The following is a 72,089-nucleotide window of genomic DNA, read 5'->3' as shown; positions in this document are numbered from 1 at the left end:
TTTTCGTTTCGCGAAATGATAAACTGACCGCAGTTTTCCGCATGCAGCAGTCATTTGTTCCTGTGCGCCTCGACCACATTTCATGCCCGACGCCTACGCAAGGCGTACATATTTATGCCATTAGCACTCCGCCGACCTCACCTTACGATCGGCTGTAAACGTGAGCACGCCGGCAGTAAAGATCGGTGGCGCTCATTTTGTGGCTTATGGGTGACCAGGGCAGTCGGTGTTCAGTGCATTTAAGCTGAAGACTATGCCATACCGACTAAAGCCGTATGCAGCAACGAATTGCGTGCATTCGGCGCGTAGTGCTTGTCGCGTCTTTTTGTTTCCTGCGCCCAATTATTTGAAGAAAGGGCACTAACCTAAGCTGATTACACTCTGGAGTTAACTGCCGACTGCTTTTAACCGAAGAATTCAGCAAATAAAAAGCTGGCTCTGTTTCCTAAGCCGGTACCCCGCACCGCTGCATCGAATTTGGCCGATTATTTGACCGTTGGTGTTAACTCGAGTGCAGTACATAGCTCTAAGAGATGCTACACAAATGCATGAGCCTCTATTGGTGTTAAATATAATCTGCTTTATGTGTTATACAGTCAGAGTTCCCTGGCTGCCTGACGCCGTGCGGCAGAATGCATCTCATGATAGCAATAGCTGATGGAGACAAATGGCGCCGCACGGTGCAGATTCGTGTCGCGTATTCTGAAACAGCTGAAATGCATTGCGGTTTGTAAATTCTCTATATAATGCACAATTTTTCTCAATGCCACTGGGAAAGTTAATTTTTTCCCTCTTATCCCACGCGTGCTCACACAAATGCGGAGCCGTCTAATCAATACAACACCTGCGCACTGCGTTCAATCAATACGTTTAAGATAATTCAATGAGCAATGCATCGATTGCAGTTTAGAGGCTAGGTGTAATAAAAAAGATGAACAAAAAACCCCTGATAGTAATGAGAGATGAGCAGTGTAGCACAGCAATATTGTCTGCTGACAACGCTTTACAAGACGCGCGATCGGCTTTTGTGGGCATCACAGCGGAAACAAAACTTGGGAGCTGATTTTCGTAGAGTGAGTAAAGTTTGTAGTATTCGCCGCATTAATAATTATTCACTGGAGGGGCAAGGGAGAGCCGAACCAACTCTGAATTTAATTTTTTCTGTTGCCATTACTATTAACATAACGACAAGTGAAGTTAAACAAAATGTAGGCTACAAAACATAAAACGGAAGTGAGGGGTCACCAACTACAAATCAATCTAAATACGTACTTTTTAGTCACTGTGCTCTTCGCTTGTTTTTGGAGGTAAGAAAATGTCTGACAACTGCAGTTATTGCGCTTCTAAAAAAAAAATACGACACAGTGACACTGTGTCTAGAGATCAGGCCTCTCACAGAACAGCCGGTGTTTGATGTTGAACTAGCAGTATTATTGGTTTTACTAGTGCAAAACATTACAGTGCAAACATTACAGTTGATCGTTTCCATTGACTTTGCAAACGAGAATGTTTTCAGTTTTAACGCGTTGGCGTTAAGGGTCCCGGTCAGCGGAAAACCTGGCGTTGTTGTTGTCGTCGTCGGCGGCGGTCGCGGGGTGAGCGAAAAATCTCCAGAGAACCAACCTAGGGAGGTCACCTAGGTCATCACAACCTGCCCACCTGATTGTGAGCACACTGACTGAAGTGTCAGGTGGCAGTTAAATTATTGATTTGTCGCGAGAGGTTGTACGGGCAGAGCAACCTGGGGCACAAAAGTCCCACCTCTGGCAGCACCTGCCGTCGCAGGGCAGTGGCGCATCACTTAACCGCTGCAGCAGAGCATCCGGCGGGGTATGGGAACTCCCAGGGATCTATGGATTTAATTTGGAAATAAAGAATTGCGCATATATGGGCGTTTACACATTATCTTTATCGCGCCAGGCCCTTAAGGCACAACTTAAGTATGCCCTCCAGTTTCAAGACAGAAGATGGGAAACGACAAAGCATGACAAGAATTAATGCAAAGTGGATGTCAGCCTCAGTTGAAGCATCAAACTGTAGTTGAGATTAATGGTTGAGGAAAGATTTGGGTCTTGCCGCGTTACACTTGCAGAGAGCACGCACACAGACACGATGCTGCACCATGACACGGAGAGTGGCTAACGAAAACTAATTAAAGGGAGACTGAAGCACTTTTTCTGAAAATCGGGCTGGCAGCGGCATCCTATAGTTTTTCATGCTGTGTACTGGAATATTGCATCCAAATAAGGCAAAAACAAGCGCGAATTGCCTTTTTTAGCCGAAATATGCGGTCTGTGCCGCGGGGCACGCCGCGCGGCGCGCCGCCGCCCGTGATTGGTCAAGAGAGGTCGTGACGTCACTTTGAGGACTGGAGCAGCTGCCGATGCGGATCCGGCGCTGCGTTGAGGGCAGATCGCAGCTTTCCGTGTCGTTGTAAAAGCGAATACGGCGACTATTTTTTTTTTTACTGACCACCGAAGTAAAAGATACTACAGTTTGCTCATTCCACGTATCGCCTGAAACCAAAAAAGACACAAGCAAAAAATTCTATGCCTAGCACAAGCATACGCCAGCGTCAAAGAGGCGATACAGACCATGCGTAAAAGGTGCCAGCACAACATCGGCTCGTATTCTCGGAAAGGAAGGGGTGCGAACAATACTCAAGTAAGTCAATTACCACCACCAGACGCCTCCTGGCTCGCCCGGAAGAGCGTCATCCTAAAGAAAAGGCCCAAAGCACTGTGTAAATCCTGTTCTCAATACCCGGCGTTGCAGGTTGGGGCAAGAAAGTATTTCAAGTGAACGATGAAGGAGCACAAAGTTGGTGTCAAAATTAGCGAAGCGCAGTGGCCAAGCACTGCGAGGCATGTGACCACAAGATAGTGACGCAATCATGGTGCGCTGGAAACCAAGCCAAATACGCGCACAAATACGCTTCAATCCTGGCGCGTTCAACAGATGCCAGAAAATATTAATCGCTGCCTCGGAAACGTTCGCCCTTCCTAGATTTGCAGTTTAGGTTCAGTGAAGTAGTTGCCAACTATATGTGTGTTTAAAAGCCAAGCTAGCTGCAACTCGCCCGCTGCCACAACTTGATGAAGAAACCGAGTAAGGTTGCGGTGTTTTTTTGCGAAAACTCGGTTGGCATTCATTTCTCTCATAAATTTGCATCCGAAATCAACGTCGAACGCTTTCATATTAATTGCTTAGCTAAGATTAAACGAGATGCCGCATATGAAGAGCTTCGATGCTTGCTTGCTTTGCTTTATTGTGCTTTGCTCTGCTTGCTTGCTTGCTTGCTTGCTTGGACACGTCGAACCGAGTATAAAATCACTAACCGAGCCTTGCTGAGCACGTCTCAGGTGGTATGGCCGCACCTAAGCTGAGGAGAGCGACACATGCTTAAGCCTCTATAAGGTTTCTTCAGGGGCTAAGTGAGCATGTTTCTACTTTTAAAACAGGCGCTTCTTCGGAATGGTGACACGCCTCTTATGCGCGAGGAAATCGATGGAACTGTGTCATGGTTCAGCCGCGCCTTTTCGACAGAAATCTCCAGAGATCACACTAGGACAAGCTCTGCCTGTAGCCGCTCTTACGAAAGTGTTTCGAGCAGAGTAAGCTTGCTTTAGTCGGCTTGAATTCTTCGTCACAGCAGCCAGCGGTTGTGCTGCGAGCTTGTAGTATTGCGCAAAACAGTGGAAGACGACATAGTCGCGGCCGTAGTTGTTCGTGGACACGAACGCAGAGTAGTACCTGTTGAATCTGATTCTCAAGATCGGCTGACACGTTTTGTACGTCGCAACGCACGCAGTACGAGGAACAACGCATGCAGCACGAGAAACAACGCGCGCTGAAAGCGCGCTCGGGTGCGCCGAAGCATCCCCGGCTCCTCAACATGACGTCACGCTGGCCGACATGGACGAGATTTCCCTCTCCGCTGTTCCCCTCTCCTGCGCTCGCGCGGGGCGCGGGAATTTTGAACATCGCGTTTTTAATTGGTGATTGCGCCGCTGTTTTAGCCAAAATCGAAAAAATAATTTCACAGACGTGATCAGCAATGACACTACTTCAAAACCCTAGAAGGTTAGCTGATTCTAAAACCGCCTCAGTATCCCTTTAAGGTCGGCGCAAACAAGAAACGTCAGACGACCTTCTGTCGTTCTGGACGTGTTACCGGCGTCCATAGGCCGCATAGCTCTCTGTCCGAATTGGAAGACGAAGGTAGAACAATTAAAGTTGAAAGAAGAGCGCAGTATTCTGCAAACGACTTCTCGTACGGCACGAATGCCGTGGTTTGCGTCGCCGCCCAAATTCCGTGCATAGTAGTGTGCAGCGTGGAATGTCTGCTACTTGTGAGACAGAGATTTATGCCCCGATAATAAGACCTTAAAAAAATGTATTTAGGCCGACGACCAGATTGCAGTCCTGCGTTTATGCTTGCAAATAGGGTGCGGCAAAAACAACTTAATGAATACTTTTTTTAGGATAAAGAAAAAGACCAAAAACCACGAGTTGAGCAACTGTCATTGTGCCCGGTTTTATAACTTTACTCCCTGCGATTGCCAATTTTGTTTTTGCTCAGCAGAGCAAGTGTGCCTAAACAATGTTTAGTTCTGAAGCGAGAGCCTGTAAGTCACGATATTTGATTAAAACAGAAAAAGAAACGACTATCTAAAATAACTACGAGAAATTGGGAGCTCTAAGTTGGCGGATTTTCATGTTTTGAAGGCTCTCAGTCGTGAGAACTTCAGAAATATTAGTCAACAATAGGCCGATATTTTGGAAAAGAAGGAAAACCAGAGTGACGAGAGCGGAACGTGGTGACTCTGAATGTTGTTTATCACATCACGCGACCGGAGTGACCTGTTAGGTGTTTTAGTAGTTACTGATTCGCTGCTGGGCGCACTAGAGTTCTGTCGTAGCGCACGCCGCGCACCGTTTTCATCCCTGGCAGCGCACTTCCAACATGCCGTCCTTGGAATGGTCTAAAGAACAGCTTCTGCATTTAACAACCTTGCAAGAGAGTACACACATTGCAGTTCCGAAGTATCTTCGGTCTTCATACTTTCTGCAGTCAGCACTGATTAGTCAGTAACAAAAACCGCAGAAACACCCGTGCCACCCTGGTCAAAAGTGGTACAGAAATGCATTCCTATGGGCTGCCCACAGGAGCTCCTGTACTGTGCTGGGGCTTTCTTCGGCTGCGTTCACTACTTTTTAGCCTTTCTTTGCCTTCCTGTTCTTCGAATTTCACGTGGTTAGCAGAGCCAATCTATCCTCCGGACTACGCAGCCACGCATACCAGTGTGCGCATACATGAATGTGTGGCCAATGTGCGATTTCAAACATATGAATGGTCTTCCTTATAAGAGGTCCTTATAACTGCATATACCGGTGTGAGTTTCAGCTTCGGACGTCAGTGTGGCTGAAACTCTGGTGTGCATCACTTGAGGGACCATCTACAGCCTTTCAGAGAGCAGCGAAACTTGGTAGTACACCACTCGCATTACATTGAATCGCAACACTTTGCAGCGCTATGTCCCCTTGTGCTTTGTCAACAAAACGCGTGAGAACTTCAGCATCACAAGCTATTGATATCGTAACAGCAGAGAAAGTGGTTAAATACTCCTTCGTGTCACAGAAGCGAGATAACTTTCTTCTTTCAAACTTCATGAGCCCCTGTCATAGCCCACGAGTAATCACCCACTGTGTTATCAGCAAGAACCTGTGTTATCCCACAGAGCGATAGTCTTGGCAGAGGTCCAAACATGACTTTTTTGCAGATTCATAGACTGATGGGTACAGGCCTAGAACAAATTAGCGAAATCAATGCTCGGTGCCATGCGCACTTCTTGATCACGGAAAGTTAACACTCGAACCTTGCTGGTGAGAATATCCGAACACGGAAGATGCATTTCGCAAAGATGTAAATTTAAAACAAAATATCAATAATCTTATTGCATTTTCCATCTTCTTCTATATTTCAGCAGCTATGCAGCCCCTAGGCTACTTGGAGTCTCAGCAACTCTGCCGCAGCCGGGGACAAATTGCAACCGTAATTATATCGATTGCAACGTAAGCAACTTGTATTGTCTTTCTGCGGATGCCATAATAGTGACCTAAGAAGATTTCTGTCAAATGCGTGTAAAAGAGCACAGTATCTTTTGCGTATTTGCATGCAGTTAGTCCAAGAGTGCTTCCTGCTTCTGAGCTGTGAATAAAATTTCATCCCAATGAATATGACCACTAAATAAAACCTCGGGATCTCTTATCACTAATATATAACCTCTGAATAGACTGTCTCTAGCATGCCAAACATGTTCGCAGCCACTGGAGTTTGGTCCGGCATGTCCCAGAGCCGGTCGCACACAGAACGTACATGGCCAGATGGACTGTCCCGGAGACCCCGCCTGAGGATATTTCTCGCGGCGATGTGCTGCGGCTGTCGCTCTTCGACTCCGTTTCCCTTGAGCCGCCTTAGCCAAGCAATTCGCTTGCAGACGAAATGCCCTTGGCTCTGCTTCCGAAGCTTGTCGTTACCGTAATTCGGCAGCGCGCTCGACATTCGTTTCTTCTCGTCGGTCGGTAAGGGCATCGGCATGTTGTCGCTGTGCTCGTTCTTTGGCAATTTCAACTTATCAGGCACGAATATGCGGTTGATGCCGCACCGCTTCTGCTTGTCGCTTCGCTATGACTTCAGGGTTTTTCGACTGATGCTGTTGTTGCCGTCTTTTACCTTGCTGCTCAGCCGGTCTTGCTGAGAGCAAAGCGCCTAGATTGGCATTAGAAGGTGCAGTGTGAAGCAAGCATGAAGGATGTGCAAAGTGCTGGAACAAACCGCTAAGGAAACCTGCGCGCGCTGTGAAAGCCACACGTGGCGGGCGCCAGGCTAGGCAGGAAAGGCAATATGTTCGTTTGTATCTTCAAGGCTTGGGTACCGAGGCGCAAGTGCCATTTCATGGCAGCATATAGTCCGGAAGACGATGGGGACCAGGCCATCAAGTTCATATAAAACCATCGACCCCTCTCTCGGGTTTAACAATTGAATTCTCCGCCAGCCGCCCGTCGCAATTATTGGATTACGCGGCTCGAGAGGAAGACGCGGCCGAGCAGCGGGCTCTCAAAAGAACAGTCCGACAAAGTGCCTTCTCTTTGGTTTCTGAAGGCGGAGGGAACAAACTTTCGTTTACTGACCGGACTATTCGGCGTAGCAAGACTCATCATCATCATCATCATCATCAGCGTGACTACGCCCATTGCAGGGCAAAGGCCTCTTCCATGTCTCTCCAATTAATCCTGTCCTTTGCCAGCTGCGACCACCGTATCCCCGCAGACTTCCGTCTCATCAGCCCACGTAATTTTCTGCAGCTCCCTCCTGCGCTTGCCTTCTCTTAGAAACCACTCTGCTACCCTTAAGGAACAGTGGTTATCTTATCTTCGGATTACTGCAAGGTGACAAAGGAACGCCTCATGTCTTTTTTTTCTGCCTATATTTGGCTTCAAAGAATGCTTTCAGCCAAAAGCGGGCCTCTAACCGTTCAGACTGTGGTCCCGCGTTCATAATGGCCAAAATGGCTCACTGCATCAGTTTTAATTTATTCGCCCCAATGGAACGATTGCATCGCCGCCGGGGCAGTGCAGGTTCCTTCCGCACCGAGCGAGCCACGTCACCCTACCCTCTCGGGCTTGGACGCTGACCACCGCAACAGCTGCACACCCGCGTCACGCGACCCTGTGGGCTGCCGCCAAACAGCGCGGGTGCTTCTGCTTCCCGCTACTCCGGATACGTCACGACACAGGGCGCCGTTTTCGCTAGTGAACCATTCAGTGGTGTCGCACTAAAAGACTACCGACAGACGAGTTCGCATAGGTATTTTGTTTATTGTAGCGGAATATTAAAACAGAAAAGTTATTTTGCAGAGAGAGAGAGAGAGACAGAGAGGGTGAAGGCTTGAAAACGAAACGCTAGGCAAGCAATTTTTAATGTGGTTATGTTTTTTCAAGATATACACAGTCGAATAAAAATATGCATGCATTACGAAGAGCCAAGGGCTTTAACAAGAACTGTGCGAGGAGCGGAATGATACCGTGGCTTACGCATGATTACGACATTTACGAAAAATGTGGCATATTAGCTGTATTTTGGCAAAAAAAAGTACGGCTTTAGAATTCAGAGCAGTATCGGCGTATGTTTTAAGTAACATGTGCCTTGTTGCATGATTGTGCTTGCAGCGCTATTTCTGAAGGGCCTATAGAGGAGTTGTTGATTGAGTATGCTTTGTGAAAACTTTTACCGTTCAAAAATGAAGTTCATGAAGGGTATACCTTCATCTTTCTTGACAGGGCATCCACCGGCGTGTTAGATCTAAAAAATAAACTTGCAATTTCACGGAACATTCAATTCCATCCTCACAATCAAAAATCTAGAAAAAGTTACTCGAAACAGAGCAGGGATCATTCATGTTAGCGGACTGCTGCTAGCTATACTTTGTAGCAATGCTTGAGATAACAGTGCACAATTGGGTTTACCTTTTTGCTCATGCGTATAAATTTTGATGCAAACATAGAGCGTGAATATAAATTTCCAGCGCTGCTTGCCAGTTTTCGTCTCTGTTCGTCTTTCTCTTGGTTACACGAGCAGTTCATTCGTTATGAAAGAAAAAAGAACGGAAAAACGCGAGGGAGGCCTTACTTTTTTCTTTGCCTCAAGGGTTCGTGGAAGCGATAAGCAGGAAATCCGCGGCCGCAACGCGCAATTCTGAGACTGCGAAAAAAAAAAAAAACTAGGCGTCAAAGACAGCCGATGTTCAGAATGAAGGAGGGGAATAAAAGTGCCAAACCCACAAAGCATGCCAAGAAGAAATAGTGGAACATTACATGGCCTTGCTAACCTTGCAAGGAGCTTCCTCAATAGCGTCGCTCGAGTGCCATCATTATCACACAGAGGAGTGTCCGGACCGGAAGAAGCGTAACAAAGGCGTACACGACCGATTTTAAAGGTTCATAGACGTGGCACAACGGACCCACGAGTTTTGAGAAAAGTTGTTTTGCGATATTATTTATTTTTTATCCAGGGAGGTTATTCTGCTCATAAAGCGTCGGAAATAGAAATAAAAACGCGCTCAAGCAGTGCCTCATATTGCTAGTATTTCAACTCTTCTTCATTTTATTTTACTTGTAGAGAAAAAGAAAAAGAAGTTGTGTTCAAAACACTTGGCCATGTTTCCTGTTTCGTATTCAGGTTTCTCTTTAACTGTCTTGTCACCTATTTAACTGATTCGACGAGGCAAAGTTAGGCTGCCATAACTTCTATTATAAAAATACTTACACTAGTACTGAGCTGGGTCATAATGTTACCATATTAGAAGATTATTAGAAAGGCAACCAAGCAATCTTTCGTTGCTCGCAATAACGCCAACATTTAATATGTGTTCCGCAATATAGATTCGCGTTCTGCGGTAAACACACCAAAGGATATCACTCGTAATGTGGAGAACATCAAATACGCCAACACTGACCATGCCAACACAGACTTGAATCTGCGGATATTTGTACGCAATCTTTGTTGATACTTTGTGCATTCATTCGACCTTTTCGTTAGGGATATATTACTGCTGCTGTGGTTATCAACTCTCTCCTGGTTAAGCCGTTCATTCGAGATACACTGACGAACTTTTACTGGACATCGTCCTTGCCGTCTAGTCGCTAATAATAAATCTAAGAAAATGAAATTCTGGAATAGTTTGAGAGTTTTTATGTGACTCGAGAAACGTAGCGGAGGAAAAGTAAATGCACGAATGGATGCAAACATATTTCCTTTAGTGTAGCAATCCGCACGTTGCTCTGCTTCAGCTCCCTTATTTTATTTCGCTGCTTCTCCTGTTTTCTCAATGCGCCAGAGTCGGTGAAAATAAAAAACTGAGAAAAAATTATTTGTGCCACAGTGCAATTTGCTGCAAAATGCAACTGCTCGAATTGGCTGGTGGCATTCCTGGAAATGTGAGGTCCTTGGATGCGCTTTCACGCCTTGTCTTCAAAGGTGGGAATAAAGCACTCACGATAACTAAATAGCAAAAGTCGCTATGTACAGCTATGTATAAGGAAAAGTGATAGGCGTGAGGGCTCAAAATTCCCATTCTCTTTCTTCTGCTGGATATCGCGATTCAACGCCGAACGACCCGACAGTTCGTGGAAGAAGGAACGGTATCCTATCTTTTCTCTAATTGTAATCTCAGGAGACCGGGGAAATAGAGCGTTCTTTCCGAGCAGGTCGATAGGGTGCAGAGCGCGGTTACACTGGGGAGCTGCGTGATGAACGGCGCAAGATTAGCGGTTCCTATTTCGGCTGCCCCATCGTTCACTAGGCTATTGGCGTTTTCGTGCTGGCTGCAACCTTTTTTACCTTTCCTTTCCAATCTTCTTATCGCTGTTTTTTTTGTTCCCTTCTTTCTTTCATTGTTGAGCTTCATTTGGATTTTTTTTCCCCTTTGTAAGGCGCAGCTACTAAACTGAGGACTTTTAATATCTTTTTCTTTGGTGGATGCGGAACTTGTTGGTTCCAAGCCGTCAATTTTATGCATAGAGGATGCGAATTTGCTTTTGAATTGGAGTGCGGTTATGATAAGATCAGAATAGAAGATTGTTATTAACTAATGTATTTTTTCTCAACAGCGCGCACTTTATTTCTCAAGTTGATTGATCGGAGTGAATCGTAAAATCGTCCTCCGCGTCACTGTAACGGTGCGGAAAAAATCACATACAGCAGGTGTAGCATTCGTTCCAGCATTTAACCACTTAGTGTCCAGTATCGCGAATTTCCAGCATGACGTTTGCACGCCGGGCACTCATGACTGCCTGGACCTGGTGTTGAACGTCTCATGTCAACATATTCTCAGAAGCTAGCTCTTTATGATCAGAATGTCTGGTGTCCCTATGAGGAAAGTGTGCGAAGAAAACAGGAGAGCGAATGTGTGTCTTCAGCAAGCCTCATTTTCTGACTGCTTTTATGGTAAAAAAATTACGAGGAACTTTAGCGGCTAAAGTGCTGAAAGGCGAAAGCCTGAGTGCTGCATTCTGCTACGCGATTGTTCACTTCACATTTTGTTGGTGCATTAATTAACTGCCAATTAATGACGCTTAAGCTTCACCTTTAGGAGTGGAACGCGGCAGCGTGTTGTAGCGCTGCCACGGAGTCCATTGAACGCCACCACCCGTTCGGCGCGATGTCTTGCCCTTTGAACGCAACGCTTTTTAAGGAAAGGAAATGGCGCAGTAATTCTCTGTCGTCTCTGTGGACACCTGAGCCGCACTGTACAGGAAGGGAGGAAGTGGAGTGAAAGAAGAAAGAGGGGCCGTAATGAAGAAAATAAAAATTGTATTTGAGGAAAGGAAGGAAATTACGCATTAACTGTCTCGCATATCTCAGTAGCACTAGTCGAAAATTGTATTTGACGAAAGAAAGTTGCGAAGTAACTGTCTCACATATTTCGGTGGACACCCGTCAAAATTCGCGCGTGGTGACATAACGTCAATTTGGACCAATCTGAAACGCGGACAAATACGCCTTGCTCGTCAGTAAATTGTTTTTTGAGGAAAGGAAATGTATCTGTCTCGCATATCTCGGTGCACACCTGAACCTCGCCGTAACGGGAAGGGAGGAAGATGGGAGTGAACGAAGACACTGTATTCACTAGACGCACCTTTGTTCATTCCGAACCATCGAGCTGACATAGCGGAGTGGTAGCGTGCTTGACTCGCACTCCAGAGACCGGGGTTCGATTCCCAAGCTCGGCCAATTTCTTACTCGGTTTTATTTATTTATCTGGTCTGACTAGAAAGGTTAATTGGACTAATTGGTTAAGTAAGCAATTAACTAAACTCAAACTTACTTGGAGCATCACTATACGATCCCTTTAATTGGTTGCATGGTTAGTAGCCAAAGTACAATTGGCCCCGTTTGAAATTCGCGCACTGTGACGTTACGACCGTTTCGACCAACTGAAAAGCGTGACATTTCTTGTCGACAGCTCCTGCTTACAACGATGAGGCATTAAAGGCTTCCGCCTTAAAAATAGGAAGACATTCGTTTGGTATGAAACTCTCTACTTTCCGCGGCCTTCGAGTTAGTGCTTTATGCTCATCTGATTAGCTGCACATAATCCAACGTTTGTCTACTTTCCTATATTCCTACTTCTGAAACTACAACGGTGCTAAAAAAAAAATTGGCATTGGCTTTTGAATGTGTCTACATGAGTTCCTATTAGTGACGGTAATGTTTTTTTTTATTTATTCATAATTTAGTTATTAAAGTGTCAAGCAAGCTGTACTCTGGTAATGCGAGACCATCCGTGTCAACTTGAAAAGAACATTTTGTACAGTATGACTGGATACTTAAAATGTAATGATGCGTGTGTGCATGGCTTCGTTTCCTATTTACTCTCGGCGGCGGCCGCTGAGATTTCGACGATAACGACAGAAGGTTTTCGCGGTCCTCTATAAAGTAAAGAGAGGCAACGAAAAAATGCAAAATGAGAAGCGCTAGAGCGAACAATAAAGAGAAAAAAAAAGTACTGGAGTCGAAATATAGCGGGAGTGCCCAAAACAGCCTTCTTCTCTTTGCTTGCTGCACTTTTCTGCCAATTGTTCAGCGTTTATATTGGATACTTTAGCGCTACGGCTACGGCAGAGAGTCATCGTGTGAATGCAGGAGCCTAGGCACAGTACTTGGCAGCGCTATGTGGGAAGTTTGATGAAAACACAATGCACGTCCGCCTCGTACAGTGCAAAATTAGAGAAATATCAATACCATAGGCAGTCTAAAATAATTCTTAGCCTCCCCGTAGCCCAAGTGCAGTGTTGAGATGCTGAACCCCACATGCCATGCGGGTCGTTATACGGGAGCCTTCGGGGCGTCCTTCAAAATGTTCCGACGTTACAGGATCAGAATCAGTTTATTGGAATAAAAATAAAACATAATGTGCAAATGTTTATGGTCGACGAACTTTTTTAAATGGGCAGGAGCATTGCATCAGCATTTCATTAGCGTGGACTGCGCTCGATACATGATGCCTAAGTAACGCGTGGTCAGTACCCGTGTTTTGGCGTCTTTAAGTTTGTTTTCTAAGATACCCTCAAATTAAGTCATGTCATGAAAAATAGGCGTTAAAAGAGAATGAAGATCACAAGCTGAACGAGCGCTCCTTTGAAATAAAAAAAGAATACCCGCTAGTTTGTGTGCGCATTTCCGGAGTGAAATAGGGTTTAACTGGATTTTTAAGAAATGTGTTTGGGGCGCAAGATTGGAGTAAAATATGGTTTTTCCTGAACACGAAATGCTCTATGTATAGGCCGCTCCGCTCGACTGCGCACTGGTTCATCGAAAAGCCACATCGGCGTGCCAGCCGGCTATTTACAATCGCGAATGGCATTGCGCTGCGCCTTTTCTGGGCATCATTGTGCTATAAAAACGAATAGGGACAGGCTTTACTTCTAAATGTTGGAGGCACCAACTAACGGTGACATCTGCATGCAGTTCGTCAGGATACCATCGATCGCTTAAACCGAAAAAGTAAAGGCGCTCCTAGCAGTCAGTAGAAAGACCTCGCATACTGGCGAAGACTAATGGCAAAATGCACTTACTCTGCGAGCATGAGGTACCTAATAAACTCCATGTGAACGGAGTTAACATACATCCTTTCACCATGCCATGTCTCAAAGACCGTACCATTGCCATGGAACGTTATATCATACATCATTACCTTTTCTTCTCTTCTAGTCCTTACTTCGTCCAACTGTAAGAACCAACGGTTACGATTGGATGATTTGGTGACAGCGACTGGTCCGGCAATGCAAAGCGCTGTTTTGCGATGCGCTTCCATTCCGCCGCTCGTGGAATGATTCGTATGTGCGATAAATATGGCAGGTTGCTTACGCCGTCAGTGTAAATTGACGTGGATGCACCAGTAGCAAAACCATCGATGATCGCAATAGCTCTTTATGCATCTTATAGGCTTTCTCCAGGCCAAAGAACTATGCACTGCGCAACCCACCTATTCAGCTTAGCGGTCGAAGACGATGTCGTCAGGTTGGAAGGACCTGATGCGGGTCGCATCGATTCCGCATGTTGTCCCCTCATTACCATCGTGAGAAACAAGTGGCCACGATTAAGCCCTTCTTACGTTCGCACTCTTCAAATATGCACTCAGTTGCATAGCGCAGCTAACGAAAGGCAATTTTCGGTACAATTTAAAATTATAAGAGAACTGAGAGTTGGATGACAGGCCATTCAATGAATCCGCGAGGGAATTATTTATCACAATAGTGCCATTTATTCCTTCGTAGCATGCGATTATTTCTCATTATTATCACCTGCGTAAATGAATGGCATACTACGAAGCTAAATAAAACATATCGGGGCATTACTATTGAGTAATCGACGGATACTGAGTGTAAATTATTTCTCAAGAGGCTTGTCATTATCATGTCGAATCGAAAAACGCCGCGCATTTTCATTCATACGAGGTCACAAAGCTTCAACTGATGGTGCGTGCATCGATTATGAGTATCATTTGCGTACTTAATTTAGCCTTTTACTAGAGGTGCACGTCAAAACGAAAAGTATTGTTCAGAGCTTTGTTACGGCGAACAGCGTAAGATGCAAAATTTAATTATCCGAGTAAATTCTTTTTTTCTTTCAGTCAATGCTTGTTTGTGCTGGTAACAAGGAAGTACTGATGACCTGCAGGATTCTGCTCATAAACAAAGGAAGCTGTTTCAAATTATAATCCTGCCAACCAGACAGACAATCTTGCCGAAATTCTTAGTTTAAAAAAACAAAAAACAAGTTGTATACATTGCATCCATCATCACAATTTTAAGCAAGTCGAAGTTCACTGCTGAAGAAAGTTCTCGTCCAGTGACTTACACTGATCCCTACGCCGCAGCCACTCTAATATAGCACATTTTCTAATCTCATTCATCCGCTAGATCCTACGTCTGCCCCCTCATATTACAATCTGCTTCTTTAGAATACTGCATAATTACTTTTATATGTCGCCGGTTATAACTTCAGCAATTTTACACCAAAGAGATAAGCCAACGTAGATTACCGGTAGAGAACGCTTGAATTTTTCTGGCCACTAAAAGCAGACTCTGCATAGGTAACCGTGTCCCACATTAACCTAATTTTCTTACGCCGGTGCTCCTGTATACTGAATGTTCACAATCCTTGCATAAGGTGCATTAGTAGATTACTATCTGCTGCCGTCATCGCTTGGAAGGAGGAAAAGACGGAAAGAAGAAATCTCGTTTCGGTCTTCTTACTGATAGTGAACAGTTAGGCTCACGAAAATAAACCAAACGATATTACAAAAAAAAAAACGCAAGCAATACCATATTGTCTTCGAAGTTTCCTGGCGTGGCTGTCTTCTCGGTTGTTTCGTTCATCTCTACGAGGTGCTCGTGCCTGGGAGCAGGTGCACCGTTCTCCACGACAAACATCTCCGCCTTCTAGTTTCTTTTACGGCCGGATAGACTTTCCACGAGCGGAGCGTACGTGTTCATATTTTTCTGTTGTCTGATATTTTTCTGTTGTAAGATTCATATAAGGCGGCCCCGTGCTCTGGATGGGCAGAACACGGATAGACGTGAACAGAGCTTGGCAGTCATTTCTAGGGCAAGCGATGACATTCTTAGGAGATCGGATCTTGAGAGGCACGGAATCAATGGGGGCCACGAATCAGAACAGCCTGCACGCAGCAAGAGCTATCACAGGTCGAAGTTTTCGGCGTGCCGCCTCGTGCACTTTGGGCCACTCAATACGCGTATGATAGCGGAAAGGCAGCAAAGTGAGCACGAGAATCGATAGGTCCATGTTGCTTGGGCGAGTGAACTTCACGTCATAAAAAAAGAATTCCTGCAAATACCGCAGAGGCTTGATGTTATAACACTTTCTACTGCCCTCACTCAGAAATAAAACTTGAAATAAATTGGCAGAGGAGAAAAATTCAGGTACTCCACAAACCTTTATCGCAAAAAAAGAGGCCTTTTCCTAAGCTCCCATTCCTTCTTTCGAAATGACTTAGCAATCTTTATCTACTTACTTATAAAAGTTGTAGATGCGTGAACCGAGTAACATTGTCAATTTTAAAAATCAATCCTCCCAGCTCGCAGATAAGCGTAATGCAGCATTTTTCCGGTCTTTAAGGGCAAAGAGAAAATTGATTGTCCAGCAATACGTTAATCTCGATGTTAAGAGAATTTTCAAGCCCTCATTCTCTGAATATTTAGAAGCTCATTTGTTAAACGTTCACTGGCTTCAGGGAAATACCCCTATGCAGAATTATAGTTTAGTCTGCGTTCGGGGCAGCAGGAAGAAAAGAATTTCTAACACTTTAAACATTGTGATCAAAGCAGACAGTCCACGAAGTTGTAGTTTTAAAATAATCAGGTACACGCATTAGAAGTTTTCCCTGTCGAAGGAGAAATTGCGTCAATCAATACTTGCATTGGAATTCATTCGAGGTATTAATGTGAAGGGAAAAGCCTTCGCGTTTAATGCAGTTTTATTCAGCAAGTGCGTGAATGCAGGCGTTCATTCTTCAATTGTAGGGGGCACTTAAGCGCCGTCTTAACGGCATAACGCGATATGTGTAGTGGGTTAATGCTCATATATGCAGAAGTGGTGATGCTCTACTTTATAGACGACAGCGAGTCCTCACACCACTAACAGGATTGTGGCGAAGTGGTTAATAGATGCGCCACTGCGCTGGCATGTGGTAATTTATATCACAGCCACCGGTAGGGATTGAGCAACTCCCGTTGCTCTTCCGGAGCAGCCTCTCGCGCAGTTGGTGCGACGCTCCTCCGAATTTACCTGAGCTTACCCTGATAACTACCCGAGTTGCTAGGCAACGGCGCAAGATCGTACGTACGCACAGTAATAAAATTCTTGGTCGGTGTTGCTAAGCAAGCGCCTTCGCTCTACTACTTTACGTAACAATAACGGTGACTGTTCACAGCACCGAGAGCTCACTGTATATGTGACCTATTTCTCGAGTTCCAAGCACGTAGAGTATATGTCTGGATTTTACAGCCGAAGGGTTTTGCTTCTATGCTGTGTACTAGCCGGTGAACGTCTAAAACTTCAGAAAACTTCAGCGTACTTTTCCTCTTTCCAAAGGTTTACATGGCTGAAGTTACTAAACAAATCCCACTGCATGACCAAGAATAAATCCCGTTGGCCTATATATTTTTCACAAAGGCTTTACACTTAAGATTTTGCTTTATCGCATGAAACAGCTTGAAGTCTGATTAGAAGCGCAAGGTCAAGGTTGTCAGTTGACTTGGAAAAAAATGGCATCATTTTATTTTGTGGCGGCATGCAGTCAGCAGTGTACCAGGAGCGGAAGGGCATCGGCCCTGATGGACACTGTATCGAAAAGCACCTTGTTTCTTCGAAAGAGGACATTCAGAACTTCCTTTGAAAGTAGACAATTCCAGTTCAATGATAAAAAGACAAGACCAAAGAGGTAAATCTTATTAAAAGCATCTAGAAATTCGAGAGTCACCCCATGTAACACAAGCTTCCCAGCCAGCGGTGGCTCAGTTGTTTTGATGCTCGGCTGCTGAAACAAAAGACACGGGCTCAATACCGGCTGCGGTGTTCGCATTACGATGGAGGCTAAATGCTAGAACCCCGTGTTCTGTGCGATGTCAGTGACCTTGAAAAAACCTCAGCTGGTCGAAATTCCCCAGAGCCATCCACTATGGCTTCCCTCAGAGATTGTCACTTTGCGACGATAAATACCCCATACACGAAACCAAACTTAGTTTCCTGTGCAGCACCAGCGCCACCATTTTCGGACTGGAGTTGCGACGCAAAACGATTAGACGCAGAGGCATTCGCAAAAGTTCCAGTGCCGAGAAGCCATCATCTGCGTGAACGAACTTTTCGATCCACCAAACGAGGCAGAAGACTGAGTACCCGAGGAGCATGAAAATTGTATGACAGGTAGAGGAATTTTTCCTTATGTTCATCCCATGAGTGTGTAGCGCCCGGCGACGCTATAAAGCGCTATAAAGCCTTCTCCCACTACTATCGTACCCGCGTCTCTGGCCCTGCCTCTTTGCGCTTCAGTGGCGTTGTCGCCAGAGCCTCCTGCAGCCAAAGACGACTCTGCGGCAGCAGCCGTGCCGAGGCTTCCGGCATCTCCATCTCCCTCGTCACTACCGCCAACAGCTCTGCAGGCCTCTTCTGTGAGGTTGAAGCCGTCGCCCGCTGATGCGCTCGACAACGACCAAGCCTGCTTGTCACACTCCCAGCCCCTCAGAAGGTCCGCAGAGCACTACTCGTCATCAGGAGCAGGATGAGAAAGCCAACCCGATGACAGCAGTAACAAGCACGGCGATCGCCTCCAGCCCCACTTTGCCTGAAACAGTTCCTGACCCAGTGTCAGCGCTTGCTCTCAAGCCCGATCATGCCCACACGCGCATCAGCACTGGCCAGTTTCTCCGGACTGCCACTCTCGCTTCACCCAAGCACCTGGCATTGAGCCCAGCAACTTGCTCCGGCATCGTCACAGCTGTCGCCGCTATGTCGACGGTCCCACCACACCTGCTGTCAGTCCCTGGAGCCGTTTCGGCCGCTCCTGTGCTTGTGACCACGTACACGGCGCGTCGGATCCCCATCTACATCAGCTGCAATGTTCCAGCACCGACGACGCTTGTGTCCGCGGGCAGCACTGCAAACGGTGACGGCCCGACCATGGTCTTCCCTGCCCTCATGTCCATTGTCAGTTCGGCACCCTGCCTCATTCGCCCGTTGCGCAGCAGCCAGGCTCGTCCACCTGAGCCCGTGCACTCCACCCGACAGCTTTTCCCGGCCCCTGACCTGAACTTACCGGACCTTGCAGAGACCCCGTGGGGACACTGTTACTCTAGCTGCCTGCTTGCCTGCCGTGGCTACTCCATCTCTGCCCCGTCGGCGCGTACATTCCGACGTTCCGTCTAGGCGGGGGGCCCTGTAGCGCCCGGCGACGCTATAAAGCGCAGGCGCTAAGATCGGCGTTCCCGCGACAAAAGAAAATAAAGAACGACAGCGCGTGCTCGGAGCGCACGCCCGGCACGCGCAGTCCGGAACTAGAAGCCTGCCACGCTGGTCGTCTCTGTCTGGTGCTCCGCTGCGACCCCGCAAATTCTCAACAAGTGCCTCAGACGAGTTAAATCCTGAAGACAAGACAAACGCCCCACGCAGCCTTCGCATTTTCCTGGAACACGAACCTGAATCAAGCGCTTGATTTTCTTCAAGGTACGCTCACAGGTGCGCAGAGTTATCTGAGCTATTGAAGCCTTGCAGACACGACAGCCCTTTAGATAGGCACAATTGGAACACAGGTCGGGCGACATCCTAAGAGGACCGCCCCTTCTAGAAAGATTTAACACGACGATACTAATATATAGCGCCACCATCGATACGTCTGAGTGCGCGATGATCTAGGCAATTTTGTCACAGTTAGTACACCCCCATCAAAAGTATAGAGCACAAGGGGTTTGCTTATGAGGCCTGCAGCATGTCTCGTTATGCGTCCTCAGAGAGCGTAATCTCTCCAAAGAGGAATAGCTTTGCGCTCTCAATCCTCACGAGGTTTTGACTGCTTGATGTCATAGGGAGCCATGCTCCAGGCGCCATAAATAGGCGGCTAAAATTGCATTTTAGGCACCTAACGGAGAAATATAGGCACTATAAACTTTATCAAAAGTGGACACAGTTCTGAACTTCAGCGCGCAATATCTGCCGTAAAATAAATCAAAAACACAGCAGGAATGATTTGTGACCTTAAGCAAGGTGCGAACATTAGAATCCGTTTTTGTTAAGGCTGTCGCGAAACTTTTCGTGCAATACACATGCCTCAGCAGAGCAAAAGGGACGGTTACCAGCCCTTTTAAAACACTTTGGTATACCTAGAAACAAACAATTCGCTTGTCGTGTACAAAAGTAGAAACAATGAACACCTTAACAGGAGGCCATGTATATAGAAATTGATAGAAACATTGTCAATTCAAAGCATCTGACATATGAGTTCAGTCTTCGCTCACACAGGAATTGAACTTATTTATTGCAGGCATACACAATACTTCAACATTAATAAATATGTTGTCATTTGTGTAAACAGTGTTTTATAGTTTGTGGCTTCACGTGTCTGGAGCCACGTGACTATCAAATGGTGTTTGCCATTAGAAGGGTCTGGAAACCATAAATACGAGATGCTAGAAAATGAAACACAGAATGCTGCTTGATGCGGAATATTCCGAAAAGAATCATAGTTCTGCACGGGCCTACGCACATCCACAAGGATCCATGGTAAAATAAACATCATCCATCTAGAAATCACTGTTAAAGCTATGGAAGCAGTAGCAGACAAGCACCATCACCAAGTTAATGGACTCAAATTTATGCTTCTTAATAGTAAGAACAAGCTTATATGCTGAAAAAGAACGCTTAACATCAACGGATGTTACAGGAGCGTGCTTGTACTTAGGAACATTTGATGGCTTTACACTGTTCGGTATCACAGAATGTTCACCGGTAAGTACTCCTGAAATTTGCTTCAGGACTGAGAACCCCTTGGTTTTGTCCAAGACTGACTGTAAAAAATAAGACAGGTTACCCAGGTGGAAATTTTAATCAATTAAACTGTTTCCAGCAGGTTTATGGAACATTTCACAGTGTGTTTCAATTGGAACCAACTGGCAATTATTTGGACGAACCTATATCTTACTCCGTATACTTTCCGAAATGTGGTGCCGTCTGGTCAACTACCACTTTAACAGCCAAAGTCATCAACATGCTGCCACGATAAAATGACAGAAATTAGGAAAAAGGTTGCTTCGATATTTTCGGCTGACGTGGTTGGTATTGTGTACACAGCCGACGTAGGTGCAGTGTTCACCACAGCCAACTGACGAGGTCATCAAATGTTGCCACGTGTGGGTTCTACTCAAAACCGACATAGATTCGAAAGCAAACAGAATTTGAAAGCAAAACCACAGCGTATCTAGGCCCCTTTTCTGTAAAATAGGGCTTTTTTAGGCACCGACGTCGGAAATAGGCATCTATAGGCACTGACACCCAAAATAGGCATTTATAGGCACTATAAAATGAGTGTTAAACATATTGTCAACACCTAATTCCTGCTCATATGTAAAAATGGTGCGCCTACGAAGCGTTGAAAAAAATAGGCATTTGCCTAAAATCCTGTCTCTAGTCACGATAAACAGGCTGCGCGATTAGTCGACACGCTGGAGCGCTTCCCGGCGTACGCCACCCCTCGATTAAGGGTGCGGGAAGCTGCGTTTTGCTGTTGGATTTTACCGGCAGATCACTACTACGGGATTCCAGAGCGTAGCTTCGCGTACCAAGCTGAAGGATCAGGAACGGACAAGACAATAAAAAGTGTACTATCGGCAGCGGTACATTTTCCGCGAGTGTTCGCGCGACCGGGGTACTTTTGTCGCTGTTAGTACAATGATGTTCTTGTATTATAAGGCGTAAAGCAGCGTATCTTCCACCCAAAAACCCACAATATGCAGCCAATAGAACTCCAATTCGTTAACACCACTGACTTCAGTTGAAGCGTTTCAAGGGGAAAATATTTTCATTTGCCACAGGCGGAGACATCAAGAAAACTTTTTTGCGTATTCTCTCGCGGGAAAAACCAGAATCTGCTATATCGCTTAGCGCCTCAGACTTTCATTATATTTTACACCTGTAGCGATGCGCTTCACTTAGGGCCATATTTTGCTACTATCTTTTCACCAATGCTTCTTTAGCCTTTCATCACCACCTCCCGCGTGTGACGTCGTGACGGAAGAAACGCCTTTCGCAGGCTGTGGAAATGAAGGAAGGTATGACAAGCAACTAGAAGCGAAAATAATGATCTAAGAAAAAAATCATTAAGGACTACGGAGCCTGATTTGTTGGGCGTTTTCATTAAAATTCAAAGTTGCAAAATAGTAAAGTACGCTTCTAACAGGCTTTTTAGACTATGCAAGCAATTCTTGCTAGTTTTGTGCTTGTTTCTTTTGTTCAGTCTGCTTAACTCAGCCAAGGTAAAACCTGATGAGCATAACGAACATTCAATCGATTCCGACGTTGTTGCTGCAGAATCGAGCCTATATTAAGTAACAGCTGGCTGTTTCACTTTCATCAATAGTGCCGGAGAGAGTTTTCATCCACTAAGAAAGTAATGGAACAAACTGATCGACTTAGGTGCTCACTGAAAAATTGAATGTTTTCTTTCCTGGCTACATGCACTAAAATATAAAGCATGGGCCGAAATACACGCAAAGAAAAAACTGACATAATTTATAGTAGCGATTCAGTCTGTCGAAGAAAATAAGTTGATAATGCATTTATTTTTTTTTTGTCGTCGATAAAGAAAAGTAATAACGAGAGATACTACCCGCATTAAAAAGATGGCCTGAACTGGCACGGAAAGCAACGAAACTTTTCTCAAGACGCACGCGTTGTGTTTACGGCCTTTTGAAAGGTTGAATTCTTGACTGGAAAAGCAGGAGCATACTCCAATTTACGGTTGTCAGACCTGTTGCAAAATTCCGCCCTTTATGGACACTTATCAAGTCATATGAGAGCACTTTTTCTTGTTTTTCAATGTACAGTACTTTTTTTTATTGCGAAAGCAATACTACTTGCACTTTCAGCCCGTCGCGTAGCGAGGCCGGTAGCTACCATATTAGCATATTGAATTGAATTGAATTGGTTTGGATTGGATTGGATTGGACTGGATTGGATAACCGATGCATCACCAGAAGTCCAACCGCAAGCACTACCACCAGCTACACTACCAGCTGATCGTAGCTACGGATATTGCTTTCGCAATTACCGGGCTTAACCAAGCTAAGCCACAGCCATTTTTTGTTTTGGATGAGCTTGCATTTCGAATATTATACCTTCTGCCTCCAGTTCTCGAAAGGCTCAAGTCTTTGGGCCTTGCGTTTAGTAATAGTTTTCTGTCATTATCTTTTCATGTTTAGAGATATTAGCTAAGATTAAGAGATGCAAAGCGGAAAATGAAAATGAGTGAGAAAACCTTTTTCGCCTATTTATGCCATAGAAATAAAAAACAAAAAGAACATGCATGTCAATACGAGCCCTTATGTTCCTATTGTTCTCCGGACAGGAGTCTAAGTTGGAATGTGTAGTGTTGCCGGATTTACAAAATATGTGTGAAAATAGGGAGCGACATGGTTGAATAAAATAAACATCTTCAAAGCGCACCAGTTCCTGTAGCAGAAACGCCTAAGCTATGCAGGGTGGTACAGAAAGCGCATAGCCGTTGCTTTTGAAAGCATGACCCCAGCAGAATTGTAAGACCTCGAAAAAAATGTTTTATGATTTGATGTCAGCTGGTCCAATGTCCAGGTAAGGGGTCCCACGTAATCTGAAGCAAGGATTAGCTGGTCGTAGTCACTGGCTGCAGAATATTAAATACAGCTGTTTTCATGATAGTCTCGTCCTTTACTTTATCAAAGCCTAGTGTATGAGATTATTTTCAGCAATTAGCCCTTGAGTGCTTGAACTAGTTTTAAGTCTTACACAAAGCTCCTAACTAGAAATTCGTGACAGTTTACCGAAGCTCTGGTCATTCTGTCCTCGAAAAGCGAGAAAAGCTGATCATTTGGCCCACTCGAGCATGCTCGTTACCATTTTTCTTGTGACAATGCCCCTCGAGCTTCATCTGTACATTCGATAAGCTATACATTCAATAAGGTTTCCTAGATGGCGCTCGCCTCATTTATTCGTACATCGCTAGCCACTATTACACGTCCCACTCTAATTGCTCTCGTCGCTAAAGTCCTTCCTTCTTCGTTTTGCTCAGTTTCTATGCGGATAGCACGCCCAAGACGCTCGCATTGTTTTTTTTTCCGCCTGAATTGCTTCCCTCCTAGCTGTGTCCGGAAACTCGGAGGCACAATTTGGGCGCTTCGATTAGTCACATTCTAGGGTAATGCATCTGCTGCGTTGCACTGCAACGCACGCTGCGTAAACATTATCTGTTGTGGCAAATTGCGGCTTTTCTTTTTTAAGTTGACATGAAGCACGCTAACTGTTCGGACTAACAAAATTGCACTCATGAAGCTTTTAAGCAGAACTCGGTGTTGTGCATCTCTGCACTAATTTTTTAAACATGCCGCATAGGTACGTTTTCCGGGCAGGTAACATGAAATCTGCTAAATAGGCTGCATTAAAATCGTGGTAGCATTTTTTACAGCAGAAAAAACCATTTTATATTCAGTGTTTTATAGTAACTGCTCCTGGCGAATTACTGGAGATGTCACTTTTCGAGGGAATAATATGGTAGGTGACAATATGAAACTGAGCAACTGTATTTTATTTCCAGAAAAAGCTAGTCATACTTCGATACTCCCTTGAAAGGCATGTATGAAAGGCATGTAGTTGGCTCGATCTCTTTATGCTTCAAAAGGTGCGTTTTAATATAGTGACAGTTGTCAGGCTGCTATTCTTAATTCTGCATTGATAGCGAAAGTCTTCAGCTTTCATATATCCAGCAGTATTACTTTTACTGCGTCACTTGGGGACGTTAAACCCCATAAAACCAAACCAAAGGCGCTCTTCCCGGTTTAGCGGCTTTGGGGCAGAGTGAAGAGATGCGAAGCAGAAAACGGGTAGGGAGAGTAAAAGCAACTGCGCGCTGACTAGTCAGAATGCGCTCAAGTCAAGAATGACTTCATGGACACACGCCACCCCTCCTGTGACGCCTGAGATTATCATGCCGGACGCCCGCTTTTCATGGGTGATTAGTGACTGTTCGTTACAATGCGACACGCACGCTAAAATGCGGACGCTCGGCCGTGAGTTAAGCAAGCCTACCTTGCAACTAATGCACCCGACAACACCTCATCCCTATCCTTTCCCAACCAACCAGACACTCCGAACAGCATCAGCCTTCGCACCAGCCGTGCTGTCGCTGAACTTCGCTTTATCATATCAGGAACATTTAGCTAGTGTCTTACGCTCCCCGGTAGGTACATTTGACACAGTTACTCCGCACCTGATGAACAGTTACCGCTGATGTAACGGTCAGGTAATGATCACTATCTCCTGATCGCAATGATGTGCGTAAGTCTGTTGCAAGCAGCATCACTCGAAACAAAGGATGTATTCTAGCACAGCTAGACTATGATCGTTTCTGTAACGCAAAAAGGATGTCACACGGAAGAAACCCACACACGACAAGCTTATCGCGGCTGGCTTTCTTACGTGTCTCGTCTTTTTACGCTACAATAACAATCATGAATACTCCCAGCATGCCTAGCGTTTTGCCCTGATACATGTAGCGTCAATGGCAGTGCAAGTGTTAAGGAAAATTACAAAAACATCATTTTATTTGATCGGTCTGTGGAGGTTTTTGAACGAAGCTCCAAATGTGTACCTTCTGTTGTTCATGGCGATTAGGCGCCTCAGGTGAACTCGTCGCATCGAATATGTAGTCAAGAAGTCTAAACGCCCGGTTTCTACACTTTCGATGAGCTTCACGTCTCCGGACATAAATAACTAAACGTATAAAGCCTGTCAACTTGTTGGTTGGTTGGTTTATGGCGTTTAACGTCCCAAAGTGACTAAGGCTATGAGAGACGCCGTAGTGGAGGGCTCCGGAAATTTAGACCACCTGGGGTTCTTTAACGTGCGCTGATATCGCACAGTACACGGGCCTCTAGAATTTCTCCTCCAAAGAAATTCTAGCCGCCGCGGCCGGGATCGAACCCGCGTCTTTTGGGTCAGCAGCCGAGCACCATAACCACTGAGCCACCGCGGCGGCGTCAACTTGTAGTAAAGTGATGTACATTACTACGGTATCGCTCACATATCTACTCCTGCCGTGAAGTTAAACCTCGAACGCAATGACCATAATGTGGGTTAAAAAATCTATTTCAAGCAGTCAACAAAAATTTAATCAGCTGCCGTGCAAGCGACATTTTTTTAGTTGGCGCGAGACAAATAAGACAGGTTCAGAGACTGATTGTCTACCTGGCCGGGTACAGTACTGATATAGACACACGCGCATCTCAAAAGCATTAATACATTGGGTCTCGAATACCCCACTCTTACGAACTGACTTCTTCAGGGGAGCAGTTCGAAGCTATATTTATATTAGGCACTTCACTTGACTGTTTTGGCAATCAGTGATAAATTTCAGTCATTACTTTCTCCCGTAGTAGGCAACTCACCTGCCACCAATAAATCATTCCAAAAATATTCATGATAACAAAAAAATCTAGAGAAATGGTTGAAGAAAACAGTGGACAAAAAATTCAGAGACTTAAAGGCGATTGAGTAAACAGGTCCGCTTTCAATGCCCATTCGCGCTAGCTTGAAGCCTCATAGAGCACTGCGGCCTTAGACGAGAGGATGAACAATATGATCATTAATGTAGTAAAGTTCAGAACCTGTCGCAGTTTTCTTTCAGTCCACAAGGCCAAAGATTTATTATTAATGGCATTTGGTGAAATATAGAGGCTGATGGAGCAGTGCAAAACGGCGACTCCTCACGATCCTAAAGACACGATCACGATCTTAAAAGAGAGTAGTGTGAGTCGCTGAAGACCGAACTTGCTCAACGCTACGTGCCAAGAATAATGTTTTTTCCTCTTCTGCGCAGCAACTCTCAGTCAGGCCGTGGTCACACCCACCGAAGCAATCATTCCACATGGTTCTGCTAGTCAGGAATCTCTTGTCTGATAGGGACGATTTATTGCCGCAAAGTATATGGTACGTCGCGGCTTTCCTAGCGATGGGAAGCCGCCATAGTATGACATGGAAGAGCTGATGATACGACCATTTCTTGCTTTTATTAGAACCTTTTGGTTTCCGAAAAGAAGGTTTTTGTGCCCATGTGGCTGTCAGTACTTGTCATATACCGGGAACTAGAAGGCCGAATTTTGCAGAAGACGCCACTACGAATGCACTGCAGTAGAGTTTGACGAGAGCGCAGGAACGGAGATAATTCAAGGCTTCAATAATATAGTCTGTTTAAAGTAATTTGAAAGTCATGGCGTGGATAAAGAGCTCCTGCTATTTGTGGCGATTATCGCAAGATTGCGAGCATTATTCAGATAAAACATTATTCAATTGGCTTAGGAACAAAACAAGAGTAGTGGCGTAGACCCCTATCTAAAATTCTGCACTAGCAGAAGCGTTGAGGCAGCCCAAGTTGACTTGGTTGGCTCATACTACTTAAACTAAGAAAAAATATCACGAACGTCATTCATAATTTCTCATTCCAAAACCAATATCAACTTTTGAGAACACACAAACATGTCAGGTAACGCTGTCGTTAGTCGACGTGTGCCTAAAACCGGTGAGGAAAAGAGGGCATAATTCTGCCGGGGAAAGTACTCCGGAAGCACATGTACTCCAACTTAACTTTTATTTTTTGTTTTCCGCCGCATTTAGTAGCATAACGGCGACTTTTCTGTGAGCCAGCTGAGATTACAAGAGAATATGGTTGCGTTTTCATTTATTAGCCCACCATTGGGCTTGTTTCCTATCTCAACAGTAACAAATTTCGAGATGAGCAAATGCTGGCAATATATTAACACATTTGTTTAGTGTATAAAATGTTAAATAAAGAAAATCATTGATTTTTTTATGAAGCGAGGAATATATCTTTTAAGGAATTACAAAGCTACAAATTTTTTCTATAAAATCCAGGTTTCCTTTGTGAACGAGGGAAAAGAAAGCTCAATGTTGTAACAGTAGCATGGTTTGGGCTAGTTGGTAGCAGTTATTAGAAAACATTTGAAAGCAGGCACCCGTCCCCTCCAGTTCTGTGTCGTCCCTGTCTTTTTTGCGCTATGTTTTCGAAGAACTGCATGTTGTGTTTCCAGAAACCTTTCCATCAGTGAAATTACGGATGAAGTGGAGGAAAACTAAATTTCCTTGAGCAGAAATGGCAACGAAAAAGAACAAGTAGTGCTGCGTGCACACTAAACTCAAATACAAAGCGGAACAGCCGGCACGGTGGCTCAGTGCCAATAGTGCTTGGTTGCTGACCCGAAAGACACGGGTTCAACCCTTGCCCTGGAGGTTGCATTTCGATGGTGGAAAAATGCTAGAGGCCCGTGTATTGTTCAGTATCTGTGCACACTGAAGAACCGCCGGAATTCGAAAATATACGAAATAGCCTTTCTCTGCGGCGTACTTCGTAGCCGGAGTCGCTTTGGGGCGTTAAACGCGATAATGCCAAACTAAAAAAATGGTTGGATCATGCGCGGTTGCTTAGCTGCAAAGTCAGCAAGGACTGAATATGATTGTCAAGGCGTTCTAAATGTTCGCAGGTAGAGCAGAACGAAAAAACTAGATGGATGTCGAAAACGGGTAGATAATGTGAATATAGTCTACGCGTTCTTTTGTGTTTTTGGCACGTGATTTCAAAATGATTATCTCTATTCTAGGCGATAAACGCGATACAAGTGCAATGCATTGACAGTTTGAAAAACTGGCCTGTAAAAATTGACTGATAACTAAATATAGAAAAAACAACCATTGAAACCTGCCGTCATCAAGACATCTTGCCACCCACGGAAATGGAGGCAGGTCGAAGACTAGCGCCTTCGCGCGCACATTAGGCAGTGTTCTCTGTACGTTTGCTACACGTCTCACCAACATTGATTTCGTGTCTCTCATGATCCGCCATACGCAATCGATTTGTGCGCAAGATAGCTGCTTTTCTGGTCGACCTCGATCTGTGCTGCATTTTTCCTGAAAGGTAAGCGCAGCAAACAAGTGATAAAGAAGAGGAAACCTGAAACCTGGAAAATATGCATTCTGTGCTGCATGTATTTAACTAAATATGCGCCATAAAATGTTGTTGCATGTTTATGTAGGCCCAGAATTCCGTAGCAGTGATCCGAGAAAACAGCGTGAAAAGACGAGGACGAACACAGAAGTTAACCGGGCAGGCGTCGAAACAAAGTCGGCGCCTGTCCTTTTAGCTTCTGTGTTTGTGCTCGTCTTTTCGCCCTGCTCCCTCTAGTCATTGAACAAGATAAGCAGGCCCTAACCATAATTCTATTACCATAGACAAAACTCATAAATGAAGAGCTGTTGGACTTACGCCTGCCAGAATTTGTGAATTTGTGGGCACATTTAAGTTGACCGCCGGGACATGGGATGTTTATTTGGATTAACGCTGACAAGCTAAGCTTTTATTTACTCGAGTCTTCACTCTTGAGGAAGATTGGTCTTCCGACCGAAACGTCGAGTCAAATAAATGTTTCCTTTAACGAAGCGTATACTTCGCTATATACTCCTTTATGCAGTCAAGTACTTCATGCTCTCGCAACCTATGTGTGCGTGCGTGCGTGCGTGCGTGCGCGTGTGCGTGTGCGTGTGCGTGTGTGCGTGCGTGCGCGTGTGCGCGTGTGCGTGTGCGTGTGCGCGTGCGCGTGCGTGTGGCGTGTGCGTGTGCGTGTGCGTGTACGTGTACGTGTACGTGTGCGTGTACGTGCGTGTGTGTGTGTGTGTGTGTGTGTGCGTGTGTGTGCGTGTGTGTGTGCGCGCACGCGCGCACGCACGTTCGCGCATTGTAACCCTCATCGAGCTATGGAGCAGACAAACGAAGGGAATTGACGGGCTCGTTGCACACACACACACATGTATATATATAACATGACCCGCTGCATACCCTCCAGTCACATATATGCGCAGCCTTCGTCTGCAGTATAGTATACAAAAACGAAACTCCTAGTGCCAGAATAGGGACATGAGCGAACTTTAGAAGACTTTTATTCATTTATATTTCCGACCCCTTCCTTCCGCTTTGGCATGCGAACGCACGTATCAAAGCTGCGCCATTTGAATTACAATTGCGAGCTCATATTCTACCTCGGACATGTTTCCAAGCTAGCGAGTAAGCTGAGCAGAGCCACCGAAATAGACGGTGCTGTCAGTTGGAGCAGTGGTGTCGGCAGGACTGTGTTCACCGCACGTGCAACCCGAGAGGCTGCCAGTTCCAGAGGTGTTGAGCCTGTCGGCGGTGTCATTAGGACTGACGGCTGCTGTTGCCTTGCTTCTGCAGCTGCCACGTTTACTACTCGGGTTTAGATTTTCTTGTTTCCTACAACTAATGATGCTTGTGATGCCATGACAAGATGAACGTCTTGATGATTGCGTCGCAATTTTAGTCTACTCTTTCTGGTCAGCATACGTCAAATGCTCCACTTCTCGTGCCATTGTGGCGAATACTACGCAGTGAAAAAATAATATAAAGAAGGAAACAAAAACAAAGAAAGAAGTGTTCAGGAAAAAACAAGAAAAGAAAAATGAAAGAAAGGGAGAAAGCCAGAAAGAAAGAACGAATGACGGGAAGAAATAAACAAGGAAATAAAGATAGATGGGAAGAACTAAACGGAGTGAATTAGGGAATGAAGAGCGTCAAACTGCTCTCTGACATAGAAAGCCTTTATTCGTATTATGATGGAAGAAAGTTAAGCTCACGAAGCAAAAAATGAGTAGGGCAGCAGCACGGGGAAAATACCTCGACAGGATATTTTATGGCGGCTTCATTTGGACCGCGAGATATTTTCTTCATTTTTTTTGCGTGTAATTCACTGGTGCATGCTTACTATACGTCCTCTCAATGTTCTTTGGAGACATGTAGCCGATTACGAAGACAGTTGCAAAGAGGAAGAAAAAATGCAAATAAATATTTTAGTGTGAAAGGACGATTTTGATGGGTCAACCCTGAGCAAGATTTTGGAATGTTTGTATATTTTGGGTGTTTAGTGGGTTTGGGCCAAGTGAAAGTGATACATAAAATAAATCAAATAAATATCTACGACTGAGATTCGAACCTGAAGAGGCGCGAACATGTCACCTTCGCTGACCACAGGACGAGAGTACTAGGCTTCTTGAAAACATAAAAGGCGCGAATGGGACGACGACAAGAAGTAACGTAAAGCAACATGACAGGAGCTTGTACTGTTGCGTTACGTTCCTTCTTGTGCTCGTCCCATTCGCGCCTTTTATGTTTCAAACATGACTACGAACCAACTAGCACAAACCAAAGTACTTCTAGAGGTAGGCTATCGCCGCAGCCGAACACACCGTGTGTTAAACTGCACCACACTTTCGGGCTGTGCATTGCACATTGTCTTCTTCGTCCACTTATACTATATCAAACTAGTATTCGCGCTTTGAACTATGTGGCGGTAGTGACAGATGTGCACGGCATGCGTTGACGTGGACAATGTTGTGTCAGAAGCGCGGCGCTACAGCAATGCGCATTGGCACTGGCAACATTGCTGCAGAAACGCGGCACAGGAAAAACTCTTTAGTGTGTGCAGCCATTTTCACACAACCTGTATCCATGGCCGTTGGTTTTGCCAGCCAGCGCAAGGAGCGAAAAATGGGGCTTATCTGTTTTGGTTTTTCGCTTATGAGGGATTAACGGCCCAAAGCGACTCAGGCTATGAGGGCGCCGCAGTGAAGGGCTCCTGAAATTTCGACCCCTTGGGGTTATTTATCATGCACTTACATCGCACAGTACACGGGCTTCTAGAATTTCGTCTCCACCGAAATTCAATCGCCGCAGCAGGGATCGAACCCGCGTCTTTCAGGTCACCACCCGAGAGCCATAACCACTGAGCCACCGCGCTCCCTGGCCGGTTCCTTGCCGTAACAGCTATGTTCAACGCGACCGCCGAAGGTACTCTAACACTTACCTGCGCGCCACTGACACTGCACTCGATTGTGCATAGCCCTGGCGGTGCTTGCACCTCATTTGCGGCCAGTCGCAATTTGTCCCGTCGTTTTTTGCGTTCGCTAATTAATCCCACGAAGCCGACTGGCCTCAGTCATTAGAGGCTGACAAGCGGAGAAAGAGCTGGAAAACAGCGAGTTTCACTTAATCCCTGCGCTTTGCAGCTTCATTCATCGGTCGCTCCGAATTCTCCACTCAATCAGACCCTAACGAGCAGTTAGACCAATCGAAATGTGAAGGTATTTAGTTCTTGCCCCACAAAACACGTTAGGAATCGGGGCTCTTCCTGGTGCTCATGACAGAAACAAAAACTTCCAGCTCAAGTGGGATATTTTGGGCGCACACTGCGTCATTTAAGACCGGTTGAATTCAAGGGACTTTCCTCGGTGCAGTAAAGGAACTGTCGGCATTCAATTATTACAATGTTTGCGTGATCATGGCTTTCGGAGAAAAGAAGGAACAGAAATCTAGTAACGGTAGGTAGATCAGTATTGGTTTGCTATCCTGCTCCGTTGGAAGAGGTAACAGAAGCACACATCAGAAGTTCATGTTTAAAGAGAAGAAAGGGAAGTTTCCTTTTGAGAAGATTTTACGCATAAAAAAGGAAATAATTTTGAACAAGAAGACAACCACCATATGACGTATCTGTTTTTAGCTGTTACTGTTCCGGGCAACCCGTCACAACTATAATAATTGTGTTTTTTCCATTTCTTGTCTTTTCGGCTTCGATAAAAAGCTTCAGGGAAACACATTATGCTTTTTCAGAAAAAGGAAATGTCAAAACTTTTTTTTGTGGCCTAGACGACCACACATGCGCCCAAGAATTATTTAACATTATCTGCGATTTATATACCTTTCACCCTCCAAACACTTTTTCTCGACTGCATGTTATCATTTCCCTGAGGCTCTCCTACCGTTCCTAGTGTCCTCCGGCCTTCTGCAGACACAACCTATTACTTCTTGTACAAATTTCAATAATTCCTCGCTGACGACTTGAAATCAACCGAGGCATCATCGGATACCATGCATGCAGCATCGGTTTAAAAGAAGTAGCACCTATGCAAAGTATGAAAAAGAGAGATAAAAACGCAAAATAAAATGAACAAAATAATTGCATTTCGCGTCACGAAGACAAGCTAGAATCTTGTAAAACATTCGGGTGCTGGTGATGTTTTTAGCCCGTTTATCGGGGGTTAATTCAGCGTCCAAATTCCTTCTTAGTTTGCTCTTTATCTTCCCATCTTTTAAATGTAGACGCTCCCAAACATGAAAAAACATGCGACCACAGAGTTTCATTGGAGAAAGAAAGTAGAAGTGTTCTCTGAAAAGTTGTGTAAGCGTTCGTAATTATAAACCTGTGGTTAAATTACCTTCAGGGGGTAGGTTGGCTACAGCTGGCACAGGACAGGGTGAAATGAAAAGATATAGGAGAGCCATTTGCCCTGTAGCGAGCGTGGTCGTGCTGCTGCTGATTATGATACTAAAACACCTTTGAAAAGCAATACCTAAAAAGCTTCATAACCATCTGATCGATCTCTCCTAGGCAGCCAGATTGCTCAGCGGCTCCCTGAAGTAAAGGCATGAAAAGCCTCGAGATAACAAAAGCATTTTTTTTCTGCGCGTGATTTTTTTTAGGCTGTTAGCGGCCTCGCCTTATGAGTAGCATGACTGGGCCAAAAGTGAGGCAGGTCACGAAAGGAAGACCAGAAGCAGCGGATGCCATGTCGACGGTGTTAAAGGCTTTCCTCGATAAATCAGCTCTTCCGGATGCTGAGACACCCGGGTAATTGAACCGTCAACCTTAGCTGCTGTGCAAAGGCCCAATGGATTCTGCTCCAGATGAGGTTTAACTTTAGGCATCCTTGAGATAGTCACCCTGTCGCCGAGTTGTTGCTCATCACTCGTAGCGTTTCCGGGCGCCTACATCTGGGACAGTACAGAAATACACGAGGGTTCATGGTTGTCTACGCATTCATAGTTTCTTATAGGCAACACTGTGGCTACTAAAAGCTTTTGACATAAGTTTTAAAAAGGTCAAAATGACATCAACTATAATATGTGTTTGGGAGTGAGAACTTCTGCAACACCGCAAGGCTGCTTAACTTCTCTAAGAGTAATCGTAAGAAGTTTTGTAACTAGCTTAGCAGAATGAAAAAGAAGAAATATTATGACCCCCTTCTCTTAGTAAACAAAAGAATAATACTGTTACCAATACGGCACTGCACTGCAAAAAAGAACTTAGCGTCTTGGTTTTAACTACATCGCATGGTACCCTTCACGCAATTATTGCTTGCTGGCGTAGCCTGCAAGCGAGCCTGAACTTGTGTAGAGATAAGCGTGGTAGTAGACGCCCTGCCGACATCAGCGCCACCCAATGCGTCTTCTTAGCATCGTGGCATGGAAGAAGACTCCAGTTAGCGTACCTCGTGACATGAAAAAATTATACCCCTGCATTATGGGAGGGCACGAATAAAAGGATGCTTATGGTCACTGCACCAAATTAATCCATTTTTTCGGTAGTGTTCTACGTAACTAAACAATCAGCGATAAGGAATTAGTTAGCCCCAAAATTCTGAAATTGAAACGGAAGCGGAAAACGAAATGGACAATTTAGCCCTATCTTTCAATTTTTCAACATATTGTTTTCGCAGCGCTAAGGTCTTCATCGGTCTCGTAGGAAAAACTCGAGCAAGATACGAAGTAAAAGCTTACACAAAAAAAAACATTTTCTTGATATGCCATCTGCGAAACTTCTGAGCGAATCGTTCTTCTAATGGTCCCGGCGCACCACGCATTACGCGGCATTCCGAATACCGAACCGCGCCAACTTAAAGTTACTGCGTAGGGGAGAAATGTGCCGAATACCTCTGATGAAAATCGAAAGCAATGGAGGTGATAAACGAGGGACTTTTAAGTTTTCAGTTTTCCGCCGATTGCCATCCCTAAGCCTTCAATAATTCCTCAAGGAATGACTGTACTAATATCTTTTTTTTTTCGCTTTATTCCTGAGGTACTGATGAGTGCACTAAAGCTTAGAGTTTTCATCGTATACGCATTAGTTTGAAAGTCATTTTTATAACACTCTTTTCATAAAAATTTCCTGCGTTCACTTTGTGAGTAATTTGCATATAAAAAGAAATTAAAGCTTTATTTAATAAAAAAGAGCTTTGTGAACAGTCTGGCATAAGCAGACTTGTGCACATCCTGTTCGTTTTGTTAGCCCTTCGGGAACTGAGGTTGCAAGCATGAGACAGTCAAATCAACCTCGCCTCTTGTGTCTGTCATTTGTGTCAATGAAGTTTCTTGTCAGTTTAAAATCATGAGCCAACTCGCAGAGCAAGAAGTACTGCCAAGATGTCAACTGTACTTGCCAACAGTGTCCGCTACCTTAAAGTAAAATGTAGTCCAGAAATTTTAATGAAAAGTTGTATACAAGTGTGTCAAAGTTGGTTACAGTTCATGCATGAATAAACAAAAAAGTTTTATTTGCCGCGTGCCCACTTAATGGCCTCAGCCTCGGGTGGGGAAGGTTCGATCGCGTCGTATGAAAAGTTGGATTAAGAAACACGTTTTCGTCCTTGCTTAATTCTACATCATTTTGGTCAAAGTTTTGCCGGTGCAACTTGCATACATAGTTTCACTTTAAATATCAGCCAAAGTCGACAATAAAACTACGTCGTTGCTCTTGCATTTTTTTGATGGTTTCACGGACTTTCGTTCACGTTCCGCAGTGAGCTTACCTCGTCATATTGCTAGAGTTGCAATTAATAGACAATATAAACAGCAGCTGCTATTTGTTGACGACTAAGTTGGGATGAGCGTCTGTCAGTCGGTTGTCGCCACCATGAAGGCCTGCATTCATACGTGCATGATGGGTCCCTTTTCGCGAACCCGAGGGAAGTCTCAGCCTTGACATTCAAGGGAACACACTTAGTTCAAACTTCACCTGACTTGGACATGCCTTTCGCCATCTTGAAGTTCAAAAAGACGGGTTTTTTTTTTTTTTCGGAACACTTGCAGACTTATCCACAATATTCACCGCAGTCATCGTAATTGGCGGTTAGAGTATTAAAAGGAAGTGAGGGCGACGAAAGTAACTAAGGAAGAGGCAGTTTGCGAGTGAGCCTGTTACCACGGTTCGAGGTAGATACCGAAAAACGCGGCATTTCCATTTCTGGGGTTTGAAACGAAGCCAGCGATACGCATAAGTAACTTTGCCGTGGTAATTTTCTTCAAGCGCACTGAAATAGCTCTGTCTCTATGCGGGCAGTTCGTGATCGAAACCGTGACCACCGCTGCACAAAACAGGCAAGTTCAGCACTGTCTAGCACTCGTGCTTCGTATGGCGAAGGATGAGGCCGTCGGCAAAACAGAGTCCTTATAACCCGAAGAGAAGGATTCATTCTGTTGCGTTTCAGGGCACTGATGAAAATGAAAGCTACCGTTGTGCTTCTTGTGTGCAAGGCGCCTACACAGAAAGACTGAGATTAGCTTTCGGGAGCTCTAGGGTACATTGCGATTGTAGAAAGCTGGAAACTTTCTGTACATGTTATAACGCGCAGAGTTTTTCGCATAATTTGTACGGTATTCGAGTTTCCAATAGCAGTTGTACAGTATCGTGCAAAAAGAGAATTTTCTAAAGTACCATCAGCAGGATCTGACGCCACACTACGTTCAAAAACCATCACTGTGCACTGACACCTACTCAAGAAATCTTGATGGCAACATTTCGTTCTGCCGCAATGTACTGCGTATGAATAGAAAGCGAACAGGAATTGAGAAGAAATGGCTGTCGTTATCGAGGGTGCATTCGAAACGAAATGTAGAGGCCGCATCCCTGTACGGAGCAACGCCATGTGAACGACACTGGTGGCGAGTCTACAAAAACAAAAGAAAAAAGTGGCCGGTAACAAAAGATCGCGGCCATTGGAGAGTGAAAGCGATGGTAACGATCCTTTCTTTGGTGGATATTTTACATGCCGTCTAGCTGTTGTGCCGCTTGTCGCCTTTGTTGACATTTCGCTTCTTTTCGTCCAGCTAGGTGGCATCATTTTTCACGGCGCAATATGAGCAGAGTCGCAGACGACCTCTGCTTCAGAGACCGCTGGTTTGGATCTGCGCCAACGACAAGGGCGGGGAGACATGAATCCACGTCCGCTCGAAATGAGGTGCAGAGGACCTCCCAAACGAGTATCTGGGCGAGGACCCCCGTAGCGACTTTTTTTGTCCCGCGGACTTTTTTATTTATGTCCTTTTTTTCCTACATGCACCTTTCTTCCTAAAATGTTAAGGTCTTCATCACGCTCTTTATGAAATTTAACTGCGAAATGAACAAATAAACAAACAAAATGAACAAACAAAACGAACGATAAATTGAACGATATATATTGTCTCTCATAGCCTGAGTCGTTTTGGAACAATAAGCCACCATAAAAGATATATAACAGTTACAGTGCCGCCGCTGTGGCTTAGTGGTTATGGTGCTCGGCTGCTGACCCGAAAAACGATGGTTCGAATGAAGAAACCAGAAATCATAAAATATGCCCGCACATAGAAACATGAACAGGATCACATGCTATTGGTTGCGCATAATAAAAAAACAAAAATATCTCACGTCTCTCTCTTTCATGTCATATCCTTGTCTATCAGCTCACGCAAGAATGAACTGTCGCTAGAAGCGCACAAAGCGGCCGTACTGCTGAATGGCTCACAGCACAAAGAGCACTTCGTCGGCATCGCTGCTGCAGGGCTCACTCAATAGCGTTAGCTTCCTTTATGAAGTCTCCGGCAGTCTGCTGGGAGGTTTGGGGGGGGGGGGGGGGAGTAAGCGGTAGAAACCGGTCGGTCTTTCACAACTTGTATCAGACGGCGGAGCTACGTGGATTCCGCCATATCGGCGTCAGCGCGCCGAGGGAGACGGGTGTATCGGCCTCCCTCGAACCAAGCCTTGGCGTCGGGTTCGAGTGAGAATTCGCAGCTTCTCCGCAGGGCTCCAGTGGTTGAAATTTGCAACCGGTTCAAACAGTTTGAGCCAGTCTTCGCCGTCTTCACAAGCGGCGCCATGGAGATTGGCCAGCACAAGGGACTGCTGAGGAGTGAAGTGAGACGCGTTAGCCTGTGCCTTGAAACGATGGATGGGCGCCCCTTCGTGTAGAGGACCAACTCGGAGCCCAGTCCCAGAGGGCGGTGGCTGCTGAGGTGTACTGGCATGCACACAAGCGGATTGGATGAGCGGCTTTCAAGACGGGTCTTGGACATCAGAGCGTCGAGCCCGCACCTACACCAGTGTCAAGATAACGAAGCAGTGCCACGGAAACTAGAAGCCTAGACGGCGGGGGAGGCTAACACCGAGGGGCCCTGAGAAGCGGAGTCCGTGGAAGAATTTCAGTTTCTTCACCAAACGCACCAGCGTGGCACCCGAGCTTCGTGCCGATTAGCCGCCCAACAGATATTGTTATGACTTGGCAATAGATACATGAGGCAGTGCAATATCTAAGGCTCTAATTGCAGAGGTACTCGGCCATGTTGCTAAGTTGCGTTAAGCACGTCAGAATAGCGCTCCTCAAATAGAAAGGAAACACTGCAGTACGTCAAGGCATCAGATCTAGAAGCCACTATATTCCTTCAAAACAAGTTGCAATTTTATTATACACATTAGAACCTGAATTATCTACAGCATATTATCACACGCGGCTGTCCTTTGATTGAGGGCATGTTCGCCATATTTTTGAGATCCATGCTAGAAAGGCACGTAGATGGTTTCTTGGCACTCACACAATGACCGATGGTGGATGTAACCTAAGGGTTCTTGCCAATGCCAATATTTCGACAATAGAAATTGTCTTCGCCCAGACGGAAACAAATCCTATTGTCGAAACGTTGGGAAGCACCCTGAGGCTTTCTCCTTCCTTTTTCAAGTTGTGAGCATATTTTTCAAGGCAGGGAACGCGCTGAAAAAAAAAAGCGTCGCCGGATATGAGTACTTCTATGGAGAACTCTTATCGTTTGCTGCTAGCATATCCTAGGCAGACAATTGTACCGGCTTACGAAGGTCGCGAGAAAATACTAGAAATGTCACCGTCTGAGGTGTTAAGATGAAAAATAAAAAAAATCATTTAATTTGTTGCAACAACAATTTGTCGTCTAAAGCTCTTTAACACAAATTTGAGAAAAAGTGGCCTTTCTGAAACTGAAATCAATTGTAATATAGGAAAACAGGTAAGCTCTAAACACGGCTTGCTGCCGGATAAATTCTGCAGCTGATATTAAAGTCTGGATAATCTGCAGCATTAAATAAAATAATATACACAACGTCTCTATTTATTATGTTTTAAATTAATATTTCAATTCGATTGGTTCATGCTCTACATTTTACCACACTGCTAACATTAGATGCGCTACTGAAACTGGAAGGGAAAGTCACTCGTGTCGGACATAAAAACTGATTATCTCGTAAAACATTTCGCAAAGCCGTGAAAACGCAAATTAGTTCACATGAACCCTAAATTCGCAGCATCCTACTCAAGAGACATCCTTCCGAAATAAAATGGGTATTCTGAACGGCCTCAGAAAAGTGTAAACTCATAAATTTTGTGTTTGCAGTGATAAAGACGTACCTATATTTTACGTATTCTTCGGGAACCAAGAAACACTGCTTCTTGCAATAGCCTTCTCCAATGGCGCAGCGCCAGGAATGCATACAGCCACGACAACAACCTCAACGACCTTTGGAGTATAGATAATTCGTTCTTTCACGCTTTTTAAAGCGGCTCAGTGTTGCCGCACTCAGCCTTCTGAACGGGCAAAATATAGGGCCAGGATTCTGTGCTTAAGAAACAGGAATAAAAATAAGGTACAAAAGGAATGCTAAAATTTTAAATACATATTTTTGTCCCCTCAAGGAACGCCTGCATGCGAATTCCTGGACGCTGTCTCAGCAGTGCAATGAATGCTCTTATCTCCGCTGGAAGTCAGTAGACACCGCTTACCTCTGCATTATCTTTATTAATTCTCGACTTTAATTGGCTACCGTGACCTCTGGATTTCATTTAAAACTCTGTCAGAACTTATCAAAAGCCACTGAATGCTCTGCCCGCAAATAGAAGGCGTTATATCTCCCAAGAATTCTGATAGATGGGAATTTTGGTGCGCTGGAAACTCAGGCTTCCTGGTTTTCTCTATCTCAAAAAAAGCCGTTGTCTGTTTTTCAGAAGCCAGCTTGACCCGCGGAAATTAAATATGACCGCGACTGGGTTCCAAACCCGCGACGGCGCGAACAGACCAACTTCATCGACCACTGCATGAGAGTACTATACTCCACTATTTGTTTTATATATATGATACTTATTACACTGAAATTACGTTATATTTGTATCAGCTATTTAAAAACCATTTAGAAAACAGCCCGAAACCCGTCTCAAAAAGACAGAGCAATAGATCGGAGGTCTGGTGCTCGGTGCTCGGTGAGGTCTAGTGCTCGGTCTAGTGAAATCAGTTATTTGTGGTCTCTAATCACCGATTTCGCGACCTTTCCTTCAAGCCCGTTCATGGAACCCTAGCCTCGAAGAGAAAGTGAAATGAAATGCCACGTTCTAGCGCACATACTTCGCATTTGGCCAAGTAATCTAAATCACCTGTTATGTAACGCAGATATGCAAGACGCCGCTCCTTTCTGGAATGCGCTTGAGTTGCGTGGGTACGTATATTTCGTTTTTTTTATAGCTTCTGCGAGACTTTTCTTATGAAATATGTCCTGAGATGTGTGTTTAATGATTATGCTTTTAATCCATGAACATAAATTCTGGAGACATCTTCGAAATCAGCCACGTAAAATGATGCACCCATCTTCTTTTCTTTTCGAATACAAATGTGGTTATTTACCTTCGAGTAAATAAAAGTGTCGGCATGTGGCAAGCAATCTTGCAAAAGTTAAATAAGCAATAACGTTTTTCGAATGATTAGCGTTCCTTCGATAGAAGAAGAAGAAGACAATAGTATAGATCACGTTAATTTGTGTGGATTTCACACGGCGATAATAAACGAATTTAACGAATTGTTAGCTTCTCAAATTTATCTGAAATTGAAGAGATTCCTTTCATGCCAAGCTTATCCGTCAACTTAACATCAAGGAAGTACTTTCTCACACTGATCTAACAGATTTTCACAGTTTCTAGCTTAGGCTTAGGTATTAGCAAGAAACAAAGGAGCCATAATCTGGAAAAGAGAGCAGGCACTGACAGGACACATAGCGTTGCTGAGTCAAAGGGATTCCGTTTTGATCACAGTCAGTGAGTACCACTGGCTGCAACGTCAAATACTTTCACTTCCTACAACTGAATCCTTTCCGCATTCACAGCGTCTCTAGCCCACTATAGCTCCTGTTGGAAGCCGGTACAACACTATATTGCCCTCGGGAAACATCCCATGGAGTGCAAGGCTTTCACATCCATTTTGGGAAACAATGCCGGACAAAGGGAGCATTAATTAGATCCGCTCCTCGAAACTTGCGCCGATGTTCTCCCGAGGCAGAAAGAGGCTAGATCCGCTGCTACGCGCAGCAGGGCTTTGTCATCAGATTGGAAGCGGTGCTTGCGTCGGCTTTCACCGTTTGGCGCCTCTCATCAGAGCACGAAAACGTGAGCCTTTATTTTGCTAATCTTCAGAGTGTACTTATGGATATCGCCAGGAAAGATAGATTTACCATTCAGGCGGGAGTCCTGAATAGCCGGGTGATAAGCTTTAGAGCTTGCCATTCTTTCTAGTAGTGAGGCGTAATAAAAACCAGCGTAAGGGAAATCAAAACAAAAGCGTGGGAGAATGAAGGGCGATGCTGCAATTAACCGTAGAAGAGAAAACATGAATTCCGAGAGTTCGCATCCAAGCCAGATTTGAACTAGTGTCCACTTAGTGGAGTCTGCGTTTTTTGCGTGACCGAAAAAAGAAGCCCAAGTAATCGATAGGCCAAACATATCAGCTCTTAAAAGATATTCCTGAATATAAATTATCCTTAAAATAAGAACCTGGTGTCTTCTCATATGTATCACGAGGTCATTTAGTAGTTTCTTTTCACACGCCCGTGTTTTCAGATCTCAGTAAAAAAAACACTCATTCAAGCCATTTGTTTCATGTCTATCTAAATAACAGAGAGAGCCTAGATGTTTTAGAAGTTTTTGCTCTTCTTTCCAGTGAATGGAAAGTAGCTCAGTTCAAACGGCTTCAATGCGTACTGCTTTCGCAGTTTTAGGCTATGTGAAAGCGCTCATCAACTACAAGTTTTTCAGTGAAAAGCAAAACCCTGAGTGAGGTATATAACGCAGCCTCTCTACACAGCACAACAATGCGAGTAATAATACTACATCGGTGTCATTATGTTCTGCGCAGGACGTCAGCGGTGTTTTGAGGCGCTGATATCTAAAACAACAGTATCAAGTAATGACAAATCCTGTCTATCGTGGGTGCCCTTATGTAGCTCTCGAAGGTGCATTTTTGAATGTGTTCGCTTGTGGCAAGCAGCGAATCACACCCCGAAACCAGCTTAAAGAAATCAAAACAAATCCCTATAAAGATGCAAGACAACGCATGCTGATTTGGATGCATAATGAACTTAGGTACGGGTTAACTCTTCGGCAATTGCTCCGCACATTCGGCAACTTCTCATGATATACATCAAAATGTAAATAATGTATTTTGACTTTGGTACCAAATTGAACCTTTTAAAATTTATTGAATTTTAAGCATGAGTGGGCTGGTAAGCATGTTTAGTGCTCCTCAAATACAGTATGCTAAACGCTTCTTTATTCAAAGCCAATAATTTCTCTGGTGAAAGCACCTTCAGCTACATAAGGTTACAGACACATTTTCTTGCACACGCCCACCGTTTCAGCAAGGTGCTCTGAGAAAATCTTCAACCGTTGCAAATAATGACCGCCACAACCCGTCCATACAGTGAGCACGCTGAGCTGACGCTAGTATTGCATACGCAATAACTTTTTACCAACTGCCGTCGTAATCGCGAACAAGTGGTTTCTGGTTTCGTCGGTGGTTGCTCTTTGTTTCTTCGCAACCAATTAGAGCGACTGCCTGTAACACCCTCAGCGATTACACGTCCATGCCGGAGTCCGTGTTCGCTCTCACAGTGCACCAAAAGCAGCGGGGAACACCAAACGCAAGGTGCTAGAGGTGAGCAAATGATAGCCGTGTTTCCTCAAGCAGTGAAAGTAACCACACTGGCAAAGCGCGATGCTCAGCACTAAAGACAGAAGCAGTCAAACGTGGTGGCGTGCCAAGGACATGGCGTCCCACTGCCAAGGGCTTGGTCAATGCCCATGTTAACCTGCCATCATCTTTGAGTCGTCCAGTTATGCTCGCTTTTTGCTGCACTGCATTTCATGCTTACAGGTTCTCTCAAAGATGAGACAGACTACAATTTTTTTTGTCAAGTATCATTACTGGAAACTAGACGGATTGAATAAAGCCTAGCGGTTTTGTGATTATATCCGTTATTATTTCATTTGAATGTGTTGCGTGTAAGGCAGTTTTTCGCTTTAAACTTCCCAGCATACTGCGATTAACCTTTTTTCGATTAGTGCATGGCATTAACTGATATTTTCTGTTCAATAGGAATCACGTGGCAAGCTTTATATAGAACGGCAGACTTAAGATGCGTAACATATCTACCTCGAATAACTGGACCGTCAACCCCTTCATTTTCCTCGCTTGCTTTTTTTTCCTCAGCACGCTATATTTGCGGTATTCCAACACGGTTGAAATATTTATTTCCTCATTTCATTCAGATTCATTATTCATATAGTTAAAAGGCTGCCGTGGTGGCTCAGTGGTTATGGCGCTCAGCTGTTGACCCGACAGAGGCCTGTTCGATCCTGGCCGCGGTGGACGAATTTCGATGGAGGCGAAATTCTAGAGGCCCGTGTACTGTGCGATGCCAGTGCACGTTAAAGAACCCCAGTTGGTCGAAATTTCTGGAGCCCTTCACAACGGCATCCCACATAGCCTGAGTCACCTTGGGACGTTAAACCCCCCATAAACCATACACCAAAGTCATCTAGTAAACGCATGTCCCCCTGACAGTGTTACTTGAGACATCTTGGGTTAATAAATTGGAGTTTTGTGTTCTCTAGATGTTTATTAGAAGCTTATAAATTCCCACACCTCTTACATGCATCACACTGAGTGCGCAGAAATCGCGCACTATTGTGCCGAGAAAGGTACCGGTAGAAATAACATCTGAGGGTGCCAAAGCAAACTTCCAACGAATCCCTCACGAAAACCCACTTCTAAGTTCTAAGTTTATTTCTCAGTTCTGCAGCAACCAACATGTAGTCCAGAAACCTACTTAGTAAAACAATGACTAAGGTGGTCGGACAAACAAAATTAAAAAAGACATTCACAGGCCTTTCTTCACGATTACTACACTAGGCTGTGCTCCGATAGTTCAGCTGAATTGCAAAATTCTAAATTTTGCGAACATGTTTTACTGATCAAGAAACCAGCCTTCACTGTTTGTCATAAGGTGGCGCAACACTACCAAGGGACGTGCGGGCAACGTTTTTCACCGAAGAGTAAATATAAACACGGCGTGCACAACAAGCGAAACTTACGTCCAAAGACGAGGGAAAAACTAAACCGAAGCTGAAACTACGTAAGGAACGCCAATAAAAGGGCTCTCGCAAGGCGTTAGAAATTTATGTTGGACTCCACGCTGCTGCAGGAGCAGTGCACACAAAGAAGCTCAAATACAATTGAGTGCACTGATAAAATGCGAAGTAAATCTTATGAAGCTGTTGGAAATGTTTCTTCGCCGACAGTATAGATTTGCATGGCCGATGTTTAAAGTGCGCAATACTTTATATTCGGTTCAGGTAATCGGATAAATTATTGGTTTGAGATTTTGCGCTATGGGCCCACAAAGAGCGCATTAAATTACAGTAAGCACAGAAGGTTTGAGTGCAACGTGGCGCAATATTGACCCAAGAATGCATGATTTCTTTACAGTAAGCTGCTGTTTTTGTCCTTGAATGAAAAACGGCCCGTACCAAATGTGAAAGCCCGGCGAAGGCTCCGGCGCCGGCATCCTGATGCTGGAAAATACCTCGTAATGTTTTAATTGTAACCCACGCAGCGGCTTCATTTTCTTATTTTCGATTTGAACGTAATGGAGGAACTGAGGTATAAATTTCCAAAAAGTTCTGCTTTTGTCAAATGCTGCACGGAGACCAAGACTTTAAACAGCTTACCTTTTCAGTAAGAAAAGTATTATATTTCCCTTGACCAGACCCAAAACAGCTTTAAACATGTAGTAAATCATGCATGTAGTAAAGGATCATGCAGTAAAGTATCATGCATCCTCACTCCTCCCGTTTTTCTAGGGTTTCACAATTTAAAGGCAGCAGGCATAACCTTTCAGAGGCACCAAGGATTTCTCCGAAAATTCGTCGTGGTGTGCATAATGCTTAACTTCACTATATAATTAAGCTATCATCGAAGGCTGTGCTGTATTTTTTGCGGCCGCTGAATATGAGAAGGACATGCAGGCCAAGGTAGCGTTGTAAACAAACCACACCAGCGTGAAACTTAAAGCAAGGACTATGCGGCCCAGGCAACAAAACCAGCTTCCTGCTGCGTAGACAGTCGAGAAAAATGAGAAATTTAAAACGGCCCTTGCAGACACCACCAGGCGTTTTCAAAGGCGGCTCTGTCTTTTGTAATTATCTTTCTATGACATTTTTTACAGCGCAAGCGGTTTTGATGATGCCACCTAACTAGTCTTCGTACGGGAAAAGTTAAGCTGTCCACATAGTGACGCCATCAAGCAACTTACTAGCTCCTGCGTTACCCGTGCGTCATGCGCTGAGTTCCTCCTGAACCCGGGTTCACTCTGCCGCTCAATGCTTTGTTCAGATGAGTCGCCCAAGGTATTACTGGAGAGCACTTGGCGAGAGTCGCGGCAAGCCCAAGAGAGGACTGCGTGAGGATCCGGAGTAAACGCGTGCGTGAAGTGGAGCGAATGCTGCAGCCTCAAGGGGATCCGGTCTTTCGAGTTCCTGATGCCGAGACGGAACAATGCCAAGAGCATCATGATCCACGCGCCCACTCAACCGAAGCCGTCACACGTATAAGTAAGAGATAGGAAAAAGCATGCTCGTGAGGCTGGCGCCTTCGAGCATTAATTCAAAGGAAATACGTTCCGCTTCTCGGGGTCAGTCTGGGAAGGACACCCAAGCGTGCTGTGAATTTCATTAGTAACTTTACGCTTAAGGATCTCATTCATCGATGACTCTAACTGCTGGCGGGTTAACTTTAGCGGCTCGTACTAGAATGCGTAGCATCTCTGATGGTCACCTGGTAATTTGTTAGCAATGTAATAAAAAGATCAGACAATTAATTCTGATGATTGTTTATTGCACGCGAAACTAGACTGCCTTACAATGACAGGGCACGAATAGACAGAGAAAGGAAACTTGAAAAAAAAAGACTTTCAATTTGTTACAGCGATTTTCCATTCTGAATTTAAGCGGCAAGGCCAGGTAGTTAACTTGCATGTTTACTAGTTGCGCTCAAGTTGTTTCACGAAGTACTTCTGGGAAAACGGTTAATATCTGTTGAAATAGGCCCAGCGCTTGGCGTACTTTGTTTTTGAAGTAGCCAAGTCGAAGCGCTCTTGCACCTTTCCACCAGACTCCTACTCTACCCCATAATTCACCCCACGCCCCAGGAAATGCTAGCACCAAAGCTAAGATGGCTGAAGACCGACATCAGAGTAAATTCTTTCTAAGATGCGGAGCAGAAGATAAAAGAAAGGAAAGTAAAAACTCTCAAGAAATAACACATCATGAATTCCAGAACTGTAGTTATGCATAAAAAAAAACATGGAGTAGTAATTCTTCTTTCAAGCACAATCTTTTTTGTGCGAATTACTTTTGTAACGCTATCACAAAATAGGAAAATGTCCCAAAGGTCGCGTCTTTTGTGTACAACTTGTAACATAAGCGTGAACTGAGACTTTCTTGGTAGAATTTTCTTTGAAGCTAGTTTTATATGTTATAGATACTGTTCTGATACGTGTTTGTGTGTGGCAGATTTTAAGAGTTAGCCCAGGTGCACTTCACATCTCTGCCTACAGGCTCACGGAAGTAACGTCGTTCTGAAGACGACGCAATAATGTCGCCGCGGTTGTTCCATATGCAATGAATAATTATGCGCCAATTGTCCTCGATTACGTGGCAAAAATTCTTTTGCGCACTGCCGATTGTGGATGATTAAAGAAATTAAGTGACATGGAAATTCTTTTCGCAGGAGCACACATCTCCGCCTCCAACTTTTTGCCTTCGCTCTCCGTTCCCTTTCCGTTGGAAGCTACTGGGGCAGCAGATCCACAGAGCGAAGCTTGAGCAAATGGAACTGACTTCATGCCCAACTAAGCGCAGTTTAGAAAGTTGTGTTTTTATGCTCTTGTTGACTCACACGAACGTGGTTCCACCTGAGTATCTAACCTCCTGTGTTTTGATAGAAGCATCTTTTCTTATTTTTTCTTGATGATGACGATGAATTTTTATGGTGCAAGGGCATCTGTGGCCAAAGAGGGCCATAACACAAGGTGTTTTTGTCTTCACAAAGTGGGGTCAGAGACACATTTCCCAAGCACTTCACCCTAAAGAAGCCCAGCCCCAGGCAGGGGAAAACTTGTACCCATTGTATCACCGGTGGGTACCCGGCGGCACTGGGGATCGAACCCCGCACCTACCGCATGCGAGGCGGATGCTCAAACGACTAGGCCACCGCTGAGGTCTTATTTTATCTTGAACTCTGTTTTTTAGTTGCTGTTTAGAATACCTAGAAAATCTGGCAAATAAAGGGACCCGCTGCCGATGCTTCCGATAGAGACACAGCATTGAAAACACAATCAAAGTTGCTAAACAAAGGCTGCGAGAAGTTAGGGGTTCGAATCAAGGAGAAAGGCGGACATGCCCTGTAGATATGTCTAAATGAACAGCATCTTTGTGGTAGCTTCGGCAGATTACCTGCTTGCATTTAACGCCTACGTTTCCGAAGCAAATGTTACCTAAACAACTTTATTTGGCAGAACGTTTTTATCTCCATAAATATCTGGAATGTCTCTTGGAGACGAAATTTCGCATTCAACTTCATATAATTTTTTTTCAGAGAATATATAATTATTTTCAACGTGACAATTTTAGGTTTATGTAACCTGTAATGATTACTCGAATAAGCAAACCAGTAAGCCGAAATGATGATCACCACTCTTCAGTGCATTTGCTTTCTCATCCAAGCCAGCACCCAAAAACACGTTTTTTTTAAATCGTTAAGAATTAGAACACAACGTTTCTTTTACAGCGCAGCTCTTAGGCGCCCGTTTCTGCGTTTTGCGGCGTCGCCGCCTCCGTTGCCGTCGCCGTTGTCCGTTGTAACCAGCAGTGGACATCCTTTAAGATGCGAAAGGAATGGAGCGCGAGCTTGGAAACGAGACAGTAAAGCGCGACCTCCTCCCCTCCTTAGCAACCGGCGTGCCAGTGGGGGGGACGCAGCTGTGCATAGCCACCGTGACGTCACACAGTAGCGGTAGAACGAGCGCGCGCGTGTCGGCGGTGGCAGCTGCACCACCGCACCTTCGCCAGACGTCTCGTTGCAGTCGAGTAAGGTAGACGCATGGCTCCGAAGTGGCCCAGTGACTCTGCGCCAAGCAGTTCGGGGAAGCAGCGGTGGGTTGACACAAGGCTTTGGCCAAGCACACTTTAGAATTCTGAAAGTGTCTTCGGCATTTTTTTGAGGAAAGGAAACGCGCAGTATCTGTATATCACAGCTGCGAAACCAATAGAGCAGGGGCTTGGAAAGCAGAGGGTAAAATTTGTAAATTGGTTTTTGAGGAAAACAAAATGCGCAGTAACTGTCTCACACATCTCGTTGGACACCCGAACCAGAGGGAAGGCGAATAACGGCCCTCTTGGAACAGTGAACACCTCAATCGTGCTTTAAGCTACGTGGCTGTAGTGACAGATGTGCGCTGCATGCTTTGACATTGACAACATTGTGCCAGAAGCGCTGCCACCAGCCAGGGTGGTAGGGTGAGTGGGAACTTTAATGCAGATGTAAAGACAGGCGGGAATTTCTTACCACTTAGGCGGGAGAACATCCCGTTCCTCTCGCTCGTAACGGCTCCCACGGCTGTGGCAACCTCGCGAAATACTTGCGTAGACCTCATCTTTGAGAACTAGGCATTGGTGCAGCAAGTCGAGCATATATCTATCTTTTTCTCCGTTAACAAAGCTTCTTTCATGACAGTCAAGGACTGTTAGTGGAGTGATTATTGAACAAGAAATATGTGTGAAAAGTAACAAGTTGTCTGCAATATCTACATATATGTCTTGCTCGAATTCTTTGTCTGAATCTATCGAAAAGCTGAAACAGCTGATGAGCTGCGCTCAAATTTCGCGTTAGAAAGTGACGTAATCGTCGGATATTTTTTATTGTCCAGAAGTATTTATCAGCAGAAAAATCAAAATACGGCTTCAGTTGCAGGTTCACCCAACATGATTACGAAATTGTTTTCCACACTCTTGTATTCGGCACACTCTTTGTAGTAGTTATTGTTGCACACAATGACGTCTCATTTAATTGAAATCTTTCTTTTTCACCTCAGCTGCTGAATACAAGTATCTATCAATCAGATTAAAAAAGAGCACGCCAGCGTGAGAAATGCCTGTAAAAGCCTACAGTTTCTTTTACAAGCCGGCGTACCGACAGGCTACGGTGCTGCAAGGACCACAAGGGTGATACCGAGCTCCGAGGCGCATACTACTAGACACAGGTTTATATAATGGAACACAATAAGATAGTCTTCAAAGAACTTTTCACTTTTCTTTCATGGCCCGAGAGTTCGGAAGACAACGTCTGAACACGAGTAATGATTCCCTCGGCGCACGTTGCGTGGTGACGAGGAAGCGCTTCCCTTTCGTTCTGTTTGCTGCAGCCCTCGTGACATGTGCTTGACCGCTCTTTTCCGCACTTGTGTTTCTCTCTTCAGTGAAGCCATTACTTACACTTCTTTTGCGCGGGCGTTAGGTTGCTAAATATAGTGCAATTCGTGCATGCGTATCACTGTAACGGCCTCGGATCTCGCTGTGCTAAATGTCTCTATTAAAGCTAAATCCCCGTAAAAGAGCCTGTTTTATGTAATATATAAATTAAGGTTTCTCGTTTTACTTTCTTCACGAACGAGCCTGGGGTCGAAATCCACTAACGGCACGCAAAATTTTAAAGCGGAGAAAAACATGACAGCTGGGAATTCAAAATGCCGTCATATATGTTTAAACCAACCTGTTTAAGGTATAAAATCGACAATGAATTATTATAGCACGCACCAATTTTGTCAATAGTTCCTGGAAATGGAGTTTTCTTCTCAGCCGAATAGTATCGCTCTTACGGCACCCCTATGACCAAAAGATCTCAGACTAGAAGTAGGGTTCTCCCTACCTCACAGTGACATAAAGAATAAGGAGTTTCAGAGGGCCCCCCAGAACGACTACGAAACAAACCCCACTGCTTGGTTAATTTTGGCTAAGGTGGTACGTCTTGGTGTGAATTCAGGGAACAAACGGTTTCGCAAGCTCGTATTTCCGGCAAAAAGCTATTAGTCTTGCGTCGCTACTTTTCCGAGTGGAGGGGATTGCGATGTTATACATAATCATGGGAGGAGCGATGTCGCCAAGGAAATACAGGACAAAGTCAAAGTGCACGGCATAGCGCACTAGCACAAAGCCAGATTCAAATTATTAGTTTACTTGCTTTTGCGGAAAAAAAACGGGATTCATGATGATGATGATGAGTGTTGGTAGTACAAGATAATTTGTCCTCAAGGTGCACCATAGCAAAATGTGCTTTCGTCTACTGAAGATGGGATCAGGAAACTAATTTCCCAAGCATTTAACACAAAGAAGCGGAGCATCAGACAAGGCGAAACTTTTTCTTCATAGCATCACCATTGGGTACCCAACGAGCATCCATACTGGCGTAAGACTATTATCAAGCAAAACAAATAAACATTAAGCGCACTAAATAATACGCAGAGAAACAATATTACGCTCCTAATAACAAAAATAAACAACAAGATTTCAAACTCTGTCGAGGATGCAACCGAGATATGCGGCAAAAAACTGCGGGGGCCCTTAAGCTCCCCCTTAACAGCTTGAGGCGACAGAGTTAATGAGTTAATAACCAAATATGCAGCGTTGGTAATTCTCGACTTTACATTCATAGATCGCTGCGAGTCCTCGTACCACTCCTAGAGCAGTGGCACAGCGGTAACCGATGCATCACTGCCCTGCGATGAGAGCTGCTGGCATGGGTGGTGCTCGTGAGAACAAGGCTGTTCCGAGCAAACTCTATCCATTATTTTAACTCCCACTTTCCACAGTGGTCAGTTGGTTCAAAATCCGGTGGGCTGGTTGCTATGGCACCACAAGGTCACGTGACCTAAATGGCCCACCCAGGTCGCCGGAGCGGCTGGTTGCACTGGCAAGTCCGGCTGCGAGGCTTACAAGAGTTGCCAACCCCGACGCCGGACATTTTTTTTTTTTTAAATGTGAGTGCTAACACTCTCGCGCTAAAAAGGTATGAAAGGCCAAGGAATGTGCTTGAGAGCCCAATACGTCACAAATAGCACCGAGCTGCGACCTGATAGGAAACTGCCGTAGTTAGTGCAAGCTGCCCGTTGCTCACTCTACACTTCAATCCTGCACAATATGGACGCTAAAAAATGTGCAACTTCTCCTGTGATGGCCATTACGATGAGCGACCAAGTGCTGGCCAGAACGAATGGTGTTGTACATAGCCAAAACTTAAGGAGAATTGCGGTGGTCGTCCTTCAACAATTTTCAACCATGCAGCCACGCATTGCCAGAACGCATAGTAAAAGGTGCTGTTGTGAATATTATTGCACAAATTTACTTATTAAAAATGATAAATAGTGTCCAGCGTCCTGAAATAGAGGAAAATCCAATCAGATTCTAACGAGAACGCAGATTCCAACCAGAATACCTATGAAATCATCCGAACATGGCCCCACGAAATGAATAATTTTTACGTACCAAATAATTAACCGAAAATTGATGATAGAGGCCTCTGGACCGGCATTCTTCTTCTTTCATTAGTTCTGGTGCCCTGCGCAGCGTCAAACAGAAATAATAAAACATGAACGAGGTTGCACTTTGTTCGCTCTCCTTTAGGTCACCGTGCACAGCACAGAAGAAAACACTTGTACAATACGGAAAATTCCTTTCACATCCAACATGACCAGTGCTCCGGTTATGTTCCAAAAGGAGTGGTACCTGAACTGTAAAGCACCACACTGCCACAGTCTGCTAAGGGAGCACAGGCGTGCACAGAATAAAAGCCGAGAATCCGAGCCTCTCCCACCGCAGATATTGACCTGCAACGCACGCACCAAAGCGTTAAGCTTTCGCACACATTGCTTATTTTGTGTCCGAAAACTTAGTTATGAGGTCTGTCTTTGGTAGGATTTGTTCTCTCGCGACAGACAGGTGTACTTCACGACACTGCGAGAGCGTAAACACACCGAATCATTTGAAAACGAGGGCAGCAGACAGCCAAGAAGCTTAAATGGGCCAACAAAAATGTTTTGGTGTCCGCTTTTCTTTTGCCTTGAAAAAGTCCTAAGGGCCTGGTGATCACCTAAACGAGCTCAAAACATCACTGCGCCACGTTAATAATGGAGTACAAACGATTTTGTAGCGGCAGTTTGGGTCTCACTCAGCGCCAGCGCTGAAGTGCGCCTTGGCATTACAGTCGATCGGCCAACCTAGACTGCCACACTCCTGGTGACGTTCGGGTCATCGACAAGGGCACTCAGTTCCTTGACGTCAAAATAACTGGGGCAAGGGCAGTTTGAAGTAACTCAATGCGGGTAGAAACGTTTGCTGTGCGGCTGGTAGGGCAACATTCAGAATTATGCTAAATCATGCTCCGCTCAGCGCCCGCGACTGAAGCTTGTTAAAAGGCATCTCCACATGCCCATAAAGCAAATTATACAATTTCCATGCTTTGGAAATTTTCTCGGTACCCTTTTTTTCTACCCGAGCTCTATACTTCTCGCACAGATTTATTCGCTAATTTATTCACTAGAAAACCGCCACCTTTCATTGGTGCTGTGACGGCAGCATGCCGATAAATTTGTCTATGTATAGAAGTATTAAGGCAGTGTACGCTCTCCCGTCTGTCAGGAAGAGGAGGAAAACAAAGCATTAAGTCAGTGGAGGAGAGGCACTTGTTTGGTTTTGCCAAACGGCACACCACACGCCTCCTTTCGGAATCCATGAGGAGTGCGATGGCTAGATACTGGACCCTGCCAGACACTCGACACATCCGCCTTAAACGGCTATATCCGGTGATAGCCTTTTCTGTTCCCCGAAGAATACCACAAACAACTGCGTGCCTAATAAGTAGGTTACGTTTAAATGTCGCCTCCCCACAGACTCCCTGCGGACTCCCCGGACTGTTCCACATGTGGCGTGCTATAAACAGTAGAGCATGTTTTAGTGGCGTACCCAGCATGCGCACGAGAAAAACTCATGCTAGAATCTGTTTTGCAGTCTTTTGACACCCCGCCCCTCTCGGAGGATTTGAGCCTCGGCGCTTGGCCAGATGGTTCTAGGGCTCTACGGGAAACGCGGATGCTCACGCTTTTTAAGCGATCATGGCCTCGACTCGCGTTTGTGATGCTGAAAAGTGTGCCCTGTCTTTTTCATCTCCCTCCTCCAATCATCATCATCCCCCATCGTGACCCTCTTTTTTCTTCTCTTCCCGTTCCTCAGTGCACAGTAGCAGCCCAGATGTTCATTTTTCCGACCAACCTCTCTGCCTTTCCTGTCAATAAGCCCCTCACTCTCTCTCTCTGGACTTGACTCAACTGATCGTGGTCTAAAATTCCAGGCACTCTTTTCTGAATGGCGTGAATGAAAAGTGTAGAAAAGTCAAGCCGGCGAATGTATCCGTCACAACCTGTAAAACATCCCGGTTTTAATATGGACATGTCGCATCCGACATGCGGATTTTAGTGTTAAGACAATTTTATTCCAATAACACAGCCTTGAAATACTACTAACACTCATCTGTCTTTTTTTAGTCAGGTAATGGCGGCTTTTATTCGGTGATCTTGGCACCGACATAATACATACAGCACAATAAATTACCCTCGCTGCAATGCACAGAAAATAGGTAGATGAACTTTATACAATGCAGCAGCTTTAATTTTTGGATCTGATGCAAAGGGCACTTCGAAATAATATAATGCTAAAGACAAAACGACGCTATGCGGTTTCCTTTTTCAGCGAACATCATTAGGTGAAGCGTCCACTAGATCTGATAGCAGCAGAGCGCAGATTATAGGTCTTCACATCTCTCAGATCAGTAAAAACAGCCCTAGATGAACTTATAACAGCTGTGAATGCGCTGGGAATGAATCACTTGGCCAAGCAGGTAACCGAAATAGCTCAGCGTGGATTAAAACGCGGAGAAGGAGAGAGGCACCCCTAATCTTTTACGCTGGTGTAGTCCGTAGACCTGATAAGTCACCGCCAGGGTCAATAGATCGCGGCTTGGGAAAATATGCATGTCGGCAATCTACCCATGTTACTAGGCTTGGTATTAACGGCGTTAAACACATCAGGTAACCAACTACTCTATACCTGTACCAAAACATCTTTGGCCACGTCAATTCCAATAATCTCGGCGCCGAGCTGAGAAATTGATTTGATAGCTCGCTCGTCAACTGCATGAACGCAGTGAAAAGATCTTACCAACAGTCGTCTTGCTGCATTCAGTTGCTTTCCATCGACCGCATTTCGGGAGACGCTAATTCGTTTCTCAGATAGACACGTGCCGTCTGGGCGAGGAATTCCAGCATCCGAATGCGGCAAGCGCGTTCCCTGCGTCATCTTCCTTTCCCTGTCCATTGAGAGCTATTCTGTGAGCCAGGAACTCATGGAATGTGGGCTCGGAAACTGCGTCGAACTTTGTGCGAAAAAGAGAGGCCAGAAATCCCGAAATCCCACGCCAACTTAACACAAGCGAATCAGGCGCCGAAGCTTCGACCTTTCGATTCTGGGGAGAACCCCTAAAAGATCCCACCACGATCTCTGTACTGAGCCTTACGTTCGGAGCACGGAATGTTAACAGTTTACAGTGCATTGCCTGTAATAGTATGAAAAAAAGAGATATTTATACCTCGCGGTGAAAGCAGAGACAGTAATGATAGCGAGCACACGATGCGGTACAGGACTGAAAGTATGTTTCGCTTATTTGTACTTGCCCGTCGATTCATTCCATGCTTAGTGCTGTTTTAGATGCGAAACAGGTTGTTATTAGCAGCCCTCATTCTAATCGCACAGCTAAGTTTCTCTGTAATTCGTGGAGCTGTACGGCTTGCGCGAAGTGGCAACGCGGCTACGTGTCGCGCCAGACGCCGCCCTAGACGCTGTGCCTAAGGGCAGAAGTTCAGTCAAGATTAGAAATAAATAATATAGCTGTTGGAATATCAGCACTACGGCACTGACGAGGCAGTACAGGTGGGTATGGCCTGGGCACCGTTCGAAGCACGGGAAGCTCCGTGTAAAATATTGTACGAAGAACGCCTGAAGAAACTCGACGCTATGAAATGAGCAGCTAAGGTACTTAAATACCTATGCAGAAAGAGCATTGACACTGATAATGGCGGAAAAAAGACTGGAAAACTAACAACAAAGTATGCACGACGCAAGGACCAAGAAATGAAGAGCTTTAAACGACAGTTAAAAAAAAGCAGAAAGTAAAAACTAGATTAATTCAATGGCAAATAAATAGAGTGTAGAACTATGCCGAAATTGCAAAAGGCAGATCAGGAAGGAATCTTTCGATGATAACTCAAGAGGTAGTGCCCTAATCTTTGAAGGTAGATCAGGATGTCTCAGAACGCGGAGCTACAAAAAGAAATATAACCAAAAGACACTCGTGCAGTGTGTAGTAAATATGCAGAAACAATTAAACATCTTATTCTCAAATGTGGTGATATCCATACGAATTTCGATGCAGGCAAAGCCACTATCCCTGAGGACCTAGGTTTTAGAGGTAACAATGGTCCTGTGGATAATCGGCGGTCGAAGTTAGCCAAAAGATAACGGAAGATTGGTGGCTCAAGAGCACACAGGTGAAATATTGTTAGAAGAGTAGGAAGAAAAATATATTTAAAGAAAATCGCAAACATATAGACCAACTTATAACATCATTAAAGAAATCTACAGTAAGAAAGGAAAGAAGGAAAAATAAAGTCGACCATGGTGGCTACTTCCACCACCTCATTTCAAAGGAGACGCTCTTATCTTCTATTCCGGTTCATTTCATTCCAACTCATTACATAGAACTTGAATGTGTTTTAAATAATGCTACATAGAAGTGTAAACATTTGAGTTGAAGGGAAGCGTTTATATATTAGAATAAGCACTCCAAGAGCAGAAGATTGTAACAGTAAGGGCTGTATTTGTGTCTGTGCGTGTTTTTACTTTCTGCACTTCGTGCATTCCCTGCTTTCTTGAAGATGAGAAAGGGCTATAAAGGCACTCTACTTAATGCTATTCTCGCCGCTCCTGAGACAAGGCTTGCAGAGAAGTTTATTGGACTGATTATTCATACAGAGGGACCATAGTCCCTCACAAAGACAAAAACACCAAGGCAGCGACTAGTGTCGCTCGGTACAAAAAAGACAAGGCACTTTAGATATAAAAAAGAACAAGCACATAAGCCGCACACAAACATCGACCACATTTCAGGTTGATTCACAATATTTAGATGAGTGTAGTGTTCTTAGTCGTTTTAGTAGTGCTCAAGATGAAGACAACGCTCCCCCATACACAAAAAAAGTTGCCGCAGCGAAGCACCTGCTTTAAAAAGTAAAACCTTTATTTCGGGGAGCGCTAGAATTTGACTTCGACACTGGGAGAAAAATACACGCCGTCCATGTCCCTACCCTTTTTGTGCCATTGCTCACTCACATATACCCGCGGCTTTCCCACCGCCCACACGCACACGCTCGTCAGCCACTGTCAAATTCTAGTACTACCGAAATGACTCCTGAGCACCAACTAGTCCGTCCTATTCCCCTTGTGAACTCAAAGCGACTTCATGTAGAAGGGATCTTCTCGAGATTCTAACGCAGGTTTGAAGCCAAGCCTATTGGCGTCCTCAGTTCGTAACTAGTGCAAAAAATAGTGCCATTATTAACCAATATAAGACAAATTACTAATAGAAGCGCCATCATGGCTATGTAGGCGACATGATATGCAAGGGCCACCGTCTATATTATGGAGTTATGACTGCCGCTGCGGATCTAACCACACATTTTTCTGGAAGAGTCCCACCACCTGATCCCAAAGCATATCGCGACAGTTTTTCAAATGGGCATGCCGATAAATTCGAGTCAAGCAACTTTCATCACTCTAGCTGAAATGTCATGCGGACATTGCTTGTTCTCAGGCGATGAGCTGGCATCTCGGTACTGTTTTTTTTTTTCTTAATATCAATGTGATCACAGCAATTGATGCCATTTTATTGTTCCTCTGACCCGTATGTGTTTTGTAGCATGTTTTTTTTTCGCAGAATCCAATCGTCAGAATTGTATTTGACATAAAAAGTCCCGTAAGGGGCAGTTCGGCAGGAAGCTGTTTGGGTCCAGAAACGCACCCAGAGTTTCCCCCTTTGTGTTTTTCTTGGTGCTCAGAGTGCTGTTCAAGGTAGCGCTACCTTGTCGTCGTTCCTAGCTAGGCCTTTTTAATTTGCTTAGCGACTCAGCTTAAGCACCTAAACTGTTTAAAAAATGTCCAAAAAACCTGCTCGCATGTTTGGACAAGGAATCTTTCGTTATGTGAAAGGAGGGACAACAGTTCATTTAAGAGAAATTGATTTTCTTCGCCGGAGTTACAACGACACGAAAATAGAAGATCTCACTGGACTGTCGTGTTGTTTAGCGCACCGGTTCTCAAAAATGTGAAATAATATGGCTGCAAGCGCAGCATGACATGAGCCTCATAAAATGAAATGAGCAGGTTGAAACAAGACTGCATGAGATAGAAAGTAATAATGAGCTTAAATTTTATTCTTCTTTGTTTTGAAAAAGCGGCTGCTTTTGTATCTCTCCACTAATACATATTTACAAACAATTTTCGTACGTCGTGCGGGCGACAGCAATGAACTGCTTGCTTTCACTGTTGATTGCCTATCGATGTCAAAACCTGAGCATGTACACACACAAACGCGGATGCAGCTATTGGCCTGACCACATCAGAGAGAAAGCGGCGCTTCCTGCCAATCTCTTTGAAACGTTCGCTATGTGGACCGGCACAACCGCGAATCTCGCCAGAGGAGACAGCGCTGTGGCATACGCCTTCTCATCGGGAAGGCAGGAACAGACCCGCATTAGAGGATCTGGGTGCGGTAGGGCGCAGCTCTTTGTTTCGCAGAACGCGGCAGGAGATCTCCCCATTCGCGAGCGGATTCCAAGCAGCGGTGGTCGATAGACGCCAGAAGTAGACAAAAAGAAAGCAGGTTTCTGGTTCTCTTACATCTGCTATAGCGATATGTGATCCCAGGGCCATCGCATCAGCATCAGGGTGTGCCTCCTAGGAGCTCAGTTCTTGAGAACGGTGATTAATACAACATTATTCTTCGTATTAACGTGACTGCGTTAAAGAGCTGGTGTCGCAGAAAAAAGGTCATCGTAGTTGGCGTCTTCGACATCGCTGACCGTGAGCTAAAGATCAACGAAAAATCTTCAGAGATGGAACATAAGAGGCAGGTGGGCCACCTGGATGACGTAACCTTGTGGCGTCATCGCAACCTGCCCAACAGATTGTGAGCAAACTGCGCACCTTGGCACGTGGCAGTTAAACTAATCATTGGTTGAGAGAGATTGCTCGGGAAGGGCAACCTGGGGGGCAGAAGCCTCACCGTTGGCAGCACCTGCTGTCGCAAGCAAGTGGCGCATCGCTTAACCGCTCGGCCACGAGTGTTATGCTCCCAGGGATTTAGTAACGTTATGTAGAGAATGAACAATCTTGCATATATGGGCATTAATCCAATAAAGCTATCGCGTCATACCCTTAAGGTGGAGCTTAAGTGTCCCTTCCAATTTTTTTTGTCCTTCTCATCCAGTCTTCGGAAGCTGGAAATTTTTTGGACTCTAAAAAACACTAAAACTTTTGAATAAAACAAAAAAGATTACGAGGTGTTTTTGTATTACTCTGCTGCCATGCAGAGAATGATTTGCCGACAATAACACAGACACTCCGTTGGCGCTTACATAGAGATAGTATGCGCCGGCCTAGAGCGCTCTTGCTACGTTGTAAAATTGGAGTCTGGCTCGGCGAGCGCGCAGTTAGATTGAAATCGTTTCTTCTTTTTGGCAAAAATGACCATTCTATTCTTTCAGCTGTTGTTATCCTGTCAGTAAGCGCGTACTGGTTTTAATACACAGATACAAGACAGCCTGAGAAGTCAGTAACAATACTGTTTATCTTAGCAACGATTAGTGTCTGGACACCACACAGCCGTTTACAGATGTATGTCTGGGGGTCGGGTCAACTGACAAAATGTCGGTCAAAGGGTTAGCCATGTTTGCCGAGTTGGCGGTATTTCCCACAGCCATCTGCTATCGAACCACGCGAAATGCTGTTTGAATATGTAAACATATATAATCCTATATGTAAACATTTCAACATAAACATTTAAAAATGACATGTTTTTCAAAGCGCTCAATATGAAGCAATATCCTTCAGTAGAATTGGAATTTACGCCCATTCAAGTCTGGCGAATACACATGCTAAATTTAACCTCTTGCGCCTCTCAGAAACAGTTCAAAGGCCTTCGTATCAGGAAACGAACTGAATAAAAGAGGACACCAAGTGAAAGAAAACTTGTCGCCTTCTAAGAACACACGGAGGTTAAAATGTTAAATCTGTAGATATTCTGGGCATTTCGCGGTGAAAGAGACAGAAAGCTTTGCTAAGGCCTTCTAAGAACACACGGAGGTTAAAATGTTAAATCTGTAGATATTCTGGGCATTTCGCGGTGAAAGAGACAGAAAGCTTTGCTAAGGCCGAACCGCAGTGCGCGACATGAAAGCAGGGAGGTTCACTGAGCGCACTGCCCAGGAAAAAAATACCTGAACGGCAGAGCGGGCAACGCACCAAAAGCGGCGAGGTAAGGCGAGCATGATGTTCAGCTACAGAAGACAGGGGGATGGCAGCGTGGGCACCTCAATCAGCGAAAGCAGCCACGGAGAAAAAGCACAGTGTCCAGCACAAAGAACAGAAGCGGGCGAAGGCAGCGTCATCTCTTACAGCAGCCAGGAGAATCTGCCGATACCCGCATGCAACTATCAGTATATATGAATTGCTGTTGAATATGCTGTGCCTTCTTTTTAGTGCTTGCTGCCTTTACACCTATATACTAACGAAGAAGACATATATTGCAGATTTTTTTCTTATCACAAGATGGAACACCCCATTGAATTAAACACCAATATTTGGTTGGTTTGCCCACACATATGCGGCAGAAGGAAAAGGTCTCCCTATATGAGTGGATAGGACCTACCTACGTAAACTGCGAATTCAAAACAAGAGAAAATGAATTCTCGCAAATATCGGATTTCAGCCTTTTACAACCAGTCTGTAATATTTCAACGTTTTATAAGGAATTTATAAAATCCTCGGTAGAGATTTAATAATTATAAAACAAGAAGCAGCATGCACAGAGTAAAAGGAAACACTGCCGCACTTCACCCCGGAGGGTTAAGCTGCACTTGCAGCAAACTAATCTCCTTCAGTGCGAAAGCACGCCTGCCTGCTCACTTGGCGAACGTGGTCTACGTGTCTCATATGGAAGTCATTACCAGTGGAGATGAGTGTCCACCGGGAGAGGCCAGTCCTGATTCACGTTGGCTGCTGAGGAGGGAGTTCACTGAGCTGTGGATTACGATGCTACGACAAAGAGCGAAAACGGTGTCGTCATTGGGCAAAACCCACTCGGTATGAGGTGCCGTATAGAAGCTCAGACGAAGGCGATTACAGTTAGTTGTTGGAAGAGACGCTCAGATATTGCGGAAGGGAAATAAATTACATGATTTTAAATAACTGTAATGCTATAGCTTCCATTGTCCTACGCATCTGATCCTAAGAAAGACCTAAAAAGTGAGAGAGGAAAAGAATTTGCATGCATAATACACAGGCGTAAAACGAAAACCTCAACAAAATATTCTCGAACCCACAAGTGATGCTCCTAAGAGTTGAACGGTTTCGCGCAGTTCATCAGCGCTACCATCCGCACATATACTTTCAAGTCGTGAAAAGAATTCTGAATTTCTAAACATGCGCATTTACGCATTTAGGGCCCACATAAAACGCAGATGCAGTATTACAGATCGGGTATATTTCAATCCTTTTTCCAACCTAACATACCTTCATCGCTCGTCTTTCAGGTTGCTTCCTGGAAAGTAGCTTTAATTTGGTAAACGTAAGCATTTGATTCGCAGTTTTCTAGATGTATGCTAAAAGATATACTTTCAATGTTCTTCAGTGACATCAGGTTGCGTCTAGCAATGGGTTCATATTTCCGTCGTTGGCAGTGTGGTGTTTATACGGAATGAACTTGAAATAGAAAGACGCTCCCTAAGCCTTTTAAAAGCATAAAGGCTCATAATATTAGATACAAGAATATAAGAGCACGAAGCAGTCTGCTCACATTTCGGTGTCCATTACAATCCTATGTGGCGCTGGTCACAAAATTTTAACGCACGTGCGGAGGGAAACAAGCTCAGCGAAGAACTACTTTTCAAAACTTCGAAAGCAGCTGCGTAAGCGCATGAACAAAAAACGTCTGCGCAGCCGGCCAGGTATAAATTGCACCGCTTCTCTCGCCACTCAGAATATCCTTTCTTTTACCTAGCCAATTTACCTTCCTAGAAAAAAAAAAGAACGCTATCTTTGTTTTCTCTGAGCCCCTTCTGCACTCTACGAAAGAAGCCTATTTACTAACCGTATCCTTCCGAACATCTCATCTATCCTCAGGGGAAGAGCAAGCACTGGATGAGGCACTTCACCGCCTACGGTGGGTTTATTGTTTTTCTTTGCCTTCCGCTCTCAGCGGATCGTTAAGGCTCCCTCCTCTCTATTTTGTCACAGGTTTTATTTCTTGATTACTTCATTTTGCTTACGGATGCGATAGCCTTTTTTTAGCCCGTTTTTTGTCAAAGCCAAAGATGTGCTTCGTTTGCAGAGCGTCATCAGGCCCGCGCCCACCCCCCCGCCTTTTTCTCGAAGTGGCTCGACCCGTATTACACGTGAAGCGCTTTTCTCCAAACACGCTAAAAAAACAGAGTTCACGCGTGAACCCAAGCCACAAGTACGCTGGGTTAGCGGCGTCAAGTTTAGCGTGACTTCCGCTTTTGTGCTCTTTGCACAACACGCCAAATGTACAGACTTCAGCGACCAAGATTCATTCATTCCTTTATTATTTTTCTACATGCAGCTGAGCAGAACTGAATAAAGCTTACTTGTGTGAAAAAAAGAAAGGCCTCTTAAATAGCGCAGTTACTCGCATAATGAACCGCTTTCTTTACCAATCAAGTCTCGAAAGAGCCCTGAGCTGCGTTTAGCACGCGCGGTAAAATGTTCAGAAAAAATTTGAAGCCGCTAAAATGGGACGAAAACTGGAGGAGACACTTAAGCTCCGCCTTAAGTGTACGGAGTCATAGCGTGATGGATTTAATGCCCTCAAATGCAGGATTGGCCATTCTCTACTTTGCATTCATAGACCCCTGGGACCTGCACCCCTCCTGCGTCCTCTGCCCCCGGGGAGCGGAACATTTGCAGAACTGCTTTAAAATGATTCGCCCTCTAATGGAGTTGAAAATTTAAAAATAAAGCAAATAATTTATTCTAAGTAATGAAGATATGCCATCTTTGAAAGAATAACTTTCAATACTCGTTTACGGACTTCCGCATCTCAACTACAAAAACAACAACTTCGCGTGTCTCGTCAATGCTACATACCACAAAGAATGTAATAACTCAGGGGCTTTCTCGGTAGAGTTTATAAAAAGACCGACCAACACACTTAGTGAAAAGAATTTATTGTCTGACACCGCTTAAGTCGCTCTCTACATATCCTTTGTCCTATGCACGTAGGTGAAGAAAAGGCCCGCGTTGTGCGTGTGCGTGTGTGTGTGTGTGTGTGTGTGCGTGTGCGTGTGCGTGTGCGTGTGCGTGTGCGTGTGTGTGTGTGTGTGCGTGTGTGTGTGTGTGTGTGTGTGTGTGTGTGTGTGTGTGTGTGTGTGTGTGTGTGTGTGTGTGTGTGTGTGTGTGTGTGCGTGCGTGCGTGCGTGCGTGCAAAAAATCGCAATGTTGGCAAAAAAACACAAGAAAAATAGGGTGACATCATTAAGCGGCCGTATGACGCACACACCGTCACCGCTCACGCCTAGCACGGTCACTTCAAACCATCATATACATGTAGTTTTTCTACTCCCCACTGGCCGAACTCCATGTGGCGCCAGCTTTCTCTACACTCGAACCAAAATTGTTATGCCACTGTTTGTCGTTCAGTGTTTCGAAATGTGTCATACAATTTCTCGCTGCATTAAGCTTACATGTGCAAGTTAAGTTGGAGGCTAGCTTGCGACGAGGATTCGAACCGACGACACATGCACCTTCAATTGAATGCCTTCCCGGACCTTCATATCAAAATTCTGATGCAACATTTCGACGCATAGCGTACCCGGATGTGTCACACGCATGTGTGTGCATGTGTGGGTAGCGTCATAGAAAAAAAAAAATAGATGTATCGCCTGAAATAAACTCACTTCGCCAACCGCAATCAATCGTCTATATCTTGCTTCCGCGACATGTTTTCGCATTCCGCACGTAAGCAGCCTTCAATGTCTCTGCCGAATTTTTTACAAGGAAAGTTTCACTTCACGCTCAAAGCTGCAAAAAGCAGATTCAACACTGAAGCCTTGACCTTAACCGTCAAAATTTGCCAGGACTTGGATTCGAACCCGCGGCGGCACGAAAAGATCAGCTTCACTGGTTACGGCGAGATCGCACTTAGCTATCGCAGCAAACTATCACGCTTCGTGTTAAACAGCAACCCTCTCTCCCGCTGTTCATTGCACATCGTAGTCTTCATCATCTTCCATCTGCGGCGCGAAGCGATCAGCTTAACCTCCATCAGAGCTGAACTTTTTCAATATCGTCGCCAGATGCGCCGGCCACGCAGCAAAGCAACATAATGAGGCAATCAGGCTAAATGCCTGCTTTCGCACGTCTACTTGGCTTAACGTTAAAACCATGCTATTTTGCATAGTATATCCCACTGCGACTTTAAATCCTTTAAGAAATCCAGCTATCAAGCGCTCTGAGCTGTACGATTTACTCTAACAAAAATCATTCTTGTTTTATTGAGGGTAATTTTTTCTCGTTACCCCCTTATTATGCCATCCTCTTTAGTTATGCAATTTGAAATATGTCGCATGTTCGAGAAAAAACATTGTATAGTTGAAGTAACATGAAAAAGTCTGACATCCTGTCGCAGTAACAGGCGCTCGTCATAGTTCCATTCGTAATACTGGAACTGCATTTGTCGCAGCAACAAGATTCCAGTGATGGCTAAGAGAGCCACTCCTGTCATTATTAGGAGACATAGTTCAATTCTACAGAAAATTGTGAAACTGTAGTGAGAACTTCCGCCGCTACCGGAACTCAATTTTCAAAATACTCACGTATTTCAATCTCGGCGTCGAAGTTTCTTTTGTTTTTTTGTGGTGCATTCATCTGGTTCTTTGGAAGGAATTCACTGCAGACAGTAATAACGGACCAGCGTCGAATTTCGGTTAGCGGATTTCAGCAGCAATGTCATTTTCAGATCCCGTTACCTTTTTCACTTTTTTTTCTTTATTGGTATTGCTTCTTTCACACGTACCTTAAACTACAAACTTTCCATTGGTTCACAAACTCTGGAAACAAAAGTTTGCTTGCTGAAATCGCCGTTGTTATCCGACTATCATGTAACAAGGTCACAGGTGCCATGTGCAGCTCATCCCCTCGCACACAGTGTTGCAGCGTAACTTGAAGCGGAAGCTACATTCCCTTCAGATTGCATAGGGACTTTTTAATGCTCTCACTGCGGGTGCATGGCCGGCCTTAGCCACCACACGCTCTTAACCCTGCTGGAAACAAGAAATACTAACAAGGATTACTCGATTTTCTTTCATGAAGGCTCCTCCTAGAAGAATGACTAATGCGAGTATAATTTGCGGCACTATAAAACCCCAATCATCCTATTTGGAAGGAGTATTTCTGTTCTCTTTACCCTACTGTAACTGTGAATAAGTACGCTGCATTCAAAAACTGCTGACTTGACCAAAATACCACAAATGTATTTGTATTGCATAGGAACCATAGTTGAAATGAAAAGCGCTCGTCGGCTTCTTAAAAACCGCGTTCTTGTGAGCTGAGCGGTTTACATTATACGACTGACCACGAGCATACTAACGTTGTCGTCACTGAAAAATTACAAACGGTGTCGTCACTGACTGAAAAAAAAAATCCAATCCGTAAAAGGTTCAAAGGCCGAGGTTCATGTCGTCACTGATTTTTAAAAAATCCAATCAGTAAAAGGTCAAAGGCCGAGGTTCAAGGTCAAAACTCAAGGTCAGAGGTGAAGATAATAGGTCATGCCATCATGGTGTCATTCGCGGCCGCCACGTTATACCCCTCGTTATGCGCAGTTTGACAGAAAGTGATGCTGTTTGCAATGCTGGCTTAAGGTCACTCAAAGGCAAGTATTCCTCCGACATGGAGATGACTTTTAAGGGTTATGGTTCTTTAAGTCTCCGGAAAGGGCTCGCCAACTTTCGCGTGTGACTGTTGCTTCTGTGCTGCGTGTAAGTGTATTTTTTGGCTCAGCTGGTGTTAATGACAACACAAAGCAGAGATTGAGCGAGTTGATGTGCTCTCCTTGGATGATGTTTCATGACCCCTTTAATTAATAGCGCTTTTGCATTTAAATTCTACAATCGCCATCGTGGCTGAAGGTATCTAACGTGAAAAACTTTTGGATCCTCAAGTTGTTCTCTCATGCGTACATTGAAAAAATGGCGTCTGTTAAATGAAATACAGACGCATTTCACGCCTTTTATGGCGCAGGAGCTGTGGATGTTATTCCCGTGACAGAATCATGCGCAGTGTCCCCATCTTGGAAACGAACAATACAGCAAAGCCGACTCAGCGTGCTACCAAAAATGTGTTTTTTACGCTCGATATTTCGGTCCACTTTACCAGCGAATAGATTTTGAAACTCGGCTTGCCTTCATCATTGAAGGTATTGATTTTTCAATATCAGGTTGCGCTCTGAAACCAAAAATAATAAGCTGATATTCAATTTTAATGATTTGATCGCCTTTTTCATCTATTGTAACGTGGTAATATTATCTGCCTTGCCATAAAATCCACCTGCACGGCTTTTCAAAGAAAAATGTACATTGAATAATTAAAACAAATGGTATTCAACGCAAGCGCAAGGTTAAAACAGCTCACTCAGTGCAAAGAATTTTCTATCCTCACTACCGATAACTCAACTGCTCTTGCCAACGTCACCCGGCGCATTTCCCTCTACGAGGCGCTGATTATATTTGGTGCTCCTAATCTATGCCCTCACCTGGCAAATCTTGTCTACGTGCAAGAGCGGCGCTTGCAGCTGTTCCTGCAAGTTCCCTGAGAGAAAGGAAACAGCAAACCTGACAAGAGCACAAAAAAAAATCAGACACCTCTCACCAAAAAAATTGAATGGTGCGATGTAACGGGGCATACTTGGGCATCAAAGTCACAAATCCCGTAGCTACGTCTATGTGCCATCAGAAATGAAACGCCAAAGCAGATACCGCTGCTGACACAGCTTCTTTAGAGAGGATAGGATGCCACGCTAGATAGAATTGGAGGGCGCATTTACTGCGTTTTTTTTTTAACGGAGAAATGAAAGTTGCTCAAAACAGCGATAACAAAAAAAAAACGAATAAGGCACTGCATATTAGCACTCACGGTTTCATGTTCGGTGCCGTGCTGGGCGAAATTACTTCTTTAGTGCTTTGGATTATAAACAAAAATGAAAACTGGCTCTGAAACGTTCCTTTTTTATCAAAACCATGCTTAGAGGAAGAGGTGAAATCAAAATTTTGAGAGCACCTTTTCTTTAGGGCGCGTGTTAGCGACTCTCTAATAGGGACGTTTAGCACCTTACCATTGTTAGGAAACTAAAAAACTGAGCTGCAGGAATAAAATGAGAGCCTTGTAATATGTTTGAAACGACCAGCACTGCAGTTCTCGTGGCGCTTTAACAAAAGAGGAAAAGTAAGTAGAACCCATGTTACTTGCCACAGGGCAAAGGACTAAGGAGACCACTGAAGTAAAGAAGAGTTCATTTTTTGTGCTCACGTGACATAGGTATCACAGCAGCAGCGTAACTTCGAATCGTTCTCGTTTTGAGGTGCTAGTGTGACAGTTACACTCCTATGCAGCCATGATCTTTTTTTGATACTCGCCACGAGGCACCTGCAGTTTCCTATCAAGCAGCTTTTCCTCTTGTGCTTTCTACAAACGCAGAGGAGGCTTACATAGCTAAGCTTTCTTTTATAAACTCAAGCTGCGGAAGCCTCAGAAACAAATAGGAAACCGCTCGCAATCCATGAAGCGTGTACTGTTCCAGTCAGAAACACAACTTTTATTTTGTTTTTTATCCCCACCATCAGATATCTCGCGTTCTTTTCATAACTTGGAGACATTTTCATGATCAGTAAATACACGATCCCAGAAATTGCTTTCCGAAGCTCACGGTTGCTTTACCATTGATACTGCAAATCAAGACATCCAGTGCTCTTGTTTAATATCACAAAAAATAAGGAATGAAGCAATGGAGTCACCAGTACGGGCAGTATAGAACCCACAATACAAATATGCTCAATGCTATAGGGGTCAGGGGAACGAAGCCAGGCGTAGGAGGAAAGGAGGACAGTTTACCGAAAACAACGCCGTACGTCGGCAATGTTCGTTTTTTGTCGGATCGACGGAGAAGCGCTCGATGGCTTTCCGCCTGACGGGCAAAGCCGGCGTCAGGCTGTCGTCTCTGCAAGGGGAACAATATACTAACCCCTGTATACGTACTTTGCTGTTTAAATTCAGATTTTCGCCGTTTTTTCGCCAGTGTTGACAGTTTATTTCACAATGCGTACGAACGGCAAAAAAAGGAAGAACAGACGCGTCGTCTGGATGCGTCTGCGAAGAGATGTTTCGAAAAAGGAAGTTACGATTTGTTGTCTGCCGTTCCCCTCGGTCTACACTTTTCAACCAATCCTTGCTATTTGTGTGGAAGGGAAAAGCGAATCTATTCAAAGCGCTCGCCTCCTGTATTGAGAGAAGTCTTCCTGTAAGATTGTTTTGGGGCAGGCGTAGTTTTAAATGATTTGTGTTTGCCTTTGGCTACGCGGAAAAATCTGTATGTCTTCTGAAAGTCTTCGAAGATTTCCCCTTTTCACTGCGGCAGGAAGTCCGCCTCCTATAGTAGCCAGTTTTCAAGAGAACGACGCATCGGGGGTTTGGCGGCGTTCTTCAGTTCCTTTCAAACTACAGAAAAAATGCAAGTGTTTGTTTCGATCTACCTTGTATTGAGGTCCGCACTGGTTTTTGATTAGGTCCAGAGGATACTACGTTCAGGTTTGCAGTTTAGCTTTTAACGTCACCTGAAATCTGCGCTCCACCAATGTAACACTGAAGCAATGTGCCTGGATGAAAAACACTGCTATTCAGTGACATGAAAGCAGCAATTTGTATGGCTGAAACCAGAAAGAAACCAGGGCACATTTTTTTTTCTGCCAAAGTGTCAGCTGTACTAAGGAGTAGCTGTGAGAAGCAGCATTTTCGTTGAAAAAGGTAGGCAGGAACCATGAAGTGATCCGTTTCCTATCTGCGAATAATAGTTTTCATTGACACTCCTGGAATAAATAAATAAGGCGAATATTTGAGGCTTATAAATGAACCTTAAGCATGGCACTGGGCACATTATTTGGCCCAAAGACTAAAGTTGCGAATGATCTACAGACACAGTAGTTATCGAGATGAAATAAACACAACGGACAATGTAACTAGCATATCTAAGAGCTTAATTGCACAGTGAAAATTCTTGAGTGGCAGCAACTTTGCTTTCCATGTAGTGGAAATTGGTGTTTATGAGGAGGAACTGGGACAGCCTTTACGTTGGTATAAATTTGCTATTCCCACCGAATCTAGTAGATGTATCATTCCTGTGCAAATCGAGTGTTAAAAAAAGAATCTGTCAAGATCCTTGTCAGAGGTTTAAACTGTGCGGAGGGTGCTCTCTCACGCTGCACTCTCTCCCAGTTACTGAGTAATGGTTTTTACTTAAGTGCTTTAATTGAATGTCAATTCTCTAATTCTACACCGGACGAAGTAAAGGTAGGCACTGCATAGAGATGACGAAGCTGAAGTGCTACTTGGAAGTGCTGCTTCACCAAGCCGTGACACTGCAAGCACCAAGAACTGGCTTAGTTCAATGAAAAAAAGGCCTGTCTGTGCAACTATATAGCAATGAGAAAAGGTAAATCAGAATCGAATCGTTCAATGACACCTCAAGAGGCAGCGCCCGACTCTTTGAATCTAGACTATGGTGGCTTAGAACGCGAAGCTACAAAAAGTACTTAAAAATGGAAGATGACATGTGCAGTCCGTTGCCAATATGTGTAAGCAATTGAACATCTTATAACAGAAAGTGGCGGTATTCATCGAGATATCACTGCAGGCTCAGTCAGTCTTCACGAGGCATTAGAGTTTAGATTGTTTTGAAAGATTGAACGTCCCAAGGTGACTCAAGCTATAAGCGACGCAGTAGTGGACGCATCCTCCAGATAATTTCGACCTACTGGGGGTCTTTAACGAGACTGACATCGTACAGTGCACGGGCCTCTAGCATCTCGCCTCCAGTGATGTGCGATCGCCAGGCCTTTCCCTTTCGGGCAGCAGGCGAGCACCATAACGGCTAAGACATCACGGCAGCATCCTAGGATTTCTAGATAACAAAGGTCATGGGGTAGAAGTTAGCAAAAAGCGATTGTAAGATTGATGGCTGAGAAGCAGGGCGAGGACGTAAGGCTACAAGTTAATAGGAAACTTATATTTAAAAAATGCGAGTTTATGGATAAAACCGTCATGTTGAGGGTACTAGCTCTAAATTCGCCATTTTTTATAAACAGTTTCTAATCCTAACTTGTAACTCTACGTTGTAAAGGTGTCCAGGAAGGATGCCAAGTGCTCTATATCTGTAATCTGAAGACAATAAATTCATTGGTGGAATGCGATGGTTTTCAAGCAGACGTTCTCACCCCGACAAGCATAACACAAAAAAAACAATTTTTTAGATCACCTCCTTCCGCTTAGGGCACATCAGTGTTCATGCGGACATTAACTTTTTTCTTATTGTACGCTTTAAATCGAAAAGGAAAAACGAGTCCACCCTTTCATTTCGTCAAACTGCTTCCGGCCATCTTTGGGGTCAATGCGGCGAAGAGTGAAGTTGGGGTCGGTTATGGAGCCAATAGTTTCTGCGTCATCTGGGTAAAGAAGCATCTACTTGGTATAGAAGCGTAGTAAATAAGTGTGCTCAATACTGCCAGAAAGCCCGTGAAGGAAGGTGGAGCAGGGTAATAAGTTAATTCTACGTCCACCTTCTAGCTTTGAAATATTACTGGTGCTAGCGCTCAGTGGCCACTCTTTTTAACTAATGTAACCGCCTTGTTTGAGCCTACTGACTAGACAGGAAGCGCTGCTTAAACGACTAGAGTAGAAACTTAGACAGAATATAAACAGATGTAAGGCAGAAATGAAACCAGCGAATTTGTAGATTTGAAGAAACGGTACACAAATGGTGTTCACGCAATCGTTTCATCATTTGTGACAGAAAGTACCTCCAGACAGAGATAACTCTTCAGATGATCCTCTCCGAGTGACTAGAAGCGTGTAAATAAAATTCACTGGGCCATGGACATAACTGCACCTGTTGGTTGCTGAAGGACGGAGGGGCACAAGTAGTAGCGACAGTTTCTTTGTTTCTGCAGGCGCATGCATAACGGGATGAACCGCACAGCTGACGCAGGAATGGCGCAGACACCCTTACAAAAAAGCATAAACAAATCGAGGACCGAAGTAAAACTGAGTTGCTACCTTGGCAAAGCGAAGAGAATATTTGATGAAGCCCAATGCGCAGGTTCTGCAGCTTCAGAGCAGTGCAACGCTTCAATGCTCAAGCCATTAGTCATGCAGCCGTCACTCCTCATTCCACGTTCGACGACGCAGGTGTTTTTGGACGCGGAGGAAACTGTTTGTAAACCTGCAGTGCCCTCTTAGGGCATGGACATCTTCCTGCAGTTGGTAAGTTATCATTTAATTTGCGAATCTGAGATTTACAACAGATTTTTCACGCGTGCCCTTTCATTACATATGTCGTTTTATATTAACATTTTTAAACAGGAAATCAACGACGTTCGCTCGAAACGAGCGTCCTATGACTTTTTGGCACTCGAAAAGTGCCTGCGTCATTATAGTGACGCTTGGACGCTTGAGGTAATAAGGCTTGCCTCTACTTTAGTCGCGACTCCGCGGAGCAGCCGGAGCGAAGGAAAAGCGCAATATGGTCCTATATAATAGCGTACCCTTCGTGAGCCGCCTAAGCTCGGACGCTAACGCCTCGGCTATGGCAATTTGAGTGCCTTTAGCCGGCCCCAGCAACATTATGCATGCGGCCATTTCGCGGCATCCGCTTATAGGTGCCGTTTGCGTCCTACTGGTATCGACTCACTCTCACCACTGCACGTGGTATCGCTTCTGATCAGTGCTCATTTTCGTTCCTCTTAGGAAAGGTTAGCTTACGGCATTGCTTTTCTGCACAACATAATTTCTTCATTTTTATTTTATTTATTTTTTCTTCCTGGGACGTCCAGGTTGCTTCGAGATCGGCGCGTGGCTCGCATTAGAGAAAGCGATGTACACGTGTATCGGGGTGGCCTGTTGGCTGGGATTTAGCGGGAAAGCGGGAAAGCGGGATTTCACACTCGCAAAAGCAAAGTTCGCACCACACGTTGTCTCGAAAAAAAAA

This window comes from Amblyomma mixtum, chromosome 6 (genome assembly GCF_055824585.1).
Source record: "Amblyomma mixtum isolate Tamu chromosome 6, ASM5582458v1, whole genome shotgun sequence".
Taxonomy (NCBI): Eukaryota; Metazoa; Arthropoda; class Arachnida; order Ixodida; family Ixodidae; genus Amblyomma; species Amblyomma mixtum.
Note: the sequence above shows the minus strand (reverse complement) of the source record.